The sequence below is a fragment of the Dendrobates tinctorius genome, unplaced genomic scaffold (assembly GCF_039654945.1).
Source record: "Dendrobates tinctorius isolate UK_male_01 unplaced genomic scaffold, ASM3965494v1 ptg000140l, whole genome shotgun sequence".
Lineage (NCBI taxonomy): Eukaryota > Metazoa > Chordata > Amphibia > Anura > Dendrobatidae > Dendrobates > Dendrobates tinctorius.
Window position 1 is genome coordinate 14477204 of NW_027361808.1, and position 72089 is coordinate 14549292.

Below are 72089 nucleotides of genomic sequence, written 5' to 3' on the forward strand. Positions count from 1 at the left end.
CAAATGACGAGCACCTCCGGCAGGAATGAAAAGCCGGTAACCACCAGCTCTACTGCACATTATATTGGGAAATAGCACTTAAAAAGACCAGAGTGTAAAATGTCAGGAAAATTCCGATTGAGTGAAACTAAAAAGTACTGTGTTCTTTCTACTCGAAGTAGAGGATTATGAGGGGGTTCATTTTAAGTAAAAGAACAAAACCCTTAAACATTTGCTAGTAACAAAAATGGTCTTCTAGTTACAGAAACCTGATATTTTACAGATTCAATTATGGGACTCAGCTGAAGACACAGACTCATTAAAGTCCACTTGCCATCTTCAACACTTCAAGCTGAGATATCTGATGGGTCCAATGCTCAGACTAGGAGTACCCACAGAAGACGAATTTTGATGTCTCTATAATGCATCTTAAACTGTAGATCTGGTTTAACCCTTTAGAACCCCAGCAGCTAACAAAAAGAAGCCAATTGATAAGCCAAAATTAGGATAACACCTCAAGCTAATCAATACTACGGCAGCTCCATTCATAACCTAACGGCCATACAGAGCTATGCTACAAGTCACAAAGCTGATGGATCCTAAATCAATCCACAGCCCCCTCTCTATCAGTGGCTTGTGTTACTATACATACATGATCAATGACTAGATTTCACATTACCCACAAATATTCAGGTATAAATCAGTTATATACTTCTATGAGAAGCTTGTGGACACTTCTGAGAAGTAGATGCTGCATATAGGTGCTACTGGACTGCTGAGGGAAAGCACCTTCTCCATCCTGTCACATACATCACATAAGAGTTCTTCTTTGTCAGTTACAAGCTAAAATATTATAAAGTTGGTGGAAAGAAAATTTACAATAAACTACTGAAAATAAGAAAAAAAATGAAAAAATAAAAATCTAAGCCAAACTGTAATGTTGGGCAGATATTTAGGAACATTGTAACTGGTCATATGTCCTTGTATATGAATTTGTCTGAATACAAACATGAGCCTGAGCAGAAATGTGTCAAAAGCATGTGCCTCTTATATCGTGATGTGGAAGAATTACTGAAGAACAGCAGTGTCAGTTGCTGGAGATCAATTGAAACACTTATTTAAAAAAACAAAACAAAAACAAATTGTCAGTTGTCTTAGAAGTTCTCTATAAATATTCGTCTATAGCTTGGTGTGTCGTCCAGGCCTGGGCATTAGGGATGAGGAGGTGGAGGCTGTGGCAGAGGCATCTTCTGCTTCTTCCAGTTCTTCCTGCAGCTCCTGGCTGACACTGGATTGGAGGGCAGCAGGCGTCAACCATTCCTTAGGTAGACAGCTTTGTAGAAAAGGTACACAAGAACTAAAGTATGCCAACCGGTTTACCCAACGGGGAATCTCCTTACCACATAGGATCTGCAAAGAAAAAAAAAATTGCAGAAGTCTTAGTTAACAAGAGTAATTTTGAACAAATATTAATTGCTGAAACTCGTGTCTATAAGAGGCAATGGGAAACGCATTAATATTTATTATACATACAGTTTGAGACACAGGTTCACACAGTTCCACCAGATAACTAGCATTTACAACTGGTGACCAATGCAGCCAATTACTGCGCTCAGCGGAGATGGCCAGATTGGCAGCACAAGACCTCTGGTTATGGAGATTGGCTGCAGTGGTAATTTATCGTAAACAAGATGTCATCACTGAAGCGTAATCGACAAAAACTGCATGTGCAGCTTAGAGGAGGCATAGCAGTTGCAGGAACCTCCACAGGTAAGTAATGCCTAGTTTATCATTTTAAAGCAATATTTACCTGTAGGCCAACTTAGCCCACAAGAAGTTTCATGACATGTCAATAAGAAGTATTGCAAACTACATACTGGTTGGTACTGATTCCAATATAGTACCGATACTAGTCTGGCCAGTAGGACCCACACCATACCAATATCTTGGTAGGCAAAGGTTAAAAAAAAAAAAAAGCCCATATTTTGAAATTCTGAACATCTCAGAGCGCCGTTCAATCCATCATTCAAAAAACTTAAAGGGAAGGTGTCAATTTTTTTATTTTTTTTCCCGGCAATTGAAAAAAAAAAATCGCACATCAGGAGAGAAAATAGGGTCCCCAATCCCCCCCCCCCCCAAATACCTCCCAGTGGTCCTGGGTCCTTCTTGCCTCCTCCAGTGGGCGCCGCCATCTTGGTCCCAGAGGAAAGTGGCGGGTGCATGTCGCGAATCTGCCGGCTAGCAGATTCCATTCATTTTCATCACTGTGATAAACTATCACAGTGATCAAAATTAAAAAAAATAGTAATCCACCCCCCCCCCCATTTATCACCACCTTAAGCCCCCGTCTCACATAGCGAGATTGCTGTTGCGTCACCAACTTTGTGACGCAACAGCGATCTCGCTACGTGTGACACATAGTGGCGATCGGGCCCCTGCTACGATGTCGCTGATCGTGCTCGAATGTCCTGGGCCATTTTTTGATCGCTGGTGTCCCGCTGGCCAGCATGCATCGCTGTGTTTGACAGGGACAACGACCTCAATACTACAAGGTCCGAGAGACAGGGTCCCAACGACCGTCGTATCGTTCCTTATCGTTGCTGCGCCGCTGGTGAGATCTGACTGTTTGACATCTCACCAGCGACCACGTAGCGACGCACCAGCGATCCCTACTAGGTCATATCGTTGTCGGGACCGCTGGTGCGTCGCCAAGTGTGACGGTACCCCAAGTTAGGTACATATAATAAAATACAGAAAATACATTTGCAATTTTCCATTAGGGTTGGAATTCGGGTTAGAGCAAGAATTAAGGGGTTTCCACTATTTACCAACTTTGGGGGTCTAGTTTCTCCTGTTACCCTTGGGAAGTAAAAAAATTGGGGGCAAAAAAAAAAAAAAAAAAAAAAAGATTTTTATTTTCACGGCTCTGCGTTATAAACTTCTGTGTGCTCACCACACATCTAGCTAAGCTCCTGGGGGGGGGTCTAGTTTCCAAAATGGTGTCACTTGTGGGGGGGGGGGGGGGGTTTCACTGTTTAGGCACATCAGGGGCTCTCCAAATGCGACATGGCATCCAATCTCAATTCCAGCCAATTCAGCGTTGAAAAAAATCAAACGGAGCTCCTTCCCTTGCGAGCGCTGCCGTGTGCCCATAAGGTGGTTTACCACCACATGTGGGGTATCTGCGTATTCAGGAGAAATTGCACAGCAAATTTTGTGGTTCATTTTCTCTTTTAACCCTTGTGAAAATAAAAAAAAATTGGTTCTGAAGTAAATTTTTTGCAAAAAAAAGTTAAATGGGGAGAGAGGCCAGGGAGATGAACACCACACATGGGGAGAGAGAACAGGCACAGGGGGGGGGATGAAGAACACAAATGGGGACAGACCAGGCACGGGGGGATGGCGAGCACAAATGGGGAGAGAGACCAGGCACAGGGGGAATGGAGAGAACACATGGGGAGAGAACAGGCACAGAGGGATGAAGAACACAAATGGGAGACCAGGCACAGGGGGATAGAGACATGGGGAGAGAGGCCAGGGGGATGAAGAACACACATGGGGAGAGAACAGGCACAGGGGGATGAAGAACACACATGGGGAGAGACCAGGCACAGGGGGATGGAGAGCATACATTGGGACAGACCAGGCAAAGGGGGATGGAGAGCACAAATGGGGAGAGAGACCAGGCACAGGGGGATGGAGCTCAAATGGGGGGAGAGACCAGGCACAGGGGGATGGAGCACAAATGGGGGGAGAGACCAGGCACGGGGGGGCGGAGCACACATGGGAACAGAGAACTGGCACAGAGGGATAGAGAGCACACATGGGGAGAGAGACAAGGCACAGGGGGATGGAGAGCACACATGGGGAAAGACCAGGCACAGGGGGATGGAGAGCACAAATGGGGGGGAGCTGAGCACACATGGGAACAGAGAACTGGCACAGAGGGATAGAGAGCACACATGAGAGAGACCAGGCACAGGGGGATGGAGAGCACACATGGGGAGAGAAACCAGGCACAGGGGGATGGAGATCAGGCACAGGGGGATGGAGAGCACACATGGGGAGAGAGACCAGGCACAGGGAGATGGCAGCGACATTACTACTTGTGGAGTAAATATGTTATTACACTCTGCTATCCACCCCTTTCCTCGCTGGGTTCTCGGCGATCAGCACCATTAGGGTATGTGCACATGGCTAAGCAGTCAGTATCACACAGGAGAGGATTAGATACACGGCTCAGCACACAGTATAGGATTAGATATACGGCTCAGTAGTATCACAGGAAAGGATTAGCTACACAACTCAGCAGGCAGTCTGTGTAGCTGTCAGAGCAGAGGATCTCACTACCTATACTGTGAGACCCCGGCTGTGCAGAGAGCTGCTGATACATTGTAACACAACGACGTGCCTCGCTACTCTGTCGGCACACTGCTGCTACCCCCACTACCACCGCCAGTCCTGGTCTCTTAAGTCTCCTATAACAGCACGGCTCACATTGAGCCCAGAAGTTATAGGGAGAAAGTGGAGCTCACAGTATACACTGTGGGCTCCATTAAGATGGAGCTGATCTCCTCCCTCTGCTGTGATGTGGACAGCCCAGGGGGGCGTGCCCAGGTCACAGCAGGGAACTGCTCAACACAAGTTGAGTCAGCAGCCATATTTGCAGAGTAGGTGTCTTACACACCTGCAAAGCAAAATGGCAGCGCCCAGTGGCTGTAAAAATTATTACTAAGAAAAATTTTAAAGTTAAAAAAAAAAAAATTATTTTGTATTATATGATTAATTTTAATCATTTTTAATACAAAAGACAAATTGCGGCACCTTCCCTTTAAGGAGTGTGGTGCAACTGCAAACTATAAAGACATGTCCGACCACCTGAACTGACATCTCAGGCATTATTATAGAAGCAGCCAAGGAGCCCATGGTCACTCTGGAGAGGCTGTAGAGATCCATAGCTCAGATGGAAGAATCTGTCCACAGGACACCTATTCGTCATATATTCCACAAATCTGACCTTTACTGAAGAGTAGCAATAAGAAAGCCATTTTTGAAAACAAGCCATAAGAAGTTCAATTTGCAGTTTGCAAAAAGCCATGCAAACTGCAACATGCAAACAGCTAGCATATGGAAGAAAGTGCTGGGAGTAAATAAGACCAAGGTAGACATTTTTGGGCTAAATGTAAAAAGCCATGTGTCGCGAAAAACTAACACTGCATAGCATCCTGAAAACATCATCCCTATAGTCAAACATGGTGGAGGCAGCACCAGCAAGCTGAGGGTATGCTTTTCTTCAGCACAGACAGGGAAACTAGTCAGATATGTTGGGAAGATGGATGGAGCTAAATACAAGGCAATCCTAGAGGGAAACCTGCTGGAGGCTGCCAAAGACTGGAGACTGGGGAGTAAGTTCACCTTTCAAGCAAAGCAACCAACCTAAACCTACTGCCAAATCTACAATGGATGGTTTAGATCAAATCATATTCGTGTGTGATTGGCCCAGTCACAGTCCAGACCTAAATCCCATTGAGAATCTGTGACAAGACTTGAACATTGTGTGTGAAAAACACTCCCGTCCACTCTCACCGAGCTAGCGCTAGTTTGTAAAAAAGAACGGGCAAAAATTTCAGCCTCTAGATGTGTAAAGCTGGTAGAGAAATATCCCCAAATACTTGCAGCAGTAATTGCAACAAAAGATGGCCTACAAAGTATTGGCTGAATACAAATGCACATTAGTTTTCAAATTTATATTTTTAAACCATTTAGAAAGCCATACACCATTTCCTTTACATCTCACAAATATTTGCTGCTTTGTGTTGGTATGACACAAAATCCCAATTAAGTTAATTTAAGTATGTGGGAGTAATGTGATAACATGTGGAAGAGATCATGAGGACTTTTTCCAAGTCACTGTAGATCTTAGATTGGAATAATGCTTTACTTTTTTTATTGCAATGCATGTACAAGTAGTAAATACTAATTTACCTCAGATAAAGCTGATGAAAAATGGTTGCAGTTTTTGTGCATGAGATGATAGGCATTCCCTTTGAATTCCTTTCCAAGTTCTTCAACAATTTTTTCTATGTCATTCTCGGTGAAATCTGTGCTTCCCAAAGCTATAGCTTCCCTAAAAGAAACAAATCAGACACTTAAATTCTCCCACTAAGAATCTTATCAGATTTGGGAAACACATTTAAACAGACTGCTGCACAAACCTGGGGGGAAATGTGCCTAAGGGCCCCGTCACACATAACGAGATTGCTAGCGAGATTGCTGATTTTGTGACGCATCCGTGATCTATCCAGCGATATCGCTGTGTGTGACAGGGATCAGCGACCAGCCCCCCTGCCGGGTATCGCTGATCATGCAGGTTCGTCCTGGGACATTTTTTGATCGTTGGTCTCCCGCTGGCCAGCACGCATCGCTGCCTGTGGCAGCGAGAGACCAGCGATCAGCGACGCTGTTTTCCAACGTAAACAGCAGGTAACTAAGAGCCGCGCAGCTCTTGGATACCCGCTGTTTACATTGCAAACCAACTTGCTCGCTGGTCCTGATCCCTGGAGGGGCTGTCTGTCTATGCGACAGCTCACCAGCGATCAGCTAACTATGTCCCAGCGATCCCATCCATGTCGGATCATTGGCGGGATCGCTGAGACATCGTTATGTGTAACGGGGCCTTAACATGATAATTAGATGCTACAACTGGAACGTCGCTTTATCAACCATCCACAGGGTAAGCTATAATCGGCTCCATTTGTGACCACCACTGACTGTTGCTACAATTAGGCAAACAAAAGGAGGTGTGTTTGGTAACAACAACAACAAAAAAAAAATGGGCTGCACATTTACATTATACGTTTGTAACCCCTTACTGACGGAGCCAATTTTCACCTTCATGACCAGGACAAGGTTTTTTAAATCTGACCACTGTCACTTTATGTGGTTATAACTCTAGAACACTTCAATAGATCCCACTGATTCTGAGACTGCTTTTGTTGTGACATATTGTACTTCATGTTAGTGGTGAATTTTGGTCAATATGATTTACGTAGATTTAAGAAAATATCGAAAAAATTTAAAGTTTGAAAATTTATGTCCTTAAATTAGGTTATACCACGAAAATAGTTAATAACATTTCTCACATGTGTACTTTACATTAGCAAAAAAAAAGAAAGATTTTTGTTAGGAAGTTAGAAGGGTTGAAACGTGATCAGCAATTTCTCAATTACTGTATTTTTCAGACTATAAGACACTTTTTTCCTCCCAAAATGTGGAGGAAAATGCGGGTGCGTCTTATAGTCCAGATGTACCAGCTCTGGCTGTGGTGGGGAGGTGGCGGGAGCGGTTTCAGCGGTTCGGAGAGGCAGGAGCTCCGGCTAAGTCCTGTGCCTGCTGCTAAAGAGAAAAGCCGGATTACTTACCGGTAATGCTCTTTTAATGAGTCCACGACAGCACCCACTGGAGGTATCGGATCCGCCCATTTGGAACAGGAAACCCTACAGGAAAGATAAAAGGGGCGGTCCGCCTTTCCTCCTCAGTTTTTCGTTTCAGAGTACCAGAAGGACCGCCAAGGATTAGGCAATGTTCTCTTATTTTAACATCTTTCTTATCCATTATTTGGTTAATATACTTTAACTATTGATATCCTTAGGGGGGGGAAGTGAACGGGTGCTGTCGTGGACTCATTAAAAGAGCATTACCGGTAAGTAATCCGGCTTTTTACTCTTCGCCACGACAGCACCCACTGGAGAGATTCCAGAGACCATCACCTGGGTGGGACCACCGTGCCAAGGATAGTCCTGCCAAAGCTTAAGTCAGAGGTTGATGAAAGATCAAGTCTGTAGTGGTTATAGAAGGTAGAAGGGGATGACCAAACTGCCGCCTTACATATAGTTTCAATCGGAACATCTCCCTTTTCCGCCCAAGAGGTTGCCATTGCCCTGGTGGAATGCGCCCTGATGTTCCCTGGAGGATCTTCGTTTTTTGCGGAGTAGGCTAAACAAATGGCCTCTCTGATCCACCGGGAAATGGTGCTCTTCGTGACTCCATACCCCTTCTTACAGCCCTGAAATGAAACAAATAGGGCCCTACTCTGCCTCCAACTGTTGGACCTCTCAATACATTTTAGGACAGTTCTTTTGACGTCCAGAGTATGGAACTTCTGCTCTTCCGGAGTAGAGGGATTTTTATAGAAGGTTGGGAGGAGTATCTCCTGAGATCTATGGTATTTTGTTGCCACTTTTGGCAGGTAGGCAGGGTCTGGTTTTAATACCAATCTGTCTTGGTATTCTTGGAAAAAAGGTGGATCTATTGACAAGGCCTGGATATCACCCACTCTTCTAGCTGAGGTCATTGATACTAAGAGGGCATTTTAAGTGCTAAGTATTTGAAGGGTATTGTGTCGATCGGCTCAAAGGGGTCTACCGTTAGGGCGTCTAAGACCAGATTTAGATCCCATGTAGGGGCGGAGGGTATGTGGATTGGAGCTATTCGTTCACATGCTGTAATGAAACGAGTTATCCACATGTTGCCTGCTATATTATGGCCATATAGTGCTCCTAATGCCGATATTTGTACTCTCAGTGTATTTACTGCTAAGCCTAAGTCTTTCCCCTTCTGCAGAAATTCCAAGATTGGGATTATCGGAACTTCTGCTGTATGAGGTACTGTATGGAATTGAAGAAATTTTTTCCATATTCTAGTGTAAATTTGGGTTGTGGACTGTTTTCTACTTTGTAGTAGTGTAGTAATTAAGGACTCCGAGAATCCTCTTGTCCTCAATAACTGCCTCTCAAATTCCACGCCGTCAAGTGCAAGCTGAGCACTTGAGGGTGGAAAAAGGGGCCTTGGGAGAGTAGATTGGCAGTCGGAAGGATCCAAGGATCTGTTATTGACATAATCTGCAGCCACGAAAACCACGGTCTTTTTGGCCAGAACGGTGCTATTAAGATTATTCTTGCTTTGTCGTCTCTGATCTTCCGAATTACTTGAGGTAGGAGGATCAATGGAGGGAACGCATACGCCAGGTTGAAATTCCATGGAGCTAGAAAGGCGTCCAGTATGTCTGGGTGATCTGACGGAGATAGGGAGGCAAAGGTTTTTATCTGCCTGTTCTCCTTTGTGGCGAAAAGGTCCACCTCGGGTTGTCCCCATGAGGCTACTATGTCCCTGAAGACCTTCCGATTGAGGCACCACTCTCCTTGTCGTAGAGTGTGTCGGCTTAGGAAGTCTGCCTTTTGATTGCTCTCGCCTCTGACATGAAGGGCCGAGAGGGACAAAAAATAGTTTTCTGCTAAGTTTAAAATTCTTGCCGCTGAAGACATCAGAGTCTCTGATCGAGTTCCTCCTTGTCTGTTTATATATGCCACTGTGGTGGTGTTGTCCGACAGGATCCTTACATGCTTCTGTTGGAGCTGCGGAAGGAAGTTGTATAGAGCATAGAACACTGCAGTCAGTTCTTTTAAATTAGATGAGTAATCGCATTCCTCTTTACTCCACCTTCCCTGACGAAACCCATTCTCCATGTGGGCTCCCCAGCCCTGGGGACTGGCATCGGTGGTTACGATACAGGATGGAACTATAACCCATGGAACTCCTGAACATAAATGGTTATCGTCTAACCACCACTCTAGGGAAGTCAAGACTTCTTGTGACAGGGTTATTTTGCTCTGCAAATGACCACTATGTCGCTTATCCTCTTGGAGGATCTGGTGTTGTAGCGTACGGACATGGTACTGGGCCCACCGGACTGCCGGGGTGCAAGAATTTAGTGATCCTAATAGTGACATTGCTTCTCTCAAGGATACACGTGGTTTATCTATAGCTGCTTGTATTTTTTGTTTTGTGAGGGTGATTTTTACCTGAGGTAGTAGACATCTCTGGGTCAAGGAATCTAGTTGAAATCCTAGAAATGTCTGGAGAGATTGCGGATCGAGTCTGGACTTTTGGATATTGATGATCCAGCCAAGGCTCTGAAAAGAGGAGATTGCGTCAGTTACGCGTTCAGTACATTGTTTGACTGAATTCCCAATTATTAGGAAGTCGTCTAGATATGGCACAATTAGTGTGTCTTTTTGGCGAAGGTAGGCCATCACTTCAGCCATCACCTTGGTAAATATTCTTGGTGCCGTGGAAAGCCCGAAGGGCATTGCCGCGTATTGGAAATGACGAATCCTTCCCTCGACTTCCACTGCGACTCTTAGGTATTTCTGGAATCTGTTGTGTATAGGGAGATGATAATAAGCATCTTTTAAATCAATCCCTGCCATTACGCAATTTGGGAAAATAAGCTTTATAGTGGATCTAATTGATTTCATTTTGAAATTATAATTTTTTATAAATGAATTTAGCTTCTTTAAATTAATAATGGTTCTAAACGTACCGTCTGGTTTAGGCACCAAAAACAGGGGAGAGTAAAAGCCTCTACCCTGTTGTTCCTCAGGGACGTCAACTAAAACTTTTTTAGCTAGTAGGACTCGAATCTCGTCTTCGAGAGCCTTTTGCTGAAGTGAGGAATTAAGGCGAGTTATAACAAAGAACTCATAGGGGATCCGAAGGAATTCAATCTTTATTCCTTCCTTGATTATGTTCAAAATCCATGGGTTTAACGTAATTTGTTCCCACTTGGTAAAAAATTTTTTTAATCTACCCCCAACTGGTGGGTCTAAACTCTTAATTTTTATCTCTCCTATATGTTGGCCCTCTGAAGATGGTACCCTTCTGCTTTTCGTCTTTCGTGGCCCATCTGTTCATTCTGTCCGATTGCCTTCTTCTCCCGAATGGCCGTCTTTTAAAGGTTTTCCTATAAAACGGAATGGGAGAATCACTGAAGGCCTTTTTCCTTTCTTTTGCCTTGGCGAGAATTTCGTCTAAGGCTTTTCCAAAGAGGAACTCACCCTCGCATGGGGTTGCACTAATTTTGGATTTTGATTGTGCATCCCCTTTCCAGCTCTTTATCCACAGCGCGCGTCTGGCGTTATTCACCAGGGCTGCCGACCTCGCTGCCAGTCTTAGGGTGTCCGCTGAAGCGTCTGCCATAAAGGCAGCTGCACCTCTTATCAACGGGATGGCTGCACGCAGTTTCTCCCTTGACACTCTTTGCTCAATCTGCTGGTCTAATTGATCTAGCCATACCAGCATTGATCTAGCAGTACATGTGCTGGCTATTGCGGGTTTGAATACCCCGGTGGTGGATTCCCAGGACCTTTTGAGCGAAGATTCAGCCTTTCGGTCTAATGGGTCTGCTAACAATCCTGCGTCCTCGACCGGGATCGAGGTCTGTTTGGAAGTGGAGGATATGACGGCATCCACCTTTGGTACTTTAGTCCATTTTAATAGATCTTCATCAGTGAACGGGTATTTCCGTTTTGAAGCTGATGGGAGAAAACCCCTCTGGTCGTGTTTCTCCCACTCTCTTTTGATGAGGTCCTTAATTGCCGGTATCACCGGAAATGATCTCCTCTTTTTCGGACCGCCCCTTTTATCTTTCCTGTAGGGTTTCCTGTTCCAAATGGGCGGATCCGATACCTCCAGTGGGTGCTGTCGTGGCGAAGAGTAAAATGGATATTTCACTGCATTCCACGCCCATGGGTGGGGAGGGCAAAGAATATTCATTTTTTTTTGGCACCCTGGTATGATTGGCCCATCCCGTTCCTGGTACGATTTGTCCCATCCTTATTTTGGTATGACTGTCCCCATACCTTTCCTTGTATGCAAGAATTCTGATAAGAAAAGATTAAAAAAAAAAAATTAAATTAAAAAAAAAAGTTACACTTGCCTATCTCCACTCCCTCGCAGTGTCCTGCTCTGTTGCCAGGAGCCGATTAATGCTTGTAAGCAGCCCATGGCAGGGACATCATGCGCTGCTGACAAGCAGATCACAGCTGCCAGAATACTCTGGTACAGTATGTATATCATATCAGGAGAAAAAGTTTTTTTTTTTTTTTTTTTTTTTTTAAATGTGGCACATTTTTTCTTAGGTGATAACAGTTATTCATTGAATAATGGCGATAGCGTGTTCTTCAGTGTCTCCGCCATCGCCGGTAGCTGAAACTCAGGAGATTTTCCAGCAGTGGAGGGAACTATACCCTTATTCCCGATTGCCATTTTAAAACAGCAATGAGGGAATAAGGGTCCTTGGCGGCTGCCGTTTTAATGAGCATCTGCTGTCGTTAAGGGGTGAAATAGAGAAGTCAAATGCTGCTCTAGATCATAACCTCGAGCGACCAGCTGTTACTTTTATGGAAACCATATCTGGTCAAGGAAAAGGAAAGTATCATTGCACAATGCATTAATGTAATGAGTGCATGTGCTGGGTTCAAAATAACAGCTCTCCACTTTGGCACCATGATGGCCTGAATTCAAAGTTGGGGAGTCCCAATGACTTTCATATGAACAAATAGGGCAAACAATACTGAGTCCAGTTTTGAGCGCCACATTATAAAAAAAATACACTGAAAAACTGGAGCAAGTTCAGAGAAGAGCGACCAGAATGGTGAGTGGACTGTAAAGTATGTCCTCTGAGGAACAGTTAAAGGATCTGGGAATGTTTCACTTGACATCTATATAGCCATCAATGTATTCTGCAGACTATTACCACAAATTTCACACTTGGCTGTCATTATTTAACTTACTAAATATACTTGTGTACAAGCAGAATTTTTCAGTACATTTTTTAAGCTGAAAAAGTCGCCCCCCCCCCCCCCCCCCCCCCCCCCCTCGGCTTATACTCTAGTGAGGGTCCCGCTTACTGTATTTTTCTGACTAAGAAAGGGGGAGCGTCAGCAGCGGAGCAGCAAGTAACAGGAGGCAGGAGCCGGCTGCTGCGGCTACGCCCTGTGCCCGCTGCTAAAGAGTAGTGAAAATTCACTGCTCTTCACGCCCATGAGAGTGGAGAACCGTGAATATTCATTTCTCTTTAACAGCAAACACGCTGTTAGCTGCAGCAGCCGGCTTCCTGGAGCTGCTGGGCACTGAAATGTGCCTGCTACATAAGGAAGTGAATATTTACTGATCTTCACTCCCATGGGTGTGGAGAGCAGTGAATGTTCATCTTCTTTATTAGCGGGCACACGTGATCGCCCGGCCGCTGCAGGAAGCCGGCAGCTGCGGTTACTGTGCCCACTATTAAAGATCAATGAATATTCACACCCGTAGTCCCGGCATGGGGAGTAGTGAGTATTCCGACAGCTGTCCTCCGCTAGAAAGCAGCGCATGACATCACTGCCATGCACTGCTTACAAGCATAAATCAGCTACTGGCATCAGAACAGGACGCTACAAGGGAGCGCAGGGAAGGCAAGTAAGATGGTTTATGTTTTTTTTTGGTTTTCCGATTGGAGGGGGGGGGAGGGGGGATAATGCCGACCAGCACGGAGATGAGGGGGCCATGCTGACCAGCCTTATACTAGAGTCAAAACGTTCCATTTTTTGTGGTAAAATTAGGTGCCTTGGCTTATATACAGGTCGGAATATAGTTGAGTGTGAACGGTATTTATATCTGACACCAAGCTATGCAATGTGGTGCAGTCTGCGGAAGAAGTTCACAAGTTACCAGCTGACCTGGACCTGGACAGAGTGACTGTTCAGGAATCCACATGGCGATGAGTTGAAACTGTGGAGAAATGTAAAGTTATCCATCTGTCCACTAATAATATGAGGGCATCATGTTTTAAGGGTAGTAAAACTAGGAGAATCACTAGAAAATAAGTATCCGAGTATAATAAGGCCAGCAGAATATTATGTATGAAGAGACATGGACTCCAAGGACAAGACACCACCACTTTACAAAGAGTTAATGAGATTTCATCAGTATAAAGTTCAGTTTTGGGTCCCAGCTCACAGAAAAGATGCCCTGGTTGTAGCATAAGTACAATGTGCCACAAAAAATGTTAATCTAATATATAAAGCTCAAAGTGTGTGTGTGTGTGTGTGTGTGTGTGTGTCCGGGATAGGCATCCGCACTGTCGCAGCTACAGCCACAAAATTTGGCACAGTCACACGTCTGGACAACGAGAGCATCCTAAGCTATGTTGTGAGGCGAAATTTTAACCCTGCGCGTTCCAATTCATCAAACAATTTTGCCCCTATCTACATACTGGGGGGAAAAGTGTGTGCGCGTCAAGCCCCGCCCCTCATTGTGATGTCACAATGCCCCTATTTGCTTACTGGGGAAGCAGTGTGTGCGTATCAAGCCCCGCCCTCATGTCACAATGGTTGCCATTGTGACGCTGATGTCATCAAAAGTTGCAAACCCCGCCGCTCATTATGATGTCATAATGGTTAACTATGGGATGGAGGATGTGTGATGGGTATATGGGCACTGGACTATGGGATGGAGGATATGTATGACGGGTATATGGGCACGGGACCATGGGATGGCGGATATGTATATGGGCACGGGACCATGGGATGGCGGATGTGTGATGGATATATGGGCACGGGACTATGGGATGGAGAATATGTATGATGGGTATATGGGCATGGGACTATGAGCTGAAGGATGTGTGATGGGTATATGGGCACTCGACTATGGGATGGCGAATATGTATGATGGGTATATGGGCATGGGACTATGGGATGGAGAATATGTATGATGGGTATATGGGCATGGGACTATGGGATGGAGGATGTGTGATGGGTATATGGGTACTCGACTATGGGATGGAGAATATGTATGATGGGTATATGGGCATAGGACTATGGGATGGAGAATATGTATGATGGGTATATGGACATGGGACTATGGGATGGAGAATATGTATGATGGGTATTTGGGCATGGGACTATGGGATGGAGAATATGTGATGGGTATATGGGCACTCGACTATGGGATGGAGAATATGTATGATGGGTATATGGGCACGGGCCTATGGGATGGAGAATATGTGATGGGTATATGGGCACTCGACTATGGGATGGAGAATATGTATGATGGGTATATGGGCACGGGCCTATGGGATGGAGAATATGTATGATGGGTATATGGGCACGGGCCTATGGGATGGAGAATATGTATGATGGGTATATGGGCACGGGACTATGGGATGGAGGATGTGTGATGGGTATATGGGCACTGGACTATGGGATGTGTGATGGGTATATGGGCACGGGACTATGGGATGGAGGATGTGTGATGGGTATATGGGCACTGGACTATGGGATGGAGGATATGTATGATGGGTATATGGGCACGGGACTATGGGATGGAGGATATGTATGATGGGTATATGGGCACGGGCCTATGGGATGGAGGATGTGTGATGGGTATATGGGCACGGGACTATGGGATGGAGGATAATTATAATTTGCTATAGCTAACCACAGTTAGTTACTATGCCCGGGCAGCGCCGGGCTCTTCAGCTATTATATATTAGTCAAAAGTGGTTTCATTTAATACCCCCGCGAAACAAAAGAGGGTAATCCCGCAGTCTTGAGAGAAAAACAGATACATAAAAAAAACCAAAAAAAAAACCCCCCAAGCTTGAGGAGACCGGCTTTCTAGTTAACAGTCACTCAGGATATCCTGAGCAGCGCTGATTCTACCAGTGAAAGCAACATTGGAACAGATGCAACCGCGCATGTGCCGCTGATGGTGCCATTTATTTGAAGATCTAATGTTTTTTTTATAGACCACAGAAATCACTCAGCCAGAGGGATAATAAAGTAGGAGGCAGGTCACGAATGGATCAGTGCCCAGTTATTCAAACACAACAGGATGATGGAGGGGTGAGAGCACCAAGATAAGGCCCTGCCCAAAGTCCTGTCCCGATTATCAGAAATATGATTACACGAAAACTTCTAAACACTGATTACACTAAAATCACAAAACTGATTTCTTCTCGACAGGCATTATTTTAATTAGTATTTCAACGTTAATAGCGCCATGTTTGTACTTCGCAGAATCTGCTCAAACGTTCTCTTTAATTCCTTAACGTCCATTGACGTGCACAGTTAGTCATGGCCGGGTGCAACTTCCCGCACCAGGACACACTGCGCACGTCATTCGTTTGAACTGTCACTGCGTATAAACACGCAGTGACAGTTCAGACAGCCGTCTATGACGGCTGACAGGAACGGGATGAGGTGCGGGGACCCTTTCAGCTCCATCAACGAAGAAATAAAAAAGTTATAGCTGTCAGAATAAAGTGATGCAAAAATAATTATTTTTTCTATAAAAGTTTGTGGAAAAAACACCAAAACATTAAAAAAAAAAAAAACAAAAAACGATAAATGAGGTATCGCTGTAATCGTAGTTACCCAAAGAAAAAAAACTGCCTTACCAATTTTACCACACACGGAATGAAGAAAAAAAAAAAAAGTTACTGAATTGCTGGTTTTTGCCTCCACAAAAATAAAAAAAAAAAAAAAAAAAAGTCACGTGCCCGAAAATGGTACCAACAAAAACGTAAACTCGTCCAGCAAAAAACTAGCCTGCACGTGACTGTTGGCTGAAATAGAAAAATTATAGCTCTCAAAATATGGGGATGCAAAAGTTTCTTACGAAAAAATTCTTCCAAAAAAAAAAAAAAAAAAAAAGAATATAAATCTGATATCGCTGCAATTGTACCGACCTGAGGAACAAAGTCACCATATCACTAATACCACATGAGGAACGGCGTAAAAAATAAAACCAATTCTTCACCTTTGGTGGATTTGTTCATTCTGTCTCCCAAGGATCACAGTAAGGTGATCACAGTGCTTTACCCCCACATATGGGGTATCAGCCCACTCAAGACAAATTGCACAATAGCTCTTGGGGTCCAATTTCTGCCTGTTACCCTTGTGAAAATAAAAATTTTGAGGGAAAAAAAAAAAAAAATATATGATTTTTTTTATTTTCACGGCTCTACATTATAACCGTCTGTGAAGCCCTTGGGGGTTCAAAGTGCTCACCACACATTTAGACAAGTTCCTTGGGGGGGGGGGGGGGGGGGGTCTAGATTCCAAAATGGGGTCACTTATGGGGGGGGTTTCCACATCAGGGGCTCTCCAAACGCGACATGGCGTCGGCTCTCAATTCCAGCCAATTTGACTTTCAAAATCTCAAATGATGCTCCTTCCCTTCTGAGCACTGCCGTGCGCCTAAACATTGGTCTTCCTCCACACATGGGGTATCGGTGTACTCAGGAGAAATTGCACAACAAATGTTTTGGTTCATTTTCTCCTGATACCCTTGACAAAATAAAAAAAAAAAAAAATGGTGTCCAAAGAAAAGTTTTGGGGGAATAAAGTTAGATATTCATTTTTTCCTTCCACATTGCATCAATTCTTGTGAAGTAGCTAAAGGGTTAATAAACTTCTTGAATGTGGTTTTGAACACCTTGAGGGGTGAAGTTTTTAGAATGGTGTCACTTCGGTATTTTCTGTTATACTGACGCCCCAAACTCACTTCAAATGTGAGGTGGTCACAAGAAAAAAAAAAAATTAATGGTTTTGTAAATTTTGTTGGAAAAATGAGAAATTGCTGGTCAACTTTTAACCCTTATAACTTTCTAACAAAAAAAAAAAAAAAATTTCGGTTCCAAAATTGTGCTGATGTAAAGTAGACATGTGGGAAATGTTATTTATTAACTATTTTGTGACATCTCTCTCTGATTTAAGGGCATAAAAATTAGGCTAAGTGCACACGTAGTTTTTTGGCTCTGCGGATTCTGTAGGAAAAAACGCAGATAAATCCGCAGGACTAAAGTCCTGCGGTTTTACACCTCATAATGGATGAGGTGTGAAACTGCAGAGTTTCTGCACTAAAGAATTGACATGCTGCGGATTGTAAACCGCGGAAAAATACTCAGCATGTGCACTGCGTTTTCCAGTTTACAATTGAAAACAATGGTACTGTACAACGCACCTAAATCTGCTGCGGATCTGCAGCTGCAGAAACGCTGCGGATCCGCAGCAGAATCCGCACCGTGTGCACATAGCCTTAAAAGTTTGAAAATATTTCTGCATTTTTCATAAATAAACTCAAGTCATAGCAAAAATTTTTTACCACTAACATGAAGTACAATATGTCATGAAAAAAATCTCAGAATCAGAGGGATCCGTTGAAGCGTTCCAGTTATAAGCACATAAATTGACAGTGGTCCGATTTCAAAATTAAGGCCTGGTCATTAATCTCCAAAATGGCTTGGTGCTTAAGGGGTTTAGGGAATAAGACAGCTCGGCAGTCTGACCGAATCTGGATCTTTTCTTCAAAAACATTAGAAGCCTGGTGATCTGTAAAAGATGGAATTAGGCGTGTAGCAGCTCTCCTCCCACATACATGCTCGGACTGTCAGGCTTCATACTTGGCTTTTTCCCATGCTTTGCTCAGCAGCCACACAAAAGTCTTCCCACCATGTGGCGAGCACATAATTACATTCCTGCCGGCATCATGTAGCAATGAAAGCGTTAACGTGCAACACAGCTCGTGCTACATTTTCAGTAATCAATGCAGTGCATGATTAGATTGCATTTAACATGAATTATAACTGATTTTTCTACAAAAATAGTAAATTTATTTCCACAAAAATTATCGAAGGAACACAGTCACCTATAATAAAGGCTTGTATGCCAGACGGTTGTTGGGCCGTTCAAAGTCGTTTGCTCCTAGTACATGTACTTACCAGCTTTACCTTGTCATGTGCAAAACGAAATCCAAACAAATCTTCTCACCAAGCGTTAAAGAGCTGCTCCATTAGATGTGTCTTGTCTGAGCCCTCAGATGTCAGTGGGATCTGGCAGTTCTCCTTTTGCTCATGAAAAGACCTATTTGAGGTTCTGCAGCAGCCTACTTTCCTCTCCCTAATGAGAGCAATGTGCAAGTGTATGGCAGGGGGGAAATGGGGCAAAGCTGAAGGACCACCATCGAATGTGTGTGGACAGCCTTATTCTGCCCCAGAAACATCTAACTATCTTTAACTACTGCAATACACAATCAAAAGCTGTATTTGGGAGATTTTTGTCGCCTCATCCTTCACTTTCATTGGCATTGCTGTAGTGTAAATTTGTGCTATAATCACTTCTATAAAGAAAAATAAGAAAAAACACAAGTAATCTACTCACTTAAACTTAAATGTGTCTCCAAGTTCTGAAGAATCTCCAGGTGAGATTTCGAACACACCAGAAAATGGATATGGGTGACCACCATAAGCAAATTCTGCAAGGACAGGGATGGAAAAGTGTCGTTGTAAATGCAAGCATATTGAGAGAAATGATACTACATATCCATGCTGAGAGAAGCATACAAACTATTCCAAGTAATTTTCTATGAAATAAAATTATTCCAAGGGTTCAGAATGAACAAAAACACTCACCCGCCTTGCATGTTGCGAAAAGGACCAAGGGCCAGGGAAGGATCAGACCAGGATCTGTGGGACGTCTGTCTGTTTATCACTTATCTTTTTATATGCTTAGGAAGTCTACACCCTTTGAACAAGAATTTAATTTTATAAAATTGCCTGCCATACCTCTATTGCATCATGGAGGTATGTTTTCTAAAGTAATAAAGAGAAATGTCCAGCTCCACGATATAGTGAAAATGCAATTCTTTATTCACTTAATCCATACACGTGAGGTTAAAAGCCAGCATGAGGTTAGAAGGCTAGCGTTCTACGCGTTTCAAGTGACTAGGCACTTTTAATCATGATACGCAGCTTTGTTGTAAGTAGATCTTATATACTCTATCCGGTCTACACACCGGTAAAATAATTGGTTTGACACATAAAAGAAAAAAAACATATAAAACAAACAGAATAAAAGATTTTCTTTACAGAATATCACAATTACATATGACAAGATGTGCAATTAAGTCATTTGATGTAATTAAAGATATTTAAAATTACGATGGTATCGTTTTAATCTTATTTTCTTTATATTTCTTGATTCTTATTTTTCGTTATTGTTCATTGCGTAAAGCTATTTCTCTGGGGAAAGACCAAATGCTTCAATCATTATACACAGAAATTTGCATCGAACAAAGAAGAAAAAAGTTAATTTAGAGGATATAATGAAAGTGCAGCAATCAAAGAACTACAGCCATTCAGGATGTTACTACAGAATTTCGTTACATCTGATTTTTTTTTTTTTTTAGCTGGATTTATATGTTGGAGGTATGTTTTCTCCCCCATCTCAACCGCCTCACAGCTGTCCATCATCCCCCTCTTGCCTCCGTGCGCCGCCTCCTCTGTTCCTCGTTACATGAACGGCACCTGCGCTCTGCTAACATTTCTCGGGCATGCGCCGTGCGCGCTGTCCGGGAACTTACATCAGGTTATGTAAGGATCTTGCTCCTGTCCCCATCTCCCTCCGCCTCTTTTTGACATACTACGGTGGAGGAAAGAGACTGAGGGAGATGGGGGGACAGGCGCAGAGAGAGATCCTCACTGTGCAGGCGCCAGATTCCCAGCCCCGCAGTGTGAATACATCATAACACACTGCGGGGCGAGATCTGGGGCCTCCGCTACATGCAGGTGCGAGATCCTTACATCACCTGATGTAAGCCCCGGACAGCGCGCACGGCGCATGCCCGAGAAATGTTTGCAGAGCGCAGGCGTCGGTCACGTAACGGGGAACAGAGGAGGTGACGCACGGAGGCAAGAGGTAGATGGACAGCTCTGAGGCGGCTGAGACGGGGGAGAAAACATACCTCCATAACACAATAGAGGTATGGCAGGCAATTTATAAAAGTCTATTTCAGCATTCCTAGGGATAATAAACATAAGAGCCACCTTCCCAAAGTGCAGTCTTAGTGCTGCTGAAGGTGAAGCTTCTACTTTAATAGGCGCTTGGGGGGGTGAGGGGTGTGACAGGTTCCCTTTAAGAACGCTGATAATTCCTCCTGTGCTTGCTTCCTCCTGCTTTCTGCAGTTCATTGCCATCATAGATATAGTGTTGTCAATGGGACAGAGGTGCTTTTCATGCAGAGTGACATGACTTTGTAAAGTTTCTGAACTGAAAGGAGGCGTATTTTCACACTTTCAATGCCTTCCTGGCCACAGTACACGGATGGTATTTGAGGCAAGCATGGTCCATGCTCCTGATCTCATGTCTTCAGCAATAATTGCAATATTTTGCATACAGAGGACATCTTGTTGCAACAGTCATCAAGCCTTTAACATCCATACAACACAATCACAGCATGCCAATGGGTTGCCACTGCAGCCAAGCACTGAGCTCAGTATTATTGCAATATACATGCTAGCTGCAAGTATCTAAGAATGATTGGCTGCAGTGGTCACATCGATGTATAGGCAGCCTCCTTCTCTGTAACAGCTACTGCAGAGACAGAAAAAGGGGCTGACATGAATGCATGGGGAGGACACCTTAATATCACTCCTAATCATTGCAATTTTAGAATAAGGTCTTGTAAAGCGACCTACCTCTACCATACACCTGAATACCAGAGTGGAAGACACCAATTCCCAGGGATGATGTGTACTCATTGATCCAATACTAAAAGAAACAGATACAGGAGTTTCTAAGTGACAGAACCACAAGACAAAAATAAGAAAAGTCAAGAATTTGTTATTACTTGAAATGAGTTTACTCAAGAGTAGATTTTTTATTTTATGTGAGCATGAAAAATATACCGTAACTAAATGTGTGCCCGATGCTATCGCATCGGGAGGGCAGTAACATCACGATGGGGGTAGCTTTGTGGCACTGGGGGTGGTGGCCCACCCACTTCCGTGCAGTCACAACTGGCAGGAAAGACTGTTTTGCGGCCTGTGCTGGAGATGGTGTGCGGCGCCACCAGAGGGTGGCCGCACCCAATCTCCAGCATAGGCCTCAAGCCGCAGTCTTTCCTGCCGGCTGTGGGTGGGAAGGCAGCGGCAGGATCCGGCGCGTGTAGTCAGGCGGTGGGTCCTGGCGGCGGCATCCCTCATTACTCTCTCTCATTATAACCCTCTCACACCCTCGTGATCGCAGCGGCGGCCGGGATCCGAGCAGCATCACTTGGGTGTTCCAAAATGGCGGTCGTCGTACTTCTGATGCAGTAGATTGTGGGATTCGGGGACATCCAGACGGAAGTGGATTACGGACAATTTAAGGCAAATAAATATTATATATATATATATATATATATATATATATATAGAATATTTTATTACACATATATACATACTCATTGATGTAACTGCCATAGTACAACCATAATCTTCCCATTACATTAAAGATATTTAATAAAAGCCCCAAGGCGTTGTTTTCTGGAGTCTAAGAAAGAGTCTAAGAATCCTGTTCTCTTTTAAGCATACCTAGGCAGCTTCACTTTTGAATAGACTTTGGGGGCATTTCTGATCTATAAGCTCCACAAACAAGACCCTATTTTAAAAACATAACCCCTCCGTACTCCGAAGCATTCAGGAATGCTGTCAATTCCTGTTAACCATGTATGGTTAATGACAACTGCAATGAAAAACTGCAAAAACTACATTTTTAACCCCCCAATAAAATGTTAACATTTTTCATTTAATTTCTCAAAAGCGTTAATAAGAGAAAATGGAACCTACATCTCATCATACGTGGTCAGAAACTTCTGTTTGGGCGCAAGGCAAAACTTGGAAAGTAAGGAGCATTATTTGATTTTTGGAGAGAAAGTTTGGCTGGAAGAGATTGCAAATGGCAGGTCATATTTTGTTGAGTAATGTTGCTGAAAAGCCAAAACAAAAGAGAAACCCCCTTACCCTGCCACCACAATTCCTTGGAGTCTAGTTTTTAAAATGGACCATCTATAAGTGCAGTAATCATTTTGAACCCACAAGTGCTATTTAATAACCGCAGGCTGTAAAAATAAAATATATCTTTCCCACTAAAACATTGATTTATTCCAAAATTTTTAATTTTCATAAGGTATAACAGGAGAAAATAGACACTATAATTTGCTATGCAACTTGTAGCAACACAACAATACCCCTTATGTGGTCAGAACCTACTGTTTGGGCACACGACAGTGACCCCATTTTGCTGGGAACTCGCCTATGCATGTAGTGACTATTATTGACCTCACCGGTGTTTCCATAAACTAGTGTGAGGTAAATATAGAGTCAAAATTGCAAATTTGCCATTTTAGTACCCAACTTGTGCTTTTGGAGACAAGTGTCACAAATTGCTAATCGTGTTTGCCCAGGACTTAGTTGATAACGCCTCTCAATAAGATTGGCGGTCCAATATCCCTACGGATCAGCTGAAAACTGTGGTCAGCAGCCAGAACTAAGTGGTCTATGGCAGAACCCAGCAGCTTGGTGCAGAGTACCACACGGCATTCACTTCAATAGATTTTTGGCTCTTCAATTCAGATGAGAATTAACGTCTTGTATATTACGCCATTCCCCATATGGAAAACGGGATAAGAAATCCCATGTCCACTATGTGTTCACCGACACCTGCGGCTCACCCGTGGAGATGGACATGAGGCGCGTCTCTTCAGACTGCAGCACGTCAATCCATCTTAACACTCAGTCTCCGCAAGATGTCTCCCATACAATGTATAGGACGCGGAATCACCTGCGTTCAAAAGCTGGCAGCACTTTGGATGCAGAGAGCATGTGCAGAGTCCAAAGTGCTGCCAATTACTGACCGCATGCACATACCCTTATAGCACGGGTGGTTTTTTTTCCTTCTAAATTTCATTCCACTATGGGACCTGAATTTTCACGGGTCTATTATAATGCAATACTTATGTATTTTTGTATTTTAGGCCTGTATGATTTACACTGAAAGTGAGGCTAGTTAGACCAAGCTAACAGACCACCCTAGCTGGCAGGGCCTTGGATTGCCACAGCATCTAACACCTCATGATCAGATCGCTGTAGCGAGAGCCACATCCCACTCAACCACTTAATTACTCATTTATTTTACTCATTTATATAGCGCTAATAATTCCACAGGACTTTACATACATTGGCACAGTCCCCAATGGGGCTCACAGTCTGAATTCCCCATCATGGAGTGTAGGAGGAAACCTATGCAAACATGGGCAGAAGATACAAACTCCTTGCAAATATTGTCCTTGGTGGGATTTGAATCCAGGGACTCCAGCGCTGCAAGGCTGCAGAGCTAACAACTGAGCCACCGTGCTGCCCTGATGACATGATGCTGTGGTTGCCATTGACTGTGGCATGTGATTGGTGCCAACAGTGATGGCAGCAATAATATACAGCCGACACTTGCTGTTGATGGTGTCTGCTCTGCTTCTCAGCTGGCTCCTTCACCACACCATACATGTTCAGCACTTTCCTGGAACTCCTTGCCAGCTGCAGCAATGTACAGTGGGCTTTGGAAAAGGATTAAAAGGTTTAAGAATAAAAAGGATGGGTTGTTTAAAGGTGGCCGATCCTACATCATAGCAAGGTGGGAGATCTTTATACACATCAGATCGTTAGCCAGTCCCGTAAAAATCATCAGCTTCCGCCACATTTAGGCTGAGTGCAGACGGACTTTTTAGCCCTGCGGGTTTTTCCGCGCAGAATGGAAGAAATCCGCAGGTCAAATGACCTGCATTTTTCGTGCGGTTTTCCACTGCAGATTCCCCCCTGCGGATTTGGAAACAGGGGAGGTGGAAAAACCGCACAAAAGTAGTAACATGCTGCGGATTTTGTACCGCAGGAAAAACACGTGGAAAAATCTGCAGCGTCTGCAAAGCGTTTTTTTTTTCCATTGATTTTAAGGCTACTGTACATCACAATGCATATGCAGCGTTTCTGCGTGGAAAAATCCGCTGCGGATCCGCTATATATCCGCATCGTGTGCACACAGCCTTAAAGGGGGGTCTGTCAGGAGGATCAACCCTCCAAAGCCATCTATATGGGAAGACAGGTCATAGAAAGTTGAATAAAATGATGGTTCCTACTGAGATTCCATTTAAGGTGTGTGGGGCCTTTAGAAGAGTCCAGCAAAAAGAGAGGAAATCTAAATACCAGCAGTAAGTAAGGACAACAATATTCTTGCTATTAAAAGCAGCTACTAGCAAGCTGGGCCACAGAAGTCAGGCCTTCCCAGGTCACCCTTCTTACACTAGGCACAGATACGTCTGCCATGCTAGTGATTCTATACTGCACATTACCTTTCTATTAGTGGGCTTGCCATCAGCAGTGTAACGGATACAACTTACCATAGTTATATGGCTGTTGGGCCTCGATGGTAATTCTCTAGTGGCAGATGAGATTCTAGGAATAAAACCCTGCTTACTGAGTGTTGGGTCAGTAATCACCAAGGCCTGAATCTCCATCTATAAGATAGGAGGTGCCCAGTTGATACTAGATAAGTCACATTGATGAGCTGCCACAATGCTGCCTTCCACAGCAGCACCCTGCCCACAGGATAAACCTATTGTACTGCTGGGCTCCAGTATCCGAGAAGCCATCCTGACACATTACATTGTCTTGTGCAACAAAGGCTTTAGATTTACACAAGGCTGCCAACTGAATATTACCTGTAAAACATGGTCAGGTCCTACTTCTGAACTTCACCCAACTATCAAGTAGAGCGATACCGGTACCATGTTAAAACTGCTTATCCCTCTGCATAACCTTGAAAAACAGAGGGGTCGAAGACGACCTTGGTGTCAGACCTTATCAGGTTAAATGGATGAGGTCAGAAAGGTGCAAACCACTGATTGACAACTACTCACATATCTACCATTCAGGAATGGATAAGCACCATAGAAGCCTTATACTTGGCGTGTTCACCCCACCTCAAGGATGTTAGATAAGTGAATGGATGGTCAACTGTGTTTTGCACTTCTGTGGGTACTGGGGTGTTAAACCTAGACCAGTGGTTCCCTAACTCCTGTCCTCGCGGACCCCAACGTCATGTTTTCAGGATTTCCTTAGTATTTCACAGGTGATGGAAGTATCATCAAGGCATCAGGAATTCTCTCACATGTGTAACACTATGGAAATCCTGAAAACATGACCTGTTGGGGTCCGCGAGGACTGGAGTTTGGGAACCACTGACCTAGACTCTTAGGCGTACGTACAGGCTTCATGCAGGACCAAATTTAGAGTTTGTACTACGCTAAGCACTATTCAGCGTGATTTTATTTTCAACCATTTGCAGCAATTTTTGAAAATCAGAGAAATTAAACAAAACAACGCAACGTATGAATACACCCTTAGTGTTCCCTTTTAATAGAGAGTCGGGCAGGTACAGATACCATTTTGGGAGAGCGGTGTACAGAACCATAGGCTTTCTATTGAGCCTGTATACCGCTGTGTGCACACTTGTCAGAAGCCCAGCACTACTGGTGAGCAGTGCACTGTAGAGCAGCTTTTTGAGCAATTCCTGAGGGTTTCAGAACCCCCATTAATCTGCTGCTTGTTAGGAAGTCCTCTGTCTACAGCTTAAAATAACCAGTAGCTTCTGTGAGTAATATGATCGAGCTAGGTTTTTCATTGCATATGTAAAGCTGGGTTCCTGCATCAGTTGACTGTTTCTGCCCATCTAAAAACACTGCTGGAACAGAGGAGAGAGATAAGACCACATTTTCCTGGGATTTAGAAGAGATGGTGCTCAGTTTAGCGCACAGGATAAGTTGTAATCATGCCTTGTGTTGTAATTTGGATATTTTGAAGAAGTGTCTGTATTCTGAGTAGTAGTATAGAATATACAATACATGTAGCGCCAGATTCCATATTACACATGCAGCACTGCCATCAACACATACAGCTCTGCTATGCATATACTATGTGCATGAAGGTGAAAGTCCAAGCGCATAGTAGAGCTGTGTTTGCAATTTGCAGCAGAATCATCAGTCTATTTAATAGACTGTGTGCACACTGTGTCCTTCGATGTTCTGCAAGCAGCATGTTCCTTCTTTGCTGCAAGTTCCTCCCTCCCCCAACAGCAGTGTCATAAAGCAGTGTGGGGGATGCAGACCATACTACATGGAGTCCCAGCTGTGGTATCATATGGCTGGTAGACAGAAGGAGCAGCCTTTCACTCCTGCAAGCCCTGATTAGTGGGTAGAGAGGAGACTTCTTGCGGTTTCATCAGGACTTGCACTGGAGAGGAGAGGTAGCAGCTATGTTTCTCCTCTCCACCTCTGCCTTGTAGCGTTACCCTTTTCATCCATGCCCTCTTGAAAAGATGGTGGATGAGCCATGAAGACCAGTAGGAAAGAGGGGAAAACTAGCTATAACCCATTGTCCAAGGCGCAAGCCCGCCAGTGACCAGTGGAAAACATGGCCCTGCCTCCAGACATTGGTAGGAAGATCACTTGCTGGGCTGCCCAATATAATTAGACTAAGAGCCCCGTCACACATAGCAACTCACCAGCGATCCCGACAACGATATCAACTTGTCAGGATCGCTGGTGAGTCGCTACATGATAGCTGGTGAGCTGTCACACAGACAGCTTCACCAGCGATGCAGAGCGCGCGGCGTCGCGGTGTACTCTAGTTACCAGCGCGCTGATGCAGGGAGCTGGTAACTAAGGTACACATTGGGTTTCTAAGTGACGCATGCCCCTTAGAAACCCTCTGTGTACCATACTTATCAGGGCGCTGATGCAGGGAGCTGGTAACTAAGGTACACATCGGGTTTCAAAGGGGCATGCATCACTTAGAAACCCGATGTGTACCTTGGTTACCAGCTCCCGGCATTAGCGCAATGGTAACCAAGGTACACAGAGGGTTTCTAAACACTGCCTGGTGCTTAGAAACCCTGCATTTAGCTTAGTTACCAGCACGCTGATCGCTGGTCTCCCGCCTGTCACACGCAGCGATGCGTGCTGGCCAGCGGGAGACCAGCGATCAAAAAAAATGTCCTGGCTATTTCAGGACGATCAGCGATAACCGTCAGGGGGGCGGTCGCTGGTCAGTGTCACACACAGCGATCTCGCTGGTGAGATCGCTGTTGCGTCACAAAACTTGTGACTCAGCAGTGATCTTGCTAGCGAGATCGCTATGTGTGACGGGGGCTTAAATGCTATCATAAGCGACAAGATTAGGAGTCGGTCACCACCTATGGCTTCTATATAGCAGCCCTGCTCACTGAAGGAATACCGTACATGTTCATCTAACAAAATCTTAAAAGGGAATCTATCAGTAGGAACAACCCATCTGAACAGCCCTCTAAATTAAGCTGCATAAAACAATACTTTGATATCTGCAACGATGAATAGTTCTATGGAAATCAGTGGGGTTTTTTTTTATATGTAAGTGAGGTATTAAAGATCTATAGGCTGAAGATGAGCTATGGAGGCAGATTCTCAGGGACAGCCATGTCCAGCCCACAGATCTAGGAAAAAGAGGGATTTTGGGTTCTTACCGTAAAATCTTTCTTGGAGCCTTCATTGGGGGACACAGATGACCATGGGTGTATGCTGCTAGGAGGCTGACACTATGCAAAACAAGAAACTTAGCTCCTCCCCGGCAGTATACACCCACGGACAGGCACCAAGCACCTCAGTTGGTGAAAAAAGCAGTAGAAGCAACCAAAACCATAAACATATGTACCAACTCAACAAGGGACTCTCAGACCCAACACGGTACTAATTAAACAGGGCAGGTGCTGTGTCCCCCAATGAAGGCTCCAAGAAAGAGATTTTACGGTAAGAACCCAAAATCCCTCTTTCTTTATCGCCTTATTGGGGGACACAGATGACCATGGGACGTTCCAAAGCAGTCCCGAGGGTGGGAACAGCAATAAAGGAACGAAATAAGGAAGGGCTTAGGTCAGTCGATGCGCCACCGCCGCCTGCAGCACCTTCCTACCAAGAGCTGCATCAGACGAGGCCTGGGTATGAACCCTGTAGAACCTCGCGAAGGTGTGCAAAGATGACCAGGTCACGGCTCTGCAAAGTTGTAAGGCCGAAGCCTGGTGTCGCACAGCCCAAGAAGCCCCTACAGCTCGGGTGGAGTGGGCTTTCACCCCCGGAGGAGGCCGTTTCTGCTGAAGACGATAGGCTTCCAGGATGGTAGACCGAATCCAACGAGCAATTGTGGACTTGGAGGCCGGAAGACCTTTCCGGCGACCCTCAGAAATGACCAACAAGGAATCAGATTGGCGAAAGGAAGCGGTCCTGGCAAGGTAAACACGCAAGGCTCTCACTACATCCAGTTTGTGGAGCGACTTTTCCAGAGGATGAGCAGGCGCAGGACAAAATGATGGAAGGACGATATCTTCGTTAATGTGAAAGGGGGATACCACTTTCGGAAGGAAAGAAGGAACTGGCCTGAGAACAACCTTATCTTGGTGGAGGATAAGGTAAGGAGAACGACAGGATAAGGCCGCCAGCTCAGAAACTCTCCTGATGGAAGTAATGGCGATCAGAAAAGCCACCTTCCATGAAAGAAAAGACAGAGGGATGTCCTGAATCGGTTCGAACGGCGCCTTCTGGAGAGCGCCAAGAACAAGATTGAGATCCCATGGATCTATCGGAGAACGATGAGGAGCCACATGGGCGACTCCTTGGAGAAAGGTCTTCACTTGCGGTAAGGAAGCCAGATCCGTCTGGAAGAGGATTGCTAGGGCAGATACCTGGCCTTTGAGAGTACTGAGGGATAGGCCCGCATCCAAGCCGGATTGGAGGAAACCAAGAATGGAAGGAATTGAGAACGATAGTGGAAAGACATCGTTTTCGTCACACCAGCGAAAAAAGGCCTTCCAGTACCTATGGTAAATGCGGGAAGAAGCAGGCTTCCGAGCCTTAATCAAGGTCTGAATGACCCGGTTGGAAAACCCTGATTCCTTCAGAATCGCGGCCTCAACGGCCATGCCGTTAAACTGAGAGATTGAGAACTCTGGTGGTAAAGGGGGCCTTGCGAGAGAAGATCTGGACGGTCTGGAAGCCTCCAGGGGACGTCCGTGAGCATGTTCACCAGCTCCGCGTACCAAGGTCGTCTCGGCCAGTCTGGAGCCACTAAGATGACCGGGATGCCCTGTGACTATCTTTTTGACCACTCTTGGGATTAGGGCAAGCGGAGGGAACAGGTAAGGTAGGTGGAACTGGGACCACGGGATTACTAGGGCGTCGTAACCGACGGCTAATGGATCCCTGGACCTGGCTACAAAGTGAGGAACCTTGTTGTTCATCCGGGAGGCCATGAGATCGACGTCCGGGGTGCCCCAGCGCTGGCATATCTGACTGAAGACTGTGGGATGAAGGGACCATTCGCCTGACGCCAGCCCTTGGCGACTCAAGAAGTCGGCTGCCCAGTTTTCCACCCCTGGAATGTGAACGGCGGAAATCGCCGGCACATGACGCTCTGCCCAACGAAGTATCCTTGCCACTTCCGACATCACCTGCCTGCTGCGAGTACCGCCCTGGTGGTTTATGTACGCCACGGCCGTGGCATTGTCTGACTGAATGCGGACCGGCTTGCCTACTAGAAGATGCTGCCAACGAAGGAGAGCGAGGAAGATTGCCCTGATCTCCAGAAGGTTGATGGGCAGAAGAGTCTCCTGGGCGTTCCAACGCCCTTGGGCCGTTCTCTGACAGTAGACCGCCCCCCATCCTAGGAGACTGGCATCGGTGGTGATGACCTGCCACCGAGGCGGGAGAAAGGATCTTCCGCGGAGAAATGACGTCGACAACGTCCACCAAGTTAGCGATTGTTTGACTCTGAGCGGAAGAAGAATGGGGCGATCCAGAGAAAACGAGGTCTTGTCCCAGACTGACAGGAGGAACAGCTGGAGAGGGCGAGAGTGGAATTGTGCAAATGGCACTGCTTCCATAGAGGCCACCATCCTCCCCAGGACTCTCATGCAGGACCGAAGGGACATGACCCTCGAGCGCCGAAGGGACTGGATCCCCTTGCGAAGGGTTGAAAACTTGTCCCTCGGTAAGAACACTCGGGCCAGATTCGTATCGAACTCCATGCCCAAAAAGGTCAGTCGCTGGGTAGGGCACAGAGTGGACTTGTCCTTGTTGACTATCCATCCCAGGCGTCCAAGGGCATCCAAGGTTATGTGAAGGCTGTGAAGACAGTTGTCGGGACGAGCCCTTGATCAGAAGATCGTCCAGGTAAGGGATGATAAGGATCCCTCTGGATCGAAGGATGGCCATGACTGTTGCCATCACCTTCGTGAAGGCACGAGGGGCGGAGGCTAGGCCGAAGGGAAGGGCCGCGAACTGATAATGGTTGTTCTGAATCGCAAAGCGGAGGTATCTCTGATGCTGGCAAGAAATGGGGATGTGGAGGTAGGCATCCTGTATATCCACCGAGCAGAGAAACTCTCCGGGCTCCATTGAGGCTATTACCGAACGCAGAGACTCCATCTTGAAATGGCGGATCTTCACGTGGTGATTGAGCCGTTTGAGGTCCAAAATTGGGCGAAGTGAGCCGTCCTTTTTTGGGACTACAAAGAGATTCGAGTAGAACCCTAAAAACCGCTCGTTTGTAGGAACGGGAACGATGACCCTGGCGGAAAGGAGAGAGGAGACGGCCTGAAGGAACCCTGGAACCTGTGATCGCTGTTTTGGGGATCGGGACAGACAGAAACGACTGTTTGGGAGGGAAGAAAACTCGATTTTGTATCCGGACGTGATGATTTCCCTGACCCAAGCGTCGTCGACAACGGATAGCCACGCGTCCTTGAAAAAGGAAAGTCTGCCTCCCACCCGGGAAAGCTTTCCAGGTGGGGGTGACCCGTCACTTAGATGAAAACCTTCCGGATCGAGCGCCTGAGGACCTGGAAGGCTGACCCCTGGATTTCCAGCGAGGGGCTGGCTTATACGATGGCTTTCTCCGGTCATTGGAAGCAGTGTTACGGTCCTGCTGGGATGAACCGTCTGTGGGAGAGAAGGGGCGAAAGGACCTAAAAGGCCGAGAAGCCCTCTTGTTAAAGAAGCTCTTAGGACGGGACTGAGGAAGGGAAGTGCTCTTTTCACCCGTGGCATCCGAGATTAACTGATCCAGCTTGGCACCAAAGAGCCTAGTGCCGTGAAATGCCAGGTTGGTGAGTGACTTCTTTGAAGTAGTATCCGCATTCCAAGACTTCAACCAAAGAATGCGGCGTATTGCCAAAATGTTGCTGTTAGCTCTAGCAACGCACCCTGCCGCGTCCAAGGAGGCGGCCAGAAGGTACTTGCCTGCGTGATTAATTTGGTCTGCTAAATCTGCCAGCTCGTCTTGAGGAGCTGCCGCTGAAACGCCCCTGCGCAGAATTTTTGCCCAAGCCGAAATGGCTTTCGCCACCCAAGCGGAAGCGAAGATAGGGCATAGGGATGCACCGGATGCCTCAAAGATAGACTTAGCCAACGACTCTATTTGCCTGTCTGATGGGTCCTTGAGAGAAGCTCCGTCCGGAAGGTAAAGGACAGTCTTAGAGGAAATACGAGAAACTGGTGGATCTACCTCGGGAGCTTTGGTCCATTTCGTGACTAGCTCCGCATCAAAGGGATAAAGTACATCTAAGTACTTGCGGCCTGAGAAACGTTTCTCAGGATGTTGCCAGTGGTTGGCTAAGGAAGTGTCGAAATCCTTATTAGGGAAGGTTCGAGATGGAGGCCTTGCCTTCTTAAGGGAAACAGAGCATTCCTGAGGGGGGGGGGCCTTATCCTCCTGAATCTTGAGTGTCTGGTATATAGCCAATATGAGATTATCTACCATCTCCCGAGTTCTAGCTATGTCGTCCGCCTCCGAGTCTGATCCAGATAGTGAATCCTCGTCTGACCCCGGATCGTCTGCCGATGAGGGGGACGAGGAGCGTAGCCTGAGAGAAGCAGAGGGACCCTGCGAACCGGAGGAAGAGCCAGACAGGACCCGCTTCCTAGAGCCCCGACTTGGTCTGTCCGTCTGAGGGCCACGGTGCGGTGCTGGCAACTCACCATGCGAGGCGGTCGGTGCACAGGTGACAGCAGATAACTGAGGTAACCGCTCTAAGACCTGGACCAGCGATTGAGACACCTTTTGTCAGCTCAGAAACTGACTGAGACATCGCCACGGCCCACTCCGGGGGTGGGGTGGTCTCCGCCCGGTGTTCGGAGTGCTCCTGAGGGGCCGACATGGTGGAAGGGCTGCAGGAGAGGCAGAGGGGAGACGACTGACCCGAAGCCCACTTCTTTTTACAGCGCGCGCAGGCGTAGTGAGTAGCGGTGGGTCTGGAGCAGAAGGCCGTTGCGGGGTTGTGCATAAGTCTCAGTGGCAGAAAAAACGCAGCCTGAGGAAACTGCGGGGGTCGGGGGGAGCTAAGTTAGGTGCCAGGGATAGTCAGCGTCTAGCCTACTGAGGATCAGAAGCGATGTGTCCCCCAGGCGAGGTCCAGAGAGAAGGAGGAAGAAGATCGGCAATCCAGGAAGAAACGCTGGCGGTGGGCGGGGCTAAGCCACCGCACGGCGCGATTGGCTGAGACCCCAGAGGGGAGCGGGACGGCCAAAGACAGTGACAGGGCTGGTGAAAGCAGCCCTGAGATAGGCTGAAAAAGCGCGCGGGGAAAGCGCGCGCAGGGAGAGGGAGGAACTTTTGAAAATGAAAGTGAAAGTGCTCCCTCACTTTCACTAGCGACGGCGCGCCCGGGCTCCCTCCCTGTAGCTGATGAGGACAGGGAGCGCTGACGGAGGGAGCGCGCCCCCCCCCTGGCGACAAGAGGGACGCGCGCCTGTCAGAGCGCTGGTTCAAGGAGCGGGAAATTCAAAAGGAGGAGAGGTACTCTGCTGTCCTAGACTGGCATGTGAGCGCAGGGCTGCAGGGAACATTCAGAAAAACATACCTGATGTCCCTGAAGAGGCTGACCACAGGGGCCCGCGATAGAACGCAGGTCGCTGGGAGAGGTGATCCTCAGTACCCGCACCGCCGTATGGTGCAGAAGACGGCACCAATCCCCGTGTCAGGGGAAACGTCACCGCTGGCGACCGCCGTCTTCCTCTCAGCCCTGTCCTGGGAGAGGGGTGAGGAGGGGAATCGGCTAGGACCGTCCATCCATGGCCCCTAGTACCCGAGGGTGATAGGGGAAGGTCCTGCCTGCGGGCCTGAGAGTTGCGATGTGGGCAATACCACATTGCTCGCTCAGCCGCATTAATAGGAAAAGCAGGATGAACTCACATCCCGTTTCCTGAGCTGTATCTGAAAAAGAAAGGAGAAATCATTAAAAAAACACAACAAAAACCTGAAAAGAAAAGGATTAAATGCGGATCTGGGGAGATCCCGGTCCGCCTCCTACAGACACTAAGCACAAACTGGGGTGCTTGGTGCCTGTCGGTGGGTGTATACTGCCGGGGAGGAGCCAAGTTTCTTGTTTTGCATAGTGTCAGCCTCCTAGCAGCATACACCCATGGTCATCTGTGTCCCATGGTCATCTGTGTCCCATGGTCATCTGTGTCCCCCAATAAGGCGATAAAGAAACATGGATTTCTCTAGAATAAGACAAAGGATTAGTGATGAGCGAGTATACGTGTTGCTCGGGTGGTCTGACTATTTTGGCGTGCTCGGAGATTTAGTTGAATACTTGTGGGGATTGCCTGTTTGTTAGGGAATGTATGTTATTCAGCTTCCTATGGCTTACATAGACAGCTCGGAGGGCTGATCCTACTGACAGGTTTCCTTTAAAAGGTAATCCAACTTACAAATGTCTCCTAGTTACAAAGCATGAGCTATTTGATTTTTTTTTTTTTAATAGAACTAACACCCCCCCAAAAAAATCCACCAATACTCACCTTTTCAGCTTCCTGCACACCACATCTCTGGCCTCTTCACTACAGACCCGGAGTTTCGGCCACGTCCATGTCTCAGAGGTCAGTGCAAGTCACAACGTCACTGTGCACACCCTAAGGCTGGATTCACACGTTGCGGAACTCCGGCGGAAGTTACAGCGGGAATATCGCATTTTAAATTCCCGCGATTTTCCCGCAGAAAAACTAGCGATTCGCAAGTGTAATTAGCTTGCAGAATGCTAGCGTTTTCCAAGCAATCTGTAGCATCGCTTGGAGAACTGATTGACAGGTTGGTCACACTTGTCAAACATAGTGTGACTAGTGTGACCAACGTTTTACTATTGAGTGCCTATGCAGCATCAGTAGTAAAAAGATCTAATGTTAAAAATAAAAAAATCGTGTTATATTCACCTTCCGACGTCCCGCACAGCATTCCCAGGCCTCCGTGATGCTCCGGCAGGTCCCGTTCCCAGTGCATTGCGGCAATTACCTTTTTTGACGTCGTGCTCTCGTGAGACCGCTACAGTATCGCGAGACGCGACATCAAAGGTCATTTCGCAAAGCATCACTGGGAACGGGACCTGCCGCGTGTATCGCTGAGGCCTGGGGACGCTGCGCGGGATGTCGGAAGGTGAATATAACACAATTTTTTTATTTTAATTCTTTTTTTTTTTACAAGGATATGGTATCCAGATCCCGGAGGACAGTTTCCTCTCCTCTGGACCGTGGGTACCATCCGCAAATTTTCTGCTTACTTTTTACATGGTGGGCACAGCCACATGCGGAAAATAAGCAGAACAATGCATTCCTATGTGGGCGGAATCGCCGCGATTCTGCAAATTAATGAGCATGCTGCGTATTTTTCAGCGATGCGATTTCGCCGCGGGAAAATCCGCAGCATTAGCACAGCATTACGGCAAGGTCATGCAGTAAAAACCGCCGCGAAAGCGCGAAAAAACCTGAACGTGTGAACACAGCCTTACATACACGCAGTGACCTATAAGGTCTGGACGGAGACAAAAGTACTGACCTATAGTGAAGAGGATGTCTAGTCATGTCTAGTGAGGAACGAACGTACTCGGATAAGGAGCTCTCAGAGCATGCACACGTGCTAACCAAGTGTCTTCGGCATGCCCAAAAAATGTTTGAGTCACCGCACCTGCATGTCAGCTGCAACATGTACGGATTGCCGGTTTATTAGAAAATACCTGTACAGTGGGTACGGAAAGTATTCAGACCCATTTAAATTTTTCACTGCAGCCATTTAGTAAATTCAAAAAAGTTCATTTTTTTCTGATTAATGTACACTCTGCACCCCATCTTGAAGGGAGAAAAAAAAAAAAAAAAAAAAAAAAAAGTAAAAATTTTTGCAAATATATTAAAAAAGAAAAAGTGAAACATCACATGGTCATAAGTATTCAGACCCTTTGCTCAGACGCTCATATTTAAGTCACATGCTGTTCATTTCCTTGTGATCCTCCTTGAGATGGTTCTACTCCTTCATTGGAGTCCAGCTGTGTTTAACCCCTTCATGACCAAGCCTATTTTGACCTTAATGACCTGGCCATTTTTTGCAATTCTGACTAGTGTCCCTTTATGAGGCAATAATCAGGAACGCTTCAACGGATCCTAGCGATTCTGAGATTGTTTTTTCGTGACATATTGGGCTTCATGTTAGTGGTAAATTTAGGTCGATAATTTTTGCGTTTATTTGTGAAAAAAAAATAATCAGAAATTTGGCAAAAATTTAGAAAATTTCGCAATTTTCAAATTTTGAATTTTTATTCTGTTAAACCAGAGAGTTATGTGACACAAAGTGTTTACTAAGTAACATTTCCCCCATGTCTACTTCACATCAGCACAATTTTATAAACAAATTTTTTTTGTTAAGAAGTTATAACGGTTAAAAGTTGACCAGTGATCTCATTTTTACAACAAAAGTTACAAAACCATCTTTTTTTTTTTTTTTTTTTTTTTTTTTAGGGACCACCTCACATTTGAAGTCACATTGAGGGGTCTATATGGCAGAAAATACCCAAAAATGACATAATTCTAAAAACTGCACCCCTCAAGCTACTCAAAACTACATTCAAGATTATTAACCCTTCAGGTGTTTCACAGGAACTAAAGCAAAATGGAAAGAAAAATGGACATTTTAATTTTTCCAACAAAAATTTTCTTTTAGCATCAATTTTTTCATTTTCACATGGGCAACAGGATAAAATGGATCCTAAAATTTGTTGGGCAATTTCTCCTGAGTACACCGATACCTCCTATGTGGTCATAAACCACTGTTTGGGTACATGGCAGGGCTTAGAAGGGAAGGAGCGCCATTTGACTTTTTGAATGGAATATTTAGCGCTTGCCATGTCGCGTTTGGAGAGCCCCTGTGTCGCTAAACTTTGGAGCTCCCCCACGTGACGCCACTTTGGAAACTAGACCCCCAAGGAACTTATCTACATGCATAGTGATCACTTTGAACCCCCAGGTGCTTCACAAATTGATCGGTAAAATAAAGTACTTTTTCCCCACAAATTTTCTTTTAGCCTCAGTTTTTTCATTTTCACATGGGCAACAGGATAAAATGGATGCTAAAATTGGTTGGGCAATTTCTCCTGAGCACACTAATACCTCATATGTGGTCATAAACCACTATTTGGGCGCACGGCAGGGTCCGGAAGGGAAGGAGTGCTATTTGACTTTTTGAATGGAAAATTAGCTCCAATCGTTATCGGACACCATGTCGCGTTTGGAGAGCCCCTGTGTGCCTAAACAGTGAAACCCCCCCCCCCACAAGTGACACCATTTTGGAAACTAGACCCCTTATGGAACTTATCTAGATGTGTACTGTAGTGAGCACTTTGAACCCCCAAGTACTTCACAAAAGTTTATAACGCAGAGCAGTGAAAATAAAAAAATCATTTTTTCCCCCTCAAAAATGATTTTTTTAGCACGCTATTTTTTATTTTCACAAGGATAACAGGAGAAATTGGACCACCAAAGTTGTCCAGTTTGTCCTGAGTACACCGATACCCCATATGTGGGGGGGGGGGGGGAACCACTGTGTTAGCGGACACTGTCGTGTTTGGAGGGCCCCTGGGTGCCTAAACATTAGAGCACCCCCACAAATGACCCCATTTTGGAAACTAGACCCCCTAAGGAACTTATCTAGATGCATAGTGAGCGCTTTGAACCCCCAAGTGCTTCACAAAAGTTTATAACGCAGTGGTGAAAATAAATATTTTTTTTCCTCAAAATTATTTTTTAGTGCGCAATTTTTTATTTTCACAAGGGTACCAGGAGAGAATGGACCCCAAAAGTTGTTGTCCAGTTTGTCCTGAGTACGCTGGTACCCCATATGTGGGGGACCACTGTTTGGGCACAAGTCGGGGCTCGGAAGGGAAGTAGTGACATTTTGAAATGCTGACTTTGATGGAATGGTCTGCGGGCACCATGTTACATTTGCAGAGCCCCTGATGTACCTAAACTGTGGAAACCCCCCACAAATGACCCCATTTTGGAAACTAGACCCCCCCAAGGAACTTCTCTATGTGTGGTGAGCACCTTGAACCCCCAAGTGATTCACAAAAGTTTATAACGCAGAGACGTGAAAATAAAAAAAATTTTTCCACAAAAATATATTTTTAGCCCCCAATTTTTTATTTTCCCAAGGGTAACAGGAGAAATTAGACCCCCAAAGTTGGTGTGCAGTTTTTCCTGAGTACGCTGCTACCCCATATGTTGGGGTAAACCACTGTTTGGGCACACAGTTTAACTTTTTGAACGCAAAATTGGCTGGAATCAATGGTTGCACTATGTCGTGTTTGGAGACCTCCTGATGTGCCTAAACAGTGGAAACCCCACAATTCTAACTTCAACCCTAACCCCAACCCTCTTTCCAACCCCAACGGAAAAATAAAAATAAATTTCTTTATTAGTTGATCCTGCCTATGGGGGTGATAAACGGGGGGTTTATTTACTTTTCATTCTATTTTGATCACTGTGAGAGTTTATCACAGTGATCAAAATGAATGAATGGAAATTGCAGCCGGCGGGTGCACTGCGCATGCGCCCGCCATTTTCCAATATGGCGGCGCCCATGGTCCGGGACACCGGGAGCCATAACGGCACTCGGTGAGTACCGGGGGGGGTGGCCGGGGTGGAGATGATGACAGCGGCGGCACATCGCCGCTGACATTCAGTGGCGGAGGGCAGATCGCCCCCGTTAACGGGTGGGGGTCGGATCGCTGTTGTGAAGATCTAGAGCTGTGGGTGTTGGTAATCACCTAGGCAGGTTAACGATGCAACAAGTTTTATTTGTATCCATACAAGCATTTCAGTAAGTCCAGGTAGATGACCGCAATGTAATGCCCCCAGTCCACGGGATCAGCAACAAGTTAGTAAAAATAGTCCATGGGATAATTCCTAGGGGAATATAGATCTCACGACCGAAGCCCGAGAAAACTTAGTTCCAAGTTCGATAGTCCATTCATGGGTTCCAGGAGCAGCCTTAACTCTGCTTCTTTTGCTTCAGATCCCCAGACACAATTGCTCTCCCCCATCAAGTCTCAACTCTACTCCCAACCCCCTAACCAAATCCAACATTCCAACCCCCTTCACCAATGTACATTGAATTCACAGCCAGTGAAGTCTCCGGCCAGTCTGGAGTGGTGTGAACCCAAGTGGCCCCCCTGCCGAGAGAAAGAAAGGCACATATTCCCCCACCAGATAAGGTCATTGCATGTAAATACAACATAAATTGAGGTAACTAGTCATCTGTGCTGGGAAAGTATTTCAGTTCCTCACAGCTGTCACCAGCCATGTCCGATGCTACAGCAGCGTCGGACATGGTTGGATTGTAATATTTCATCAATTTTCATTGATGAAATATTACTATCGCTCTGATTGGCTGTTAAAAGTGAAACAGCCAATCAGAGCGATCGAAGTTACGTGGGGGCGAAGCCATGCCCCCTATGGTGAAGAACAAAGCCCCCTGTATCTGCGGGTCGGGTGACCTTTCAGTGACGCAAGTCACCCGACCCGCAGGGGGGCTTTAAAGTCATGGCGCCACATAGGCGTCACTGGTCAGATTGGCACCAGTTGTCATGACGCCTATGTGGCGTCATTGGTCATGAAGGGGTTAAAGGTGTTCCCCCACAGCGCAGGAAGTGTCTGCTATTGGCATGCACCACCTTAGTAAAGTTAACGAACAAAACTGCAGCGGGCCCAGCGACCAGAAAAAAAAAAAAAAAAAAAAAAAAAAGGAAAAAATGATTGTATACAATGGCAGGTGGTCATGTGCTTTAAAGCAGGGTTCCCCAACTCCAGTCCGCAAGGCCCACCAACAGATCATGTTTTCAGGATTTCCTTAGTATTGCTCAGGTGATAATTGCTTCACCTGTGCAATACAAAGGAAATCCTGAAAACATGATCTGTTGGTGGGCCTTGAGGACTGGAGTTGGGGAACCCTGCTTTAAAGAATAATTTCGCAAAGTTTCTCTCCTACAAATAGAGAGATCTGTTAATTTTATCATAGGAACACTTCAACTGTGTGAAAGAATCTAAAAGTGAAAACCAGAAAATTACATTGTATGATTTACAGACCTCTCCGTTCTTTGTAGGTGGGAAAACTTGCAAAATCAAAAGTGTAACAAATACTTATTTTCTCCACTGTAGGTTGCAACCATATTATAGAAAAAAAAAACGGAGCTTGGTTTGAGTTGGTATACATGCAGCATATAAAGCGCATGTTCACATTGGCCATAAATCATGCAAAACCGTCAAAAGACAAAGTGAGAAAAACCCTGCTGTAATTAAACTAAAAAGCAAAACTGCATTTAAGTAATAGAGTTCTTAGTAATACTGTATTTGATCAAATATAGCATAAAAGCTGTCCCACCAATGACAAGGTGACTCTGATCGGGGAGGTCCTACACTGTCTAATATTGAAAACCTTATGTGTCAAAGTAGATGTCAGTGTGCGAATAAGGGCAGACAAGGACCGGGTCCCAACCAGTGGACACCAGTCAGGGGAAGCCTTTAAATACAATTTCCAGCTCAGGACAGCGAGGCCACACCCCAGCTTGCACAGAATGCAAAAATCCAAAAAGAAAGAAAAGAAAAAAAAAAAAAAAAAAAAAAAAAAAAAAAGGTCTGTTTTTTCTTTGTATTTTCCCGACTGGTGGCCACTGGTTGGGACCTGGTCCTTTTGTCTGCCCTTATTCACACACTGATGTCAACTTTGACACATAAAGTATTTAATAATAGACAGTGTAGGACCGCCTCGATCAGTCACCTTGTCGATGGTGGGACGGCTTTTATGCTATATTTGATCAAATACAGTATTACTAAGAGCTCTATTACTTAAATGCACTTTTGCTTTTTATTTAATTACAGCAGGGTTTTTGCTCATTGTGTCTATTGTAGGTTTTGTATGCAATCATATTATATCGCAATTGCTCATTTTGCCTTTCTACCCAGCTTATTCTTCTCTTTTCCATTAGATCTATGACATGACATGATTAGAAACTGACTAGCTGAATCCTTCTAAGCTCTATGTAGAAACAAGAGGTTAATTTTCCCTGTAGAGTCATAAGTCACTAGCTGAGGGAAGATGGAGGAACCGAGTTATGAGTAAAATGGAACCTGTCAGCAGGATTGTGCACAGTAACCTACAGTGTCTAGTCGGCACCGTTATACTTTTTAAAATGATACCTTGGTTGATTAAATCCGTCTTGTGGTGGTTGTTTAATCTTTATTTTCAGCTTATTATAAGCTTGTGCTGCGGTGTGGGCCTGTGAAAGGGAGGGGGGGGGGGGGGGGTCTTTATGTGGTGCTAGGATTATGTATTCAACATCTGTTTGAAAATGGCGTAGGCCACGCCAGCACAGTAGCAGCTACCGGCAATCGCGGCGTCATCTTGGAGGAGGATTTTTTTTTTCTCTCTACAATGATGGCGCCCAAGTATGCACAACAAAAAGATTGTCGAGTCACCAAACTCTATTTTGGGGTGCATGCAATGTTCATGTTTTGATTTATTCATTTTTGGAAAGCAAGATGAACACAACTAGTGTGGTAAACACTGGCAAAAAATTAAAAATAATTCTAATTTTGTTGATACACATGCAGTGAAATATTACAATATGCATAATTTTTTGGTGTTAATTACTTTTGATCAATAGATCCCTTGGTAAAAATATATCGCTTTTTATTCAATTTTTCAAGAAGTAAAAAACCCTGCAATTCAGCGTTTTTAACACGTTATATACTGGGAAGGATATATGTATAAAAATTATACAGTTTTTTTGAGACAGTTATACCAAATATGTATAGTTTATATATTTTTTTTTTAATTAAAAAAGGGATTTCTTGGTCAGACAGTAACTTCATCAAGTGCGTATATCATGCAGAATCCCAACAATGTGAAACACTTAGGATTCCACTCTGGTTGCCAAGTCGAGCGTTTGTCATGCAATCTCAAGTAAGTGGTTTACATTCTCATGTTCCATTGAGCGAAGCATGAAGAAAAGGTACCATAGTCAGCATGTCGCACGATTTGTGTGAGGCCTTGCTGTGACTACCAAGTCTGATCTCCAGATTTATCAATGATTCACCATTACATACATTTATAAAGAATCTGAAAAAACAGGCTCGCTGGAGGAGAGCTTTTTTTTTTTTTTTTTTTTTTTTTTAAATCTAAACCAAAAGCCACTTTACCTTCCACTGTTGCACTTACTAGTGTCACGATTCTACCGCTCAGTGTGTCTTGGAAGCAGCGAGTGACTGCTCAGTCATCTTATCTTGTGTAGGGACATGCTGAGCTGTATGTATGCGGTCCAATCAGACTGGGAGGTGCTGAGCATACTTTAGGTGTTCCCTCTTCTTGGTGGCTACCCAGCTATTTAGCCAAGATGTCTGCCCAGATAGCTGCCAGTCGCAGTTTTCAACTCAGTGTGGCGGTTCTCTGTGCTTTGTACTCTAAGCGCAGACATTCTGATCTTTTGTTGCCAGACCCTGGATTTGCCTACCGACTACCTGCTTGTATTATCCCTTATGCCTTGACGCACTCCGACCTTGGATTTCTGACTCTGGCCCATGACCCGATTACCCCTTTGTCCCCTTCCTCTGTTAGGGTTAGTGCACACAGTGCGGATTCAGCTGCAGATTTGCAGGTAAATCTGCAGGTAAAATGACCTGCGGATTTGCCGGCGGTTTTCCCCTGCGTTTTGACACCTGTACAATGGAACAGGTGTCAAACCGCTGCGGAATCCACAAAAATAATTGAGATGCTGCGGATTTAAAACCACAGCAAACCATGCGGAAAAATCTGCAGCATGTGCACTGCGTTCTTTAAAATCCATTGGTTAACATTGTACTGTACTTTGCTTGCGGATCTGCAGCGGATCTGCAGCAGATCCGCTGCGGATCCACAGCAAAATCTGCACCGTGTGCACATACCCTTATGATGTACCCTTTCTGGCTCTTAACCTCAGACTCCTTCACTACGCTGACTTACACCTTTTATGTGAGAAGAGACTAGCGTCACACTGCGCCTTCGTGGAGTCACAGTTGGGAAAAGAAGTATTTGATACACTGCCAATTTTGCATGTTTTCCCACCTACAAAGAATGGAGAGATCTGTAATTTTAATCATAGTACACTTCAGATTTTTATTTTTACATTCTGCTTTTCACAGTTGAATATTGCATTGTATGATTTTCAAATAATTAAAATTGCAATTTTATTGCATGAAATAAGTATTTGATCACCCATCAACCCTTGCTTACACCAGTACATGTTCAGACCCGTTTGAAGTTCGCCAGTGACCATCTGGATGATCCAGAGAAGGCATAGTTCATGTGGACAGAGGAGACCAGAAAAAAAAAAAAAAACCCTTCTGGTATCAATTCCACTCACATTGCTTGGAGGAAGAACAAACTAGTACAACCCCAAGAACACCATCCCAGCCAACAAGCAAGGTGGGAGAAACATTATACTTTAGTGGAGGGGGGGGGGGGGATGATACTGCACTATATTGAAGAGAAGATGGGTGGGGTCAAGCATCGCCAGATTTTGGCCAACAACCTCCTTACCTCTGTAACAGTATTAAAGAGGTTTCGTGGCTGGGTCTTCCAGCATGACAATGACCTGAAAAACACAGCCAGGGCAACTAAGAAGTGGCTCTGTGAGAATCATTTCAAAAGGTCCTGAAGAGGCCTAGCCGGACCCTATAGAAAAGTCTTTGGAGGGAGCAGATACTCTGTTTCCCAATGACAGTGCTGAAACGTGAAAGATCTGGAGAAGATCTGTTTGGAGGAGTGGATCAAAATCCCTGCTGCAGTGTGTGTAAACTTGGTCACGAACTACAGGAAACATCTGACCTCTGTATTTGCAAACAAAGGTTTCTGTACCAAACATTAAATTCTGCTTTTCTGCTGTATCAAATATTTCATGCAATAATTCAAGTTATGTAAACATCATATAATGTGATTTTCTGGTATTTATTTTTAGATTCTGTCTCACACGAAGTTTACCTGCGATAAAAATTACAGACCTCGCCATTCTTTGTAGGTGGGGAAACTTGCAGAATAGGCAGTGTATGAAATACTTATTTTCCCCACTGTATCTATCAGCATGTGGTGATTTGAGGTCTATGGCACACATTACAATAACCTATAGTTACAGTACGGGAATACACGCTCCATTGTATGCTCTTCATAAAATAGCGGTCATAACAGCAGCATTCCTATATGCTCTTCCCACTTTGATGCATATTTATAGCATGTTACTGAATTCCTATTTTTGCTGCTGTTTCTTCACATACTGTTGCATTATTTCGCTCATTAAGTCTATGCACTACTTTTTGCCATGATTGTTTCTGCTGATCATTATATATTCACATTTACCATGTCTTTTATTCTCATTTTTTTATGACTTTGCTTAGACTACAAGTTTGATGAAGGTCAGTTTGACCGAAATGTCACATCATTTATACACAAACTAAACACGATTAACCCCTTACTGCCGAAGTCTGTTTTAAACTTCCCGATAAAGCCCTATTTCCCCCCCCCCCCCCCCCCCCCCCCCCCCAACTCTGATATATGCCACTAAATATGGTAACAACTATGGAATACTTTAACAGAGAAAAAAAAAGTCACATGACAGTGTCTACAATCTGGCTGCAGCCGCAAACAATAGCACACATTTTTGGATATGCCGGCTGTCTGAAAAATTGCTGTCACAAACCACAAGTCACCATGCAGTCTCAGTTTATCCCCTCACTGACCAGGCCAATTTTTACAATTCTGGCCACTGTCACTGAGGTTATAGCTCTGGAACGCTTCATCGTATTCCACAGATTCTAGGTCTGTTTTTTGTGACATATTGTACTCTATGTTAGTGGGAAAATTTCTTCAATAAAACTTGCGTTTATGATATAACGGAAATTTGGTAAAATTTTTGAAAATTTTGCAATTTTCAAACTTTTATTTTTTGTGCCCTTAAATCAGAGAGTGGAGTCACACAAAATAGTTACCGTATATACTCGAATATAAGCCGAGATTTTCAGCCCGTTTTTTTTGGGCTGAAAGTCCCCCTCTCGGCTTATATTCGAGTCATATACACCGGGGGGTCAGAGGGGGAGGGGGGGCGGGGGTGTCAGGTCATACTTACCCGTCCTGACGCTGTCTCTTGAGCCCCCAGCTTCTCCCCGTGCTCTCTCTTCCTGCCTTCAGCGGTCACGTGGTGCCGCTCATTAAAACTCATGAATATGCACATATTAATGAGCGGCACCACGTGACCGCTGAAGGCAGGAAGAGAGAGCGCGGAGAAGCTGGGGGCTCAAGACACAGCGTCAGGACGGGTAAGTATAGCGATACTCACCTGTCCTGCGTCCATGGCTGCTTGCTGCTGTCTGTCATCGGTCAGTGACTTCAGACAGCAGAGGGCGCGGTGACGTGGTTAGTGCGCGCCGCGCCCCCTGCAGTGTGAACGTCACTGACCGATGACGTGGCAGATAGCGGGGAGCAGCCATGGACGCAGGACAGGTGAGAATCTGACACCCAGCGACGGAGAGGTGAGTATGTCATTTTTTTATTTTTACATGCAGCAGCAGCACATGGGGGAATAATCTTAAGGAGCTTCTAATGGGGGCAGCACATGGGGGAACAATATGGAGCTTCTAATGGGGGCAGTATATGGGGGGAATAATCTATGGAGCTTCTTATGGGGGCAGTATATGGGGGAATAATCTATGGAGCTTCTTATGGGGGCAGTATATGGGGGAATAATCTATGGAGCTTCTTATGGGGGCAGTATATGGGGGAATAATCTATGGAGCTTCTTATGGGGGCAGCATATGGGGAATAATCTATGGAGCATTTACCACCCTAGGCTTATACTCGAGTCAATAAGTTTTCCCAGTTTTTTGTGGCAAAATTAGGGGGGGGTCGGCTTATACTCGAGTATATACGGTAATGAAATTTCCCACATGTCTACTTTACATCAGCACAATTTTGGAAACATCTTTTTTGTTAGGACGTTATAAGGGCTAAAAGTTGACCAGCGATTTCTCATTTTTCCAATAAAATCTACAAAACCTTTCCTTTTTTAGGGACCACATCACATTTGAAATGACTGAGAGGTCAATATAACAGAAAATATCCAAAAGTGACACCATTCTAAAAACTGCACCCCTCAAGGTGCTCAAAAGCACATTCAAGAAGCTTATTAACCCTTCCGGTGCTTCACAGGAACTAAAGCAACTTGGAAGGAAAAAAATTAACATTTAACTTTTTCACAAACTATTTACTTTATACCGAAACTTATTTTTTTCTTCACAAGGGTATCAGGAGAAGATTGGAACATAATTTGTTGTGCAATTTCTCCTGAGTACACCAATACCCCATATGTGGGGGCTGTTTGGGTGCACGGCAGGGCTCTGAAGGGAGGGAGCGTAGTTTGACTTTTTGAGTGCAAAATTGAAGGAATCAATAGTGAGCGCCATGTCGCGCTTGGAGACCCCCTGATGTGCCTAAACAGTGGATACCCCCACAATTCAAACTCTAAACCTAACATCTCTAAGGCCAGCTCTAGGGGAAAAAAAAAAAAAAAAAAAAAAATTTTTAAATTATTTTTATCTAACCAAGGGGTGACAATGGGGGGGGGGGGGGGTTGATTTACCTTTTTTTGATCACTGTGATAGACCCTACTACAGTGATCAAAATGAACCAATAGGAAAAAACTATTGTTGCCGGGTTCCGGCCAACAGATTTTGGCAGGTGCACAGTGCATGCGCCCGCCATTTTCTCCCAACAAGATTATGAGGAGGGCTGGGGGACAGATCAGGAGGATCCAGGGATTGTGAAGGTACCAGGGGTGCTATGGGGGTACGCTAGATCACAGAGGAGAGAGAAATGAATGGAAAACTGTACTTTGGGAGAGTGCCATTACTCAGTGAATAACAGCAATCACGTGACAGGGGACGGTAAAAAATAGACCCAAACCATGTTTTCCTGACGCTAGGGGGCGATATACACTCATTTCTCAGCACCGTTAAAAAGCACTGCTGCTAAAAGGCGTATCAGAAGTCATTAAGGTTCAGTATGCCCAAGCCAAAACCAGGAGAGGAACAATCAGAGAAGTACAATAGAAACCCGTCACCACTTCTGGATTTATCACCCACTCCTGGTTTTCCTTATAAATACTGAGGTAAAAAAACCTCACATAATATTGAATTTGTGAACGTGGCCTTAGTGTATGTTTCCACGGTTAGTATTGGCAGCGCTTTGGACGCAGCACATGGCAGCTCCGATCAAAGCGCTGCCGGCTTTTTTACATGCGGTGATTCAGCATGTGTTCATTGAACCGTGCAGAATCACCGCGCCCCAATACATGCTATGGGTGACTATCTTGCTGAGGTCCATGTCCGGTTGCGCAGGGAAGCTGGAGGCGTCCCTGCACGCATAGTGGACATGGGATTTCATAAAATCCCCTCCACTATGCTGTAACATCTGGACGCTGCAGGTGTACACAGCGTCCAATCCACAGCATCTACTGACCTTGAAAACCAACCCTAAGTGTTACAAAATCTTCAGGGAATTTTCGAAGCACATCTCAGTTATCCCACTCAGCAGATTTCTATACAGAAAACTTGTGTTACATGGTTATAATGTCCAAATTATATAAAATCATACATCCCTATTAAATATTTACTACAAACACTTTGGGTTAGTATCAGGAGCTCACAACTGCCATTTGCCAAATGAACTATCACACTGTATGAATGGGATTTTTTTTTTTTACCTGACCATACAAAAATCCAGTCTCAGCGCTCTTTCACACGACCACATTCACTCATCTGGGAGAAGGGGGTTGAATTTACTGAGGACACTCAGATCAAACTCTGATCCGAGTGTCAGCTTAGTGTGATCTGATTCTACTGGATGACAGAATTGAAGCACTAGTGAGGAGAAAAATGGAGAACAAAATTTCTCCATCTGCTCCATTCTGAGTTCACAGAAATCAGAGTGCACTTGGATGACATCCGAATACAGTCCGATTTTTTCCCATGCACCCATAGACTTGAATGGGCTAGTGGCATCCAATTTCACAGTGAAATGGCAGGATGCTGAGATTTTTCTCACCGATTCTGTAATTGAAAATTGTGCATCAGCACTGCCCCATTAAAGAACAGTGATGTGAAACATGAGAGAGCACCTGTCCGATGTAATACAGTGTTCTGAGCGAGCCCTTACCACACAAAGTAGATCAATGACATTTCCCTCAATACTCCTATACATCAGCACCATTTCTAAAATAAACTTATTTTGTTAGCATTTTAAAAACCTATTAAAAAAAATGTAGCAGCAATTCTTCATTTTTTCAAGGAAGTTGACAAAAATTTTTTTTTTTTGGACCCCATTAAGTTTTGAAGGGACTTTGGGGGTTCTATATATTGGAGAACTGTTATGAACGAGTAACCGTAGGAGGCAAAAACAGAAATGCTAGCTAAGTCCAGAAAACCAGAGAAGTTGGCAGCTATCGGATTGCAGACCCCTGAACCTATCAACAACAACTAGCAGTAGCTGTTGGGGGTTCCTACGGTGCCCTAGACTCCTCAATCAGTCGGAGAACTACATAGCCTAAAGACAGAAAGGGAAATCTAAACTGCCCCAGAGCAGACCCCAAAGCAATAGGCAGCCCCCAACATATAATGACAGTGAAGCAAGAAGAAAAAACACTAACAGATAGAAAGATAGACTGAGCAAATGATGGGGCCCAAGCTAACTAGACAGGACAGGATAGAAAAGCAGCTGTCTGCAATCCGCCAAAAACCCTATCAAAACAAGAGCCAACAGACTGACAGGGAAAAAGGCCCTGAAGACGCTAGGCTTCAAAAAGACTATGTCAGTACTCAGGTATTTTCTGAAGACAGAGCAAAAAGGCACAAAGGAATTCAGCTCACCCCAGCAGGGAATGGCAGAATCCAGAAAAGCAAGGCAAAATAAAACCAAAACACAAATGCAAAAAGCAAGGCAGAAAACTTAGCTTTTGAGGAGCAGGAATCAGACTGGTCTCCTAGAATCCCTCAGAGAAATCACCAGCAAGGCAGAAGGGCGTCGGCTGCCTTATATCCAGTCAGCAATTCCCGTCACCCAGTCATCCTCTACCAGCTCAGGTGTTTGGTAATCAGCCTCACTACCTTCCTTCACCAGAAGAGGGAGCTCATCAGACCTCAATGGTGAAGGGGAAAATGAACTCATAACAGAGAACCCCCAAAAGTGATACCAATTTAAAAACATCACCCCCAACATATTTAAAACTGCTCTCAGGTAGTTTATTAACCCTTCAGGTGCTTTACAGGAATTAATGCAAAGTGGCATAACAGAAAACAAAAATGTATATTTCACCTCCTAAATGTTTCTAATTTCACTACAGCTGGGAGTCTCTGGCCGCCATTTGGCTGTGAATCGCCATGGCAAACATCAGGCCCACACAATCATGATCTCTGGGTGTCAATGGGGTTAAAGAGGGAGCCCCCACACACTTAACCCTCTAGATGCTGTAGTTACTATTGACAGCAGAATCTAAGGTTCAACAGCAATGGGTGGTGCCATCAATGATTGTGGCAGATGCAGCAGGGTGTCCGCTATAGTATACAGCATCCCCCAACGGGTGAAAATGCAGCTGCTATTCTCTACAGACACCGGTTAGAAAGGCGACGTGCACATGCTCAGTAGTCATCAGTTAGAACGTATCCAGCGGCAGTCCATTGGCAATAGTTGTGCAGACAACTTTTTAGTCAATTTTTAAATAACTGATCTCCGTTTTCTTAACATTGAAGTCTACAGAAAACAGATCCGTTAGCCATCCATTTTTCTTTAACGGACTTGTTTTTTGTTTATTGTATTCAATAAGAAAAAAAAAAAAAAAAAAAAACACAGATCTGTTACAAATCAAAGAAAAATGGATAGCCGATTAAGGCTAGGCTCACATTAGCGTTTGGGGGGGCTCTGCGGAGGGCTGCGTACTTCCTCCGTTAAGCCCCGCCTACTTCTGCATGCGTCCTGCGCACCTATCTTTAACATTGGGTACGCAGGACATGCAGATGTGTCATTTTGACGTGCCCGCCGACCGTACGGAACGCAACAAATTGCATTTTGTGCAGATGACTGGCACGTCAAAACACATCCGCACATCCTGCGTACCCAATGTTAAAGATACGTATGCAGGACGCATGCAGAAGTAGGCAGGGGCTTAACGGGGGAAGTACGCAGCCCTCCGCATAGCCCCCAAACGCTAGTGTGAACCTAGCCTAACAGGCCTGTTTTCCTTAGACTTCAATGTTAGAAAAAAAAAGAAAAAAACAGATCCAGATCTCAGTTATTTAAAAAAACAAAAAAAAAACCTAAAAAGTTGTGTCTGCACAACTCTTGCCAATGGATTGCTGCTGGATCCATTCTAAGTGATCACTACTGGACGTGTGAACATAGCCTTAAAAGATATTTTCGATTACAGACCGGCCTGTGAGGCATCGAGTTGACGAGTGCATCATACAGCACTGATAGTATCAGACAGACACAGTCCTGAAACAACACTATGGAATTACTCACATCTGCTTATGACAATTCTCATATAGGATTAAAGATCACCAAATCCGAAATAAGAAACAAAGTGAAATTACAAAAAAACTTAAGCCACTAGACCGTCAGTCTGTTGTCATTCCAATTCTGGGTAACATTTCATTGACTGATCATTCCTAGTGGTAATAGCAGCAAGTAAAACAGACATTGTGTTCAATAAACAATCCGTGTCAGTGTGATTGGCGGACTCTAGAAATATGACAGACATCAGTATGGGAAGGATTAGTCATCCAAGGTCTGTGATCAATATTGTAATGGAATTACTCCCTAAGCCCTTACACTCACCCTCAACAGCATAATAACTACATAATCATTACAGCGATGCCTCTACCTTGTGCCAGTCATTACACTGGCTATCCATCCACTCCAGAATTCAGTATAAACTTATTTCCCTCACCCACAAAGCCCTCCATAGCTCAGCACCACCCTACATCTCCTCCCTTGTTTCAGTATACCACCCTACCCACGCCCTCCGTTCTGCTGATGACCTGAGGTTAGCATACTCAATCAGAACCTCCCACTCCAAGACTTTACATGTGCTGTGCCAATTCTTTGGAATGCACTTCCCAGGTCAATACGATTAGTCCCCAATCCCCACAATTTTAAGCGTGCCCTGAAAACGCATTTATTCAGACTGGCCTATCGCCTCAGCACATTAACCTAATCTATCCCTATGTGGCACAGCCAAAAGTTTTACCATAACCGGGTTCCCCGCATCATGTACCCACATGCTTTATGCATCCATTGGCCCTCTGCGTCTGTACTGTTACACACTTAACATTATGGCTGATCCATACAATCAGGGCAATTGTTACCACCCACCTTTCGTGTCTCCCTTTTTTCCCTCAGATTGTAAGCTTGCGAGCAGGGCCCTCATTCCTCTTGGTATCTGTTATGATCTATGTGATTATTGTTATGCTGTAATGTCTATTGTCTGTACAAGTCCCCTCTGAAATGTAAAGTGCTGCGGAATATGTCAGCGCTATAGAAATAAATTTTATTATTATAGGGATCTCCACATAGGGATCTACTGCACATTATTGTTCTCTGGGTTTCTCAGAAACAGCAGCAGAAAACTTACAAAATGCAATCACTTTACTGAACGCCAAACCTAGAAGACAGATCTGACTACAAGTCATCCACAGCATCAGCATTTTACCTTCTGGCTGTTCATTCGCATCGACAGTGACCGCAACAAACAAAAGGGGACACCAGAATCACAACGAGTCTCCACCCTATATAGTGTCCTGTCCAGAAAATATCCTAACAATATGTGAAATAGAACATGTAGTTGGAAACATGATACATTGTTAACAATAGAGACCAGGGGCTGATAATACAATGAACCATATTATCTAGAACAATACATACATGAATGCTATGTGGGAGGGTGTATTGTAATATGTGGAGGGGGGGGGGGCACTAATGCGGCATATATGAAGAACCACCATTGTATGGACAGATATATTGACTCACACACGGTACAGGGTGGGCTGTGCCCCGGGTACTCCCCATATCACACACACACACACACACACACACACACACACACACACACACACACACACACACACACACACACACACACACACACACGGTGCAGGGTGGGCTGTGCCCCGGGTACTCCCCATAACACACACACACACGGTGCAGGGTGGGCTGTGCCCCGGGTACTCCCCATATCACACACACACGGTGCAGGGTGGGCTGTGCCCCGGGCACTCCCCATATCACACACACACACGGTGCAGGGTGGGCTGTGCCCCGGGCACTCCCCATATCACACACACACACACGGTGCAGGGTGGGCTGTGCCCCGGGCACTCCCCATATCACACACACACACACGGTGCAGGGTGGGCTGTGCCCTGGGCACTCCCCATATCACACACACACACACGGTGCAGGGTGGGCTGTGCCCCGGGCACTCCCCATATCACACACACACACACGGTGCAGGGTGGGCTGTGCCCCGGGCACTCCCCATATCACACACACACACACGGTGCAGGGTGGGCTGTGCCCCGGGCACTCCCCATATCACACACACACACACGGTGCAGGGTGGGCTGTGCCCCGGGCACTCCCCATATCACACACACACACACACGGTGCAGGGTGGGCTGTGCCCCGGGCACTCCCCATATCACACACACACACACACACGGTGCAGGGTGGGCTGTGCCCCGGGCACTCCCCATATCACACACACACACACACACGGTGCAGGGTGGGCTGTGCCCCGGGCACTCCCCATATCACACACACACACACGGTGCAGGGTGGGCTGTGCCCCGGGCACTCCCCATATCACACACACACACACACGGTGCAGGGTGGGCTGTGCCCCGGACACTCCCCATATCACACACACACACGGTGCAGGGTGGGCTGTGCCCCGGACACTCCCCATATCACACACACACACACGGTGCAGGGTGGGCTGTGCCCCGGGTACTCCCCGTATCACACACACACACACACGGTGCAGGGTGGGCTGTGCCCCGGGCACTCCCCATATCACACACACACACACGGTGCAGGGTGGGCTGTGCCCCGGGCACTCCCCATATCACACACACACACACGGTGCAGGGTGGGCTGTGCCCCGGGCACTCCCCATATCACACACACACACACACGGTGCAGGGTGGGCTGTGCCCCGGGCACTCCCCATATCACACACACACACACACGGTGCAGGGTGGGCTGTGCCCCGGGCACTCCCCATATCACACACACACACGGTGCAGGGTGGGCTGTGCCCCGGGCACTCCCCATATCACACACACACACACGGTGCAGGGTGGGCTGTGCCCCGGGCACTCCCCATATCACACACACACACACGGTGCAGGGTGGGCTGTGCCCCGGGCACTCCCCATATCACACACACACGGTGCAGGGTGGGCTGTGCCCCGGGCACTCCCCATATCACACACACACGGTGCAGGGTGGGCTGTGCCCCGGGCACTCCCCATATCACACACACACGGTGCAGGGTGGGCTGTGCCCCGGGCACTCCCCATATCACACACACACGGTGCAGGGTGGGCTGTGCCCCGGGCACTCCCCATATCACACACACACGGTGCAGGGTGGGCTGTGCCCCGGGCACTCCCCATATCACACACACACACGGTGCAGGGTGGGCTGTGCCCCGGGCACTCCCCATATCACACACACACACGGTGCAGGGTGGGCTGTGCCCCGGGCACTCCCCACATCACACACGGTGCAGGGTGGGCTGTGCCCCGGGCACTCCCCACATCACACACGGTGCAGGGTGGGCTGTGCCCCGGGCACTCCCCACATCACACACGGTGCAGGGTGGGCTGTGCCCCGGGCACTCCCCACATCTCACACACACACACACACACACACACACACACACACACACACACACACACACACACACACACACGGTGCAGGGTGGGCTGTGCCCCGGGCACTCCCCATATCACACACACACACACACACACACACACACGGTGCAGGGTGGGCTGTGCCCCGGGCACTCCCCATATCAAACACACACACGGTGCAGGGTGGGCTGTGCCCCGGGCACTCCCCATATCTCACACACACACGGTGCAGGGTGGGCTGTGCCCCGGGCACTCCCCATATCACACACACACACGGTGCAGGGTGGGCTGTGCCCCGGGCACTCCCCATATCACACACACACACACACGGTGCAGGGTGGGCTGTGCCCCGGGCACTCCCCATATCACACACACACACGGTGCAGGGTGGGCTGTGCCCCGGGCACTCCCCATATCACACACACACACGGTGCAGGGTGGGCTGTGCCCCGGGCACTCCCCATAACACACACACACACGGTGCAGGGTGGGCTGTGTCCCAGGCACTCCCCATATCAAACACACACACGGTGCAGGGTTGGCTGTGCCCCGGGCACTCCCCATATCACACACACACACGGTGCAGGGTGGGCTGTGCCCCGGGCACTCCCCATATCACACACACACACGGTGCAGGGTGGGCTGTGCCCCGGGCACTCCCCATATCACACACACACACACGGTGCAGGGTGGGCTGTGCCCCGGGCACTCCCCATAACACACACGGTGCAGGGTGGGCTGTGCCCCGGGCACTCCCCATAACACACACGGTGCAGGGTGGGCTGTGCCCCGGGCACTCCCCATATCACACACACACACGGTGCAGGGTGGGCTGTGCCCCGGGCACTCCCCATATTACACACACACACACACACACACACACACACACACACACACACGGTGCAGGGTGGGCTGTGCCCCCGGGCACTCACCATATCACACACACACGGTGCAGGGTGGGCTGTGCCCCGGGTACTCACCATATCACACACACACTGTGCAGGGTGGGCTGTGCCCCGGGTACTCACCATATCACACACACACGGTGCAGGGTGGGCTGTGCCCCGGGTACTCACCATATCACACACGGTGCAGGATGGGCTGTGCCCCGGGTACTCACCATATCACACACACACACACGGTGCAGGGTGGGCTGTGCCCCGGGCACTCCCCATATCTCACACACACACGGTGCAGGGTGGGCTGTGCCCCGGGCACTCCCCATATCTCACACACACACACACACACACACACACACACACACACACACACACACGGTGCAGGGTGGGCTGTGCCCCGGGCACTCCCCATATCACACACACACACACGGTGCAGGGTGGGCTGTGCCCCCGGGCACTCCCCATATCACACACACACACGGTGCAGGGTGGGCTGTGCCCCGGGCACTCCCCATATCAATCACACACACACGGTGCAGGGTGGGCTGTGCCCCGGGCACTCCCCATATTACACACACACACACACACACACACACGGTGCAGGGTGGGCTGTGCCCCGGGCACTCCCCATATCAATCACACACACACGGTGCAGGGTGGGCTGTGCCCCCGGGCACTCCCCATATCTCACACACACACACACGGTGCAGGGTGGGCTGTGCCCCCGGGCACTCCCCATATCTCACACACACACACACACGGTGCAGGGTGGGCTGTGCCCCGGGTACTCACCATATCACACACACACACGGTGCAGGGTGGGCTGTGCCCCGGGTACTCACCATATCACACACACACACGGTGCAGGGTGGGCTGTGCCCCGGGTACTCACCATATCACACACACACACGGTGCAGGGTGGGCTGTGCCCCGGGTACTCACCATATCACACACACACGGTGCAGGGTGGGCTGTGCCCCGGGTACTCACCATATCACACACACACACGGTGCAGGGTGGGCTGTGCCCCGGGTACTCACCATATCACACACACACACGGTGCAGGGTGGGCTGTGCCCCGGGTACTCACCATATCACACACACACGGTGCAGGGTGGGCTGTGCCCCGGGTACTCACCATATCACACACACACACACACACACACGGTGCAGGGTGGGCTGTGCCCCGGGTACTCAGCATATCACACACACACGGTGCAGGGTGGGCTGTGCCCCGGGTACTCAGCATAACACACACACACACACACACACACACACACGGTGCAGGGTGGGCTGTGCCCCGGGTACTCAGCATATCACACACACGGTGCAGGGTGGGCTGTGCCCCGGGTACTCAGCATATCACACACACGGTGCAGGGTGGGCTGTGCCCCGGGTACTCAGCATATCACACACACGGTGCAGGGTGGGCTGTGCCCCGGGCACTCACCATATCTCACACACACACGGTGCAGGGTGGGCTGTGCCCCGGGCACTCCCCGTATCACACACACAGTGCAGGGTGGGCTGTGCCCCGGGCACTCCCCGTATCACACACACACACACACACGGTGCAGGGTGGGCTGTGCCCCGGGCACTCCCCGTATCAAACACACACACGGTGCAGGGTGGGCTGTGCCCCGGGCACTCCCCATATCACACACACGGTGCAGGGTGGGCTGTGCCCCGGGCACTCCCCATATCACACACACGGTGCAGGGTGGGCTGTGCCCCGGGCACTCCCCATATCACACACACACGGTGCAGGGTGGGCTGTGCCCCGGGCACTCCCCATATCACACACACACACACACGGTGCAGGGTGGGCTGTGCCCCGGGCACTCCCCATATCACACACACACACACACGGTGCAGGGTGGGCTGTGCCCCGGGCACTCACCATATCTCACACACACACGGTGCAGGGTGGGCTGTGCCCCGGGTACTCCCCGTATCACACACACACACACGGTGCAGGGTGGGCTGTGCCCCGGGCACTCCCCATATCACACACACACACACGGTGCAGGGTGGGCTGTGCCCCGGGCACTCCCCATATCACACACACACACACGGTGCAGGGTGGGCTGTGCCCCGGGCACTCCCCATATCACACACACACACACACACGGTGCAGGGTGGGCTGTGCCCCGGGCACTCCCCATATCACACACACACACACACGGTGCAGGGTGGGCTGTGCCCCGGGCACTCCCCATATCACACACACACACACGGTGCAGGGTGGGCTGTGCCCCGGGCACTCCCCATATCACACACACACACACGGTGCAGGGTGGGCTGTGCCCCGGGCACTCCCCATATCACACACACACACACGGTGCAGGGTGGGCTGTGCCCCGGGCACTCCCCATATCACACACACACACACGGTGCAGGGTGGGCTGTGCCCCGGGCACTCCCCATATCACACACACACACGGTGCAGGGTGGGCTGTGCCCCGGGCACTCCCCATATCACACACACACACACACGGTGCAGGGTGGGCTGTGCCCCGGGCACTCCCCATATCACACACACACACACGGTGCAGGGTGGGCTGTGCCCCGGGCACTCCCCATATCACACACACACACACGGTGCAGGGTGGGCTGTGCCCCGGGCACTCCCCATATCACACACACACACACGGTGCAGGGTGGGCTGTGCCCCGGGCACTCCCCATATCACACACACACACACGGTGCAGGGTGGGCTGTGCCCCGGGCACTCCCCATATCACACACACACACACGGTGCAGGGTGGGCTGTGCCCCGGGCACTCCCCATATCACACACACACACACGGTGCAGGGTGGGCTGTGCCCCGGGCACTCCCCATATCACACACACACACGGTGCAGGGTGGGCTGTGCCCCGGGCACTCCCCATATCACACACACACACGGTGCAGGGTGGGCTGTGCCCCGGGCACTCACCATATCACACACACGGTGCAGGGTGGGCTGTGCCCCGGGCACTCACCATATCACACACACGGTGCAGGGTGGGCTGTGCCCCGGGTACTCCCCATATCACACACACGGTGCAGGGTGGGCTGTGCCCCGGGTACTCCCCATATCACACACACGGTGCAGGGTGGGCTGTGCCCCGGGTACTCCCCATATCACACACACGGTGCAGGGTGGGCTGTGCCCCGGGTACTCCCCATATCACACACACGGTGCAGGGTGGGCTGTGCCCCGGGTACTCCCCATATCACACACACGGTGCAGGGTGGGCTGTGCCCCGGGTACTCCCCATATCACACACACGGTGCAGGGTGGGCTGTGCCCCGGGTACTCCCCATATCACACACACGGTGCAGGGTGGGCTGTGCCCCGGGTACTCCCCATATCACACACACGGTGCAGGGTGGGCTGTGCCCCGGGTACTCCCCATATCACACACACGGTGCAGGGTGGGCTGTGCCCCGGGTACTCCCCATATCACACACACGGTGCAGGGTGGGCTGTGCCCCGGGTACTCCCCATATCACACACACGGTGCAGGGTGGGCTGTGCCCCGGGTACTCCCCATATCACACACACGGTGCAGGGTGGGCTGTGCCCCGGGTACTCCCCATATCACACACACGGTGCAGGGTGGGCTGTGCCCCGGGTACTCCCCATATCACACACACGGTGCAGGGTGGGCTGTGCCCCGGGTACTCCCCATGTCACACACACGGTGCAGGGTGGGCTGTGCCCCGGGTACTCCCCATGTCACACACACGGTGCAGGGTGGGCTGTGCCCCGGGTACTCCCCATATCACACACACGGTGCAGGGTGGGCTGTGCCCCGGGTACTCCCCATGTCACACACACGGTGCAGGGTGGGCTGTGCCCCGGGTACTCCCCATGTCACACACACGGTGCAGGGTGGGCTGTGCCCCGGGTACTCACCATATCACACACACGGTGCAGGGTGGGCTGTGCCCCGGGTACTCCCCATATCACACACACGGTGCAGGGTGGGCTGTGCCCCGGGTACTCACCATATCACACACACGGTGCAGGGTGGGCTGTGCCCCGGGTACTCCCCATATCACACACACGGTGCAGGGTGGGCTGTGCCCCGGGTACTCCCCATATCACACACACGGTGCAGGGTGGGCTGTGCCCCGGGTACTCCCCATAACACACACACACGGTGTAGGGTGGGCTGTGCCCCGGTTACTCACAATATCATACACGTTTAGTATCACCGGCTGGTTAGCCATCTCTCCTCTTATCCGCGGGGTCTCAGCCTCTTCCCACGTTACACTCTAAGTCCCCGGAGCGGCTCCCTCTTCTAGTGCGGCTCCGCCGGTTACAGCGAGGTTGGGACTACTGAACGGGTCATGACCGGACAGAAGTCACAGAGGCGTGGAGGAGCCCGGACTGCACTGGCGGAAGCGGTAGTACGGTAGCACTTCAGGCAGACGTGCAGTGAACGCCGCATCCTCTCCCGATACGGCACTACCGCTCCCGTTATAGAAACATGACTGGGATTAAACAATGATACGTCAAAGTAGTTCCGGTGCAGCTGCAGCCTCTCCTTCCGCCGCTTAGCCGATCAATATTGCTACCCAGTGGTAGCCACGGAAGCCAAGGAGATGCATTCCATTGGAAGTCAGCGTACGCGATGCTGTCTGGATGACCCGGGAAAGGAGAGTGACGTCACCAAGTGGGCGGGCTTACAGACTGCTGCTGCTAGTACCGCGCTCACTACCACCCGGGTCGATGGTTCAAGTACGGACCCCGCTGTGATTGGTGATGGTGGCGCACATAGAACCTCAGAAATGGCGGCGTATTATGCCGTCGGGCCACAGCTCCGTTTTTCTTGTTGCAAACATCATTCTGTGTGCAAATCTCCCAAGTTTTAAAGATGATGTCAGGTCACCCTAGCCACACATCTAGCCACCATCTTCTTCCCGTCCGCATGAAGAAAATGTTATCACTAGTGATGAGCGAGTATACTCGTTGCTCAGGTTTTCCCGAGCATGCTCGGGTGTCCTCCGAGTATTTTGGTGTGCTCGGAGATTTAGTTTTTCGTCTTATCTGTATGATTTGTGACTAGTAGACAGGATGAATACATGTGGGAATTCCCTAACAAGCAGGCATTCCTCACATGTATTCAGGCTGTCCAGCAGCCGCAGATAAGACGAAAAACTAAATCTCCGAGCACGCCAAAATACTCGGAGGACACCCGAGCATGCTCGGGAAAACTTGAGCAACGAGTATACTCGCTCATCACTAGTTAGCAAGTGATTTAACGGGAACCTGCCATCTTCCCCAACCCCCCATGTCCTTATTCAGTCAATAAAAAATTCAATTAAATTTCTCCTTTGTTATAAGAAACAAACCACGCAATCCTCTGTTTCTGGTCCACAGGTGAGTCCTTGCCGCTGTTCCCGGTATCAGCAGCCCAGCAGTCGGTGACCTCAGTAGTTCTGAACGGGGCACTCAGTCTACGGTGGTACACCCTGCTAAAGCCGCTGAGCTCACTGGCTGCTGCGCTGTGCACTCTTAGGCCATCTCAGCACTTCACTCCTCAGGCCGCGTCTTCAGCACTCCACTCTGCTCTCAGGCCATCTCCTCAGCAATGCACTCTGCTCTCAGGCCATGTCTTCAGCCCTCCACTCTGCTCTATACCATGCTCTCAGCACTCCACTCTGCTCTCAGGCCATGTCTTCAGCACTCCACTCTGCTCTCAGGCCATCTCCTCAGCAATGCACTCTGCTCTCAGGCCATGTCTTCAGCCCTCCACTCTGCTCTATACCATGCTCTCAGCACTCCACTCTGCTCTCAGGCCATGTCTTCAGCACTCCACTCTGCTCTCAGGCCATCTCCTCAGCAATGCACTCTGCTCTCAGGCCATGTCTTCAGCACTCCACTCTGCTCTCAGGCCATCTCCTCAGCAATGCACTCTGCTCTCAGGCCATGTCTTCAGCCCTCCACTCTGCTCTATACCATGCTCTCAGCACTCCACTCTGCTCTCAGGCCATGTCTTCAGCCCTCCACTCTGCTCTATACCATGCTCTCAGCACTCCACTCTGCTCTCAGGCCATGTCTTCAGCACTCCACTCTGCTCTCAGGCCATCTCCTCAGCAATGCACTCTGCTCTCAGGCCATGTCTTCAGCCCTCCACTCTGCTCTATACCATGCTCTCAGCACTCCACTCTGCTCTCAGACCATATCTTCAGCACTCCACTCTGCTCTCAGGCCATGTCTTCAGCACTCCACTTTGCTCTCAGACCATGTCTTCAGCACTCCACTCTGCTCTATACCATGCTCTCAGCACTCCACTCTGCTCTCAGGCCATCTCCTCAGCAATGCTCTCTGCTCTCAGGCCATGTCTTCAGCCCTCCACTCTGCTCTATACCATGCTCTCAGCACTCCACTCTGCTCTCAGGCCATGTCTTCAGCACTCCACTCTGCTCTCAGACCATATCTTCAGCACTCCACTCTGCTCTCAGACCATGTCTTCAGCACTCCACTCTGCTCTATACCATGCTCTCAGCACTCCACTCTGCTCTCAGGCCATGTCTTCAGCACTCCACTCTGCTCTCAGACCATATCTTCAGCACTCCACTCTGCTCTCAGACCATATCTTCAGCACTCCACTCTGCTCTCAGGCCATGTCTTCAGCACTCCACTCTGCTCTCAGGCCATGTCTTCAGCACTCCACTCTGCTCTCAGGCCATGTCTTCAGCACTCCACTCTGCTCTCAGACCATATCTTCAGCACTCCACTCTGCTCTCAGGTCATGTCTTCAGCTCTGTTCTCAGGCCATCTCCTCAGCAATGCTTTTTGCAAGGTTTTTGAGCTGCACGTCAGGGGTTGGTTTATGTCTGGAGCTCAGTGCAGGTTTTGACCTGCACACCTGGGGTTAATGATTGTGGCCTCTCTTTAGTTCTGGGAGAGCTTCTTAAACCCCTGGGAAGCTCCAATCCCTGTCAGTTATACTTTTGCCTTTGGCCGAGTGTGGTGACCTCCGTGTGCCTGTTCATTGTTATAGCTTGTTTATATGGTTCTGACCCGGTTCTGTTCACCTTTGTAAGTTTGCCTGTTGATTCTGTACTGCGCTACCCTCTCTGTGTATGACTCGTTGCCTGTGATCTGACTACTCTCTGCTCGCCCCTCTTGTACCTTGCAGCTATCTCTGTGTATGACTCATTGGCTACGTCCTGACTATCCTCCCTGTCTATGCTCCTTGGTAACTTTGTCTTGCAGTTACCCTGCTAGGAGTTCTCTTGCAGCTCCTAGCTCTCTGGAGTTTAGGCCACGCCCCCATTAGTCATGTGCTTCAGGTCCTGCTGTTCTGAAGTACACAACTACTCGGCTGCTGCCCGCTCCACAGGTATCTTTGAGCACAGTTCGCTTTACTCAGGACATGCGCACTGGCTCAGTGAGCAAATTCAGTGCGGTGTTCCTGACATTATAACTGACCTTGAATTTTTTTTTCTCTCCTTACTTCTGCAGCATGGACCCAATGTGTGCTTTATCTGAACAGGTGAAATGCTTGACTCAGTCGCTGCAGAAGCTTAGTTTGGAACACCAAGCTCTGGCCCAGTCCCAACAGCGGGTTGAGGACTCAGTTCAGGGGGTGCTTTCCGCAGGCTTTCAGCAGGTGGGGAATGGAGATGTCATTTTAGTCCCACCCGAATCCCCGGTTAAATTGCCAGATACGTTTGCTGGTAACAAAGATGAATTCAGAGCATTTAAGGAGGGTTGTAAGCTCTTTTTCTCTTTGAGACCCCGCTCCTCTGGGGATGATAAACAGAGGGTGGAGGTGGTTATGTCCCTGCTTAGGGCGTCCCCACAAGCCTGGGCATTTTCGCTTTCCTCTTCTGCCCCGGAGAGAATGTCTGTGGATGCGTTTTTTGAAGCCTTAGGGCTTATTTATGATGAGCCTGATAGAGTGCGTTTGGCTGAGGACAAGGTGATGAGTGTCTGTCAGGGGGAGCACTCGGCCGAGTGGTTCTGTACTGAATTCAGACGTTGGGCAGCCGAGATTTCTTGGAGTGATGCCGCCCTTCGGGGGCTGTTCTGTAGAGGCCTGTGTGAACGTCTGAAGGATGCCTTGGCACTCCATCCTCCACCTGACTCCCTGGAGGATGCCATGACCCAAGCGGTTCACATGGATCGCAAACTACGGGCTAGAGGCGTTATGCAACTGGAAACACCATTATTCTTCAGTGGAGATGAGACCCGGACTCTTCCTGTGGCTATGGAGGTGAGCGCTGTCACCTGTGAGGAAAAGGAAAGAAGACGCCGGCGGGAGAAGCAGTTGTGCTTCTATTGTGGGGAATCTGGACACTGAAAGAAGGACTGCCCCTCCTGTCCGTCATCCTCCAAGATGGCGGGAAACGACTAGGTCTGGGTAGTAGTCGAGGAGGCTACCCAGACCTTCAGGTACAATTTTCTTCACGAGCAAAAATGGTGCTGCAGGTGGAACTGGAACTTGGTAATGGTCCGGTTCAGACTACTGCTTTTGTTGACTGTGGTTCTGCTGTGAACCTCATTGATAACAAAATTATGACTCTTAATAAGATAGGGACAGTCAGGCTTCAGGATCCTGTTAAACTTGTGGCAATTTACTCGTCCCCTCTTACCCAGGACGGTATCTTTTGCAGGTCTGAACTTTTTTCTCTAAAAGTGGGTTCCACTCATGTGGAAAAACTAAGTTGTCTTGTGCTAGATAACTTGCCTGCAGGACTGATACTGGGGATGCCTTGGCTTCAATGCCATAATCCTAAAATTGATTGGGTTACAGGGGACATCACTCAATGGGGATGCAAGGATAAATGTGGTAACCTGGGACACCTTGTTAATGCTGTTAAATCCGTATCTGTGTCGTCTGTCGGTCTGGAAGGTATTCCGGAGTACCTGAAGGATTTCGAAGACGTTTTTTCCGAAAGTGAGGCTGAGGCGCTGCCACCACATAGACCCTACAATTGTGCCATTGATTTAGTACCCGGAGCCAAGTTACCTAAGGCTCAATTGTTCAATTTGTCCAGGCCTGAGCGCCAAGCCATGAAGGATTACATAGCTGAGAGTCTCCTCAAAGGGCATATCAGGCCTTCTGTGTCACCTGTGGCAGCAGGATTCTTCTTTGTGAAGAAGAAAGATGGTGGTTTGCAGCCATGCCTCGACTTTCGGGAACTGAACAAGATAACGGTTAGGAACACTTACCCGCTTCCCCTCATCCCAGACTTATGTAACCAGCTAGCTGGGGCCCAATGGTTCTCCAAGTTAGATCTCCAGGGGGTCTACAATCTGATAAGGGTTCAGGAAGGGGACGAGTGGAAAACTGCATTCCTCACATCAGAAGGACTCTTTGAAAACCCGGTAATGCCGTTTGGGTTAACTAATGCGCCTGCTATTTTCCAGAATTTCATCAATGTGGTGTTTTCTGACCTGATAGGCCGTTTTGTTATTATTTATTTGGATAACATTTTGGTGTATTCCCTGGACAGCCAATCTCACTTGCAACATCTACAGACAGTTCTCCAGAGACTCATGGAGAACCAGTTGTTCGCTAAATTGGAAAAATGTTCGTTTTTTGTACAGGAACTGTCTTTTTTGGGGTTGATTGTGTCCTGTGATGGGTTTCATATGGATCCTAAGAAGGTGCTGGCGATCGCTGACTGGGTTCAGCCTTGAGATCTCAAGGGGCTCCAGCGCTTCTTAGGATTTGCGAACTATTATCGGAGATTCATTAAAGGTTTCTCACAGGTGGTTAAACCACTCACGGATCTTACCCAGAAGGGCGCTGATGTAAAAAATTGGTCTGTACTCGCTAAGGAGTCCTTCTCAGCTATTAAGAAATGTTTCTTGTCTGCCCCGGTGTTGGTCCAACCAGACCCGTCCAAAACATTCATTGTGGAGGTGGATGTTTCTGAAGTAGGGGTGGGAGCAGTGCTGTCCCAGGGTCCCGCCACCCTTACCAATCTCAGACCCTGTGCCTTCTTCTCCAAGAAGTTCTCTTCAGCCGAGAGAAACTATGATGTAGGCAATAGAGAACTTCTTCCGGTCAAGCTGGCGTTTGAGGAATGGAGGCACTTTTTGGAAGGGGCGGCTCACCCTATCACGGTTGTTACGGATCACAAAAATTTGGCATACCTTGAATCTGCTAAGAGGCTTACTCCTAGACAAGCCCGTTGGTCACTTTTGTTTTCACGATTTCAGTTCTCCATTACTTTTCGACCGGGGTCCAAAAATGGTAAAGCGGATGCCCTGTCCAGAAGTTTTGACCCAGTGTCTCCCCCCGAGCAGCCATCCTCCATTCTTCCCCTAGGGGTGGTAGTGGCGGGGGTCTCATCTGAGTTGGAACAAGAAATTCTAAGGGCTCAGGCCCTAGCTCCGGCAACCAGGCCAGAGGATATATTGTTTGTTCCAGATTTATTGCAGCCTAGACTTCTGCAGGAGTTTCATAAGTCTAGGCTGAGTGCTCATCCAGGTATCATGGCCACTAGAGAGGCAGTAGCCAAGGGTTTTTGGTGGCCTTCACTAAGGTCCGATATCAAGAAGTTTGTTTCTGCTTGTGGTATGTGTGCCCATTCCAAAAGCTTGCATAACCGGCCGGCTGGGGAACTCATACCTTTACCAGTTCCTGATAGGCCATGGACTCATCTTTCCATGGATTTTATTACCGGCCTTCCACCTTCCAGGGGCAATACCGTGATCTGGGTGGTGGTGGATAGGTTTTCTAAACAGGCCCATTTCATTTCCTTGGCAGCATTACCCTCAGCAGAAACATTGTCAAGGTTGTTTGTGCAGCATGTGGTCCGATTGCATGGAGTACCCGTGAATGTGGTGTCTGACAGAGGTGTGCAGTTTGTGGCCAAATTTTGGAGGGCGTTCTGTATGAAATTGGGCATCTCACTCTCCTTCTCGTCGGCATATCACCCGGAGAGTAATGGTCAGACAGAACGCATCAATCAATCCCTGGAGCAAAATCTCAGGTGTCTGACCTCCGCCAGACAGGAGGATTGGTGTGATGCGTTACCGTTGGCGGAATTCTCTTTTAACAACCGGGTGAGTCAGTCCACCATGTCCCCATTCCTGATTAACTATGGGTTTAATCCGCATTTTGGGGAGTTTTCACGGGTGGATTCCAGTGGTCCAGGGGTAGCGCGGTCCGTTCAACGGTTAAAAAACCTCTGGGCTGAAGTCCAGCATACCATCTCTCGGGCCCAGGGGAGGTACAAATATTTTGCTGACAAAAAGCCTCGGGAGACATGTTTCAGGTGGGAGAGAAGGTTTGGCTTTCCACACGTAACATCTACTTAAAGGTACCATCAGCTAAGTTGGGACCAAAGTTCATTGGTCCGTATGAGATTATGGAGATAGTCAACCCAGTGGCATATAGGTTGCGTCTCCCCGCCTCCTTAAAATATCCAATGTGTTCCATAAATCTCTGTTGAAATCCGTAGGGTCTGTCAAAGAGGACTCCGAGCCTGTTGTTCCTCCAGTGCTGGTGGAGGGTCAATTGGAGTATTAGGTTGGACATATTGTGGACTCTCGGCGGGTGCGCCGCTCTTTGCAGTACCTGGTCCACTGGAAAGGATATGGACCAGAGGAGCGCTCATGGGTCCCTGCTCGCTCTGTACATGCAGATCGCCTGGTTCGGGCTTTCCATGCCAAGTACCCGGGGAAGCCTGGGGGTCCAGAGACCCCCCGTTGAGAGGGGGGTACTGTCATGATCCTAGTGCAGGTTTTTGAGCTGCATGTCAGGGGTTAATGTCTGGAGCTCAGTGCAGGTTTTGACCTGCACACCTGGGATTAATGATTGTGGCCTCTCTTTGGTTCTAGGAGAGCTTCTTAAACCCCTGGGAAACTCCAATCCCTGTCAGTTATACTTTTGCCTTTGGCCGAGTGTGGTGACCTCTGTGTGCCTGTTCGTTGTTATATCTTGTTTATATGGTTCTGACCCGGTTCTGTTCCCCGTTGTGAGTTTGCCTGTTGATTCTGTACTGCGCTACCCTCTCTGTGTATGACTTGTTGCCTGTGATCTGACTACTCTCTGCTCACCCCTCTTGTACCTTGAAGCTATCTCTGTGTATGACTCATTGGCTACGTCCTGACTATCCTCCCTGTCTATGCCCCTTGGTAACTTTGTCTCGCAGTTACCCTGCTAGGAGTTCTCTTGCAGCTCTTAGCTCTCTGGAGTTTAGGCCACACCCCCAGCAGTCACGTGCTTCAGGTCCTGCTGTTCTGAAGTACGCACCTACTCGCCTGCTGCCCGCTCCACAGGTATCTTTGAGCACAGTTTGCTTTACTCAGGACACGTGCACTGGCTCAGTGAGCAAATTCAGTGCGGTGTTCCTGACACCTGTGTCAAAGAAAAGGTCCAGGATTAAGGATCCCCTTGCAACAGTGAAATCATGATTCCCTCTTGTTGCTCCTCATCTCCAGAGGAGTAAGGACAAAGTTTAAAATACAATTTACATGCTTCTTTGAATAAAAAAAAACTTGTCCTTACCTCCTGAAAATCTGTATGGGAGGGCGATTTTGGGTTCAAGCTGGACCGGCCTACCCGCAGAGTCCTCCCACAGTAGGAGTCTGCAGCTTCTACCGTTGCTGCTGAACCTCAAATCGAAGGCTAGTCACTTCCAGTGACAACCTCTGTAGACACTTTGCCAGCACAGAAACAGGATTTATGAACCCGGAAAAAAAAAACCCACCGAAAAGAAACACATACCAAATAAAATAAACAAGTGTCAGTTTTTTTCTCTTTTATAAATGTACGGCTGGTGTTAATGTCTTGCTGGGTGAGAAAGAAGCAATGTGCACAAAAACTGTGAGAGGAAGGGATAGCCAAAACACTAGGGAAGGGGTAGTGAAGACCCCTAGGCAGATCTAACAATATCCTGTCTCACCTGACATCCCTAAATAGGTTCTACACCTATCGACGAGCAGGAACCTAATCCCTCCTTGACCCTAATGATAGGCCCTAGATAGGGAGGGGACGGGGTAGGCACTAGATGAGCCCCACTACAACTAAAGACAGAGGGGATGGATAGATGGGATACATTTAGCTTGAGAAGACCACTGAGATATCACGCCAGCAATCCTCCAAGAGTACTCCAAGAAGACACTATTTGACTGCTAGTACTTCCAACCAGACAGATGAAAATTAAGCTAACACCAGCAACTTGCTGAAGAGATTGAAGGTATTTAAACCTTCAGCAAGGGTGTGTTAATTAGCTGCCAAAGGTGGAGGAAACTGTTGAGCCTTAGGGGAAGAAGGATATCACTTCATAACAGAGATGCAACAATCTAGAAGGTGCTTGTACAGCTAATCGCAGTGCCCTTCTACAGTCGCACCCAGGATGACTGTCTGTCACACCTGACACACCCATGACTCTGATAGCCTCAGTGAGACATATCTCCCCTCTAGCACTCTGCCAGTGAATTTGTCACATATCCCCCCCTCACTGCCCAAAGCCAGGGGTTATGGTACATTTACTCACTATGCAGGTCTGGACAGGGCATCTGCATTACCATGTAGTTTCCCTGGCCTATGCTCCATATGAAAGCTAAAGTCTTGGAGCATCAGTAACCATCTAGTCACCCAGGCATTCTTCCCATTCCTTTCCCTCATCCATTTTAGGGGTACATGGTCTGACACTAACCTAAACTTCTGTCCCAACAGGTACCGTAGTACCTCAGCGTGTCAATTGCCCATTTGATGGCCAAGCACACTTTTTACATAATGGTGTAGTTTTTCTCACAGGCAGAGCGTTTTCTGATTAAGTATGGGAAGGGATGTTCCTCCCCGTTTACTTCCTGGGACAGCATGGCCCCCAACCCAACCTCTGAAGCATCCGTCTGGACCACAAACTCCTTAGTGAAGTCTGATGCGACCAAAACCGGCTATTTCCATAGGACGAGCTTCAAACCCTAGAACGCCATCTCCGCTTCAGAGGATCATTTGGCCATTGATGTCTTTGTGCCCTTAAGAAGATCAGTCAGGGGGCCATCATGGCGAAATTCGGGATAAAACAATGTATTGTTTAGTGTTTCCTTTATTTTTTTGAGCAGTATGTATATATATATACACAGTACAGACCAAAAGTTTGGACACACCTTCTCATTCAAAGTGTTTTCTATATTTTCATGACTATGAAAATTGTAGATTCAATCTGAAGGCATCAAAACTATGAATTAACACATGTGGAATTACATAATTAACAAAAAAGTGTGAAACAACTGAAAATATGTCTTATATTCTAGGTTCTTCAAAGTAGCCACCTTTTGCTTTGATTACTGCTTTGCACACTCTTGGCATTCTCTTGATGAGCTTCAAGAGGTAGTCACCGGAAATGGTCTTCCAATAGTCTTGAAGGAGTTCCCAGAGATACTTAGCACTTGTTGGCCCTTTTACCTTCACTCTGCGGTCGAGCTCACCCCAAACCATCTCGATTGGGTTCAGGTCTGGTGACTGTGGAGGCCAGGTCATTTGGCATAGCACCCCATCACTCTCCTTCTTGGTCAAATAGCCCTTACACAGCCTGGAAGTGTGTTTGGGGTAATTGTTCTGTTGAAAAATAAATGATGGTCCAACTAAACGCAAACCGGATGGAATAGCTTGCCGCTGCAAGATGCTGTGGTAGCCATGCTGGTTCAGTATGCCTTCAATTTTGAATAAATCCCCAACAGTGTCACCAGCAAAGCACCCCCACACCATCACAACTCCTCCTTCATGCTTCACGGTGGGAACCAGGCGTGTAGAGTCCATCCGTTCACCTTTTCTGCGTCGCACAAAGACACGTGCTTGGAACCAAAGATCTCAAATTTGGACTCATCAGACCAAAGCACAGATTTCCACTGGTCTAATGTCCATTCCTTGTGTTCTTTAGCCCAAACAAGTCTCTTCTGCTTGTTGCCTGTCCTTAGCAGTGGTTTCCTAGCAGCTATTTTACCATGAAGGCCTGCTGCACAAAGTCTCTTAACAGTTGTTGTAGAGATGTGTCTGCTGCTAGAACTCTGTGTGGCATTGACCTGGCCTCTAATCTGAGCTGCTGTTAACCTGTGAATTCTGAGGCTGGTGACTCGGATGAACTTATCCTCCGCAGCAGAGGTGACTCTTGGTCTTCCTTTCCTGGGGCGGTCCTCATGTGAGCCAGTTTCTTTGTAGCGCTTGATGGTTTATGCCACTGCACTTGGGGACACTTTCAAAGTTTTCCCAATTTTTCGGACTGACTGACCTTCCTTTCTTAAAGTAATGATGGCCACTCATTTTTCTTTACTTAGCTGCTTTCTTCTTGCCATAATACAAATTCTAACAGTCTATTTAGTAGGACTATCTGCTGTGTATCCACCAGACTTCTACACAACACAACTGATGGTCCCAACCCCATTTATAAGGCAAGAAATCCCACTTATTAAACCTGACAGGGCACACCTGTGAAGTGAAAACCATTTCCGGTGACTACCTCTTGAAGCTCATCAAGAGAATGCCAAGAGTGTGCAAAGCAGTAATCAAAGCAAAAGGTGGCTACTTTGAAGAACCTAGAATATAAGACATAAAGTATTTTCAGTTGTTTCACACTCTTTTGTTAATTATATAATTCCACATGTGTTAATTCATAGTTTTGATGCCTTCAGAGTGAATCTACAATTTTCATAGTCCTGAAAATAAAGAAAGCTCTTTGAATGAGAAGGTGTGTCCAAACTTTTGGTCTGTACTGTATATATACACTCACTGGCCACTTTATTAGGTACACCTGTCCAACTGTGTGTTAAGACTTAATTTCTAATCAGCCAATCACATGGCGGCAACTCAGTGCATTTAGGCATGTAGACATGGTCAAGACAATCTCCTGCAGTTCAAACCGAGCATCAGTATGGGGAAGAAAGGTGATTTGAGTGCCTTTGAACGTGGCATGATTGTTGGTGCCAGAAGGGCTGGTCTGAGAATTTCAGAAACTGCTGATCTACTGGGATTTTCACGCACAACCATCTCTAGGGTTTACAGAGAATGGTCCGAAAAAGAAAAAAAATCCAGTGAGCGGCAGTTCTGTGGCCGGAAATGCCATGTTGATGCCAGAGGTCAGAGGAGAATGGGCAGACTGGTTCAAGCTGATAGAAAGGCAACAGTGACTCAAATTGCCACCCGTTACAACCAAGGTAGGCAGAAGAGCATCTCTGAACGCACAGTGCGTCGAACTTTGAGGCAGATGGGCTACAGCAGCAGAAGACCACACTGGGTACCACTCCTCTCAGCTAAGAACAGGAAACTGAGGCTACAATTTGCACAAGCTCATCGAAATTGGACAGTAGAAGATTGGAAAAACGTTGCCTGGTCTGATGAGTCTCGATTTCTGCTGCGACATTCGGATGGTAGGGTCAGAATTTGGCGTAAACAACATGAAAGCATGGATCCATCCTGCCTTGTATCAACGGTTCAGGCTGGTGGTGGTGGTGTCATGGTGTGTGGAATTTTTTCTGGGCACTCTTTGGGCCCCTTGGTACCAATTGAGCATCGTTGCAACGCCACAGCCTACCTGAGTATTGTTGCTGACCATGTCCATCCCTTTATGACCACAATGTACCCAACATCTGATGGCTACTTTCAGCAAGATAATGCGCCATGTCATAAAGCTCGAATCATCTCAGATTGGTTTCTTGAACATGACAATGAGTTTACTGTACTCAAATGGCCTCCTCAGTCACCAGATCTCAATCCAATAGAGCATCTTTGGGATGTGGTGGAACGGGAGATTCGCATCAGGGATGTGCAGCCGACAAATCTGCGCCAACTGTGTGATGCCATCATGTCAATATGGTCCAAAATCTCTGAGGAATGCTTCCAGCACCTTGTTGAATCTCTGCCATGAAGAATTGAGGCAGTTCTGAAGGCAAAAGGGGGTCCAACCCCTTACTAGCATGGTGTACCTAATAAAGTGGCCAGTGAGTGTATATATATTTATATACATATATATTGTGAGGTGCCAAGGGGAGAGGTACTAGAAAACAGGTATATTTCTCCCCGTTTCATTTCATATGTCTCCCTGACTGATGATGAAGCCAGTTTATTTCACTGTAATCCAGTCCTGGTTTCTGTCACGACTAGCGACCGCGTTCGCGGCCGAGCCGGCGCCTCCACGTCGACCGACCACGCCGACGTGGGGCGAGCAT

General features: G+C 47.5%; 1 protein-coding gene across 1 annotated transcript; it reads right to left on the minus strand.

Annotated features, from left to right (window-relative positions):
* Positions 1–1066: 1066 nt before the first annotated feature.
* On the minus strand, positions 1067–59589 carry DESI2 (desumoylating isopeptidase 2). Its single transcript, XM_073545153.1, has 5 exons — positions 59141–59589; positions 21338–21410; positions 19023–19116; positions 5965–6106; positions 1067–1389 (listed from the first exon to the last, which is right to left on the minus strand). The coding sequence occupies exons 1-5, from the start codon at positions 59177–59179 to the stop codon at positions 1159–1161; spliced, it is 579 nt and encodes a 192-aa protein (XP_073401254.1). The 5' UTR covers positions 59180–59589; the 3' UTR covers positions 1067–1158.
* Between the last annotated feature and the right edge of the window lie 12500 nt (positions 59590–72089).

Coding starts and splice junctions, on each gene's coding strand:
- DESI2 (XM_073545153.1), bottom strand. CDS start 59,179: ATGGCTAACCAGCCGGTGATACTAAACGTGTATGATATT. Junction 21,411..59,140: donor TACTAAACGTGTATGATATT/GTGAGTAACCGG, acceptor TGTTTCTTTTAG/TATTGGATCAATGAGTACAC. Junction 19,117..21,337: donor TATTCAGGTGTATGGTAGAG/GTAGGTCGCTTT, acceptor CTGTCCTTGCAG/AATTTGCTTATGGTGGTCAC.